The 65,489-nt window shown below is 45.6% G+C and overlaps 1 protein-coding gene across 1 annotated transcript; it reads right to left on the minus strand.

The window, feature by feature from the left end:
- Positions 1-37,933: 37,933 nt before the first annotated feature.
- Positions 37,934-39,647, minus strand: GADD45G (growth arrest and DNA damage inducible gamma). Its single transcript, XM_032676668.1, has 4 exons — positions 39,520-39,647; positions 39,302-39,403; positions 38,981-39,194; positions 37,934-38,611 (listed from the first exon to the last, which is right to left on the minus strand). Exons 1-4 carry the CDS (start codon positions 39,570-39,572, stop codon positions 38,501-38,503), a joined length of 480 nt encoding a protein of 159 aa, XP_032532559.1. The 5' UTR covers positions 39,573-39,647; the 3' UTR covers positions 37,934-38,500.
- Between the last annotated feature and the right edge of the window lie 25,842 nt (positions 39,648-65,489).

Genomic DNA, 65,489 nt, shown 5'->3' on the forward strand with positions numbered 1-65,489 from the left:
AAAAGTTAAGGACTTAAGAGTACGTTAAAGATACCAGAACTGAGGTTCTGTTGCAGATCATTACAGAGTGATTGTTAGCCCTGAGAAGCAAAGCAAAGAAGTAATCTAGGGATTTGAGACTCATATTTCAAAGACAGTTAAGTAGCTGAACACACTTTAGAGACGAGACACAGCACCCAGCTGCACAATGTATCAGTTCCAGTCCCCAACTTGAACACTCCTCTTATAAAATGAACACCTCGTAGTAATTTTAAAGCATTAATGAATTAGTTGCCATTTTTCAATTCTCATGCTCTTTCCCAGCTGAGCACGGACTGCTGGTACTGAGCGTGTAATTTGATAGAGAGAGATGGCGGTAAGCACAGTGAGACCCCTCATTCTTGTTTCAAAAATTAATTGTTCCAAAGATTTTGGCTTTGGGTTTGCGTTTCATGCCCCTTCACATTGTACAGCATGACAGTTTCACATTGTGCAATATGGACTGTAGGTGAGCAATGAAAAGGCACTGACTTATGAACTGGTATCACCATTTACACTTGTTTAGAAATGGTTGTATTACCACATTTTCCCATCCAAATGGCAAGAGAGAGGCCTCATATATGCCAGCAATGTTTTTTATTCTCCGTGTTATCCTCAGCAAATTCTTCTCTTAGGTTTCTGTTTGGGGTTTTGGGGTTTGGTTTTTTTGTTGTTGTTGTGACCAAATAAAGCTGATGTGACTGGGACACAGGGTTCCAGACAGGAGCTCCTCGTCAGATCAGAACAAAGCACTAAGTCAACTGTATTTTTTACACTTACCACTAAATAAGATCATTTTGAGGCACCATATTCTCAGTCCCCTGTTCTTTCTGCAGCTCCTATCACTTATGCAGGTCTTTTTGCACTTCCTAATGCTTTGCAGAAGACTGGCCCCTGCTTTAACTTTTGAGAAGTTGCCTGTGTGTACTTTGAGCAGGCTAGCACACAAACACCAAGGACAGCAGAGTACAGCCTCAGACAGGACAGCCTTGCTAGCTAGACAGGACACTGGAACAACTAGTAAGATCATTATTTTCCCAGGTTGACATCGTGAAGATTAACCTCATAATTCCTGAACTATTGAAACTTCTTTAACTATTTTCTTTGCTTGTTGGAAACTATAGATTATGTCCCCCACGACAACAATCTGACATAGTTGTGCCTTCGTCAAGCTGCCAAGGATTAACTTGACACCTGTGTTGTAAGCCCAAGAGTGATTCAAGTTTTACTACACAGTGACCATGGCCCAGACTATCATTTTACACCTGTTTTACTTTGGATTATTTCTACGGCTGTCAATGGTGTCTCCCCAGCTCTAATTTTCTTGCTAAAAAGAAGTCTGTGCAATAGAATTATTAAACGATGTTCTTGCATGTCTAGTTCAAATAACTGTTTCCCTGTGCATCATTTTTTCATCCTTAGCACGTTTTGTCTCTCCTCTATGTTACATTTTTTCAAACATGATCCCATGTTGTTTTATCATCCAAACTTCTGTCCTTCTCTTCTGGGGAGAAGAATATAATGATTAGGTACAATATGATTTCTCTGATATTTTAGCACCAATCCCATATTTTAACCTTTGAACAATTTGAAAGTGACTCGGGGGAAAAAAGAAAAAGGGCATAATCCAAGTGGAAACAAATGTATGTGTTTTTACTGGATTGACCTATACTGAATCTTTTCACAGAAAACTGGAAAAAGTCTAAAATGCAGCTTCAAATATAGGCTACAAATAAAACTAATGTTTTTATTTAATAAGAAAAAAAGTGATCCCATTAAGCAAAAATAAATTTTTAACCGGATATGTAGCTTTTGGCAACACAAGATACAGAATTCTTACAAATACACCAATACTTTCTACACGTTCCAGGCAAGGCTGTAATTCTGTTCTACATGATGACTACAGAAATGTCTGCCTTGAAGGTGTCACACTATATCACATCAATGACAGTCCAACATCTGCTGTTAAAAGAAGTGTTTTATATCAGTGCAATCCAACCAGTTCGGTCTGTATCTCTCCCAGTGTTCTCCTCCTGCAAAAAAAGGCAGAAAATTAGTCTTGGGGAAAGGTGGTGTGTAAAGTGAGCCAGACTTTTCTCTGTGCATGGAAGAAAACATAGCCAAGGAGCTGGCTCTCTCAGAAACCAGCCTGTGAACAAGGCCACAAACTGGGATCCTACTTCATTTCAGCCACTCTTTTGTACTCAAAGTGCCACAGACCTCAAGTAAATTACCTCAGCTACCTGTGTCTATGACTAAAGGGCCATTGTCAGCCCGTTGTCCTTTTTTCTGTTTCTTTTGTCAACTTGCAAAGTCACCTTTAGAGAATAAAGCACTCACAAATTCCCTTCCATTTTTGTCCTTTTGCTGTTTGGTCGACATTCTTCAAATTCCCATCTCTAACGTGCAGCATAATCTGCTTCAGCTACTTCCTTCTTTGACCACAAATGATCCACCATAAAGTCAACAACATAATATTTTGTTACTGGATTCTGCAAACTCTGCTGACTCTGTTGCAGAAAGTTTTAGTGCCACTGCAGAGGCTGACCTTAAAAGATATGACTAACAGTCCCCAGAAATTCAGTAAACACACACTCACAGATTTCAAAGTGGCATTTGGGCACCACATTGCCCAAAAGCAGTGTGAGACAGGAGGGTAATGGTAAACCTCACTGCATGGGTACTTGTCAATTTTTAGTGACTAGCTGAGACCTTCTGGAAAAGGACTACACTAGTATTTATTTGTAATTTTTTAAAGCTAGTATCTGACATAGCAAGCCTATGCCTTGACCTTGGGAAGAAACAGGGGTGATGCTCTAAGAGGCCTTTCCTATGTGAACTCATTTCTACTCCCCGTGTGAGAGTTTGTTTTGTTTTTTTTCCCCGAGGCAGAAATATTAACGAAGAGGAGCCCTTTCTGGCAGGGATTTTCACAAGCAGTATCTGGGGCAGAGATTGCATGGGGAGGCAGATCACCGTCACACTCAGCAAGGCTCTGCTGTCCTCTGATGTGAGTGGTCCTGTCATTCCTCAAGCAGGTGCAGCTCATCGTAATTTCAAACAAACTGCCCCAACCGTACCAACAAACTGGATTCCAGCTCAAGGGCAGCAGCCTGGCAAAATGCCACTGTAGATGCACACACACACATGTACGTAAGTGGATGCTTTCCTCTGTAACTTTTTTTGTGGAGCATAGCTCTTGCATAAACTTTTAATAGCAGGGCAGGGATTTACTTCCCCCTCTGGTCGGCAGCACACTTTTCTACTGTTCTGTGATGTACTTTGACTAATCATTTCTTAGTCCTCTAGGTGCAGACCTTTAAAAACACTAGGAGCTCTCAGTCCCCCTTTTCAATTGCAAACGATTCATTTTTGGTGAAGTGTGGCCTCCCTATTCTTCTTCCAGCCGTTGTGTTTGTGAAAGGACCGTCTCAAATTTCTTGTGCGGGAGCAGCTGTTGCTGGATCGAGGCAGCCTTTTCAGAGTCCTGCTGCAGCAGCTTTTCACTTCTCCTCCTCCTCCTCCTCCTCCTCCTCTCCTTCCTCCCTCCTTTTGTCTCCCCCAAAGCAAGAGTCCCTCTGACCCCCTCGCCTCCCTCCAGCCTCCCGCCTTTGTCGGCCCGCTGCAGACAAGTTCCACCCTAAATCAAGCATTGTCTCCATCTCCAGAAGCCAGCACGTGCCCACATCCCCCTAATCTTTTAATTTCCCCCCAGGAAAAGGCAGCTGTTAGTGATACACGCAATGCACAGCTGTCAGCTGGGGCCTGCCTGCCGCCTGCCCGCGCTGAACAATGAGGAAGGCAGCGCCGGGGCCGGGGGAGAAGTAATATCTACATATATGTGCCTTTGGCAACAGTTGGCAGCACGTGCTCTGAAATGCGGCATTGTCGGGAAACCCACCCCTGCCTTCCCCCCGCCGCTGCCCCGCACACATATGAGCTTGAACTCTGGCTGATTTCAGAACAAAACACCCAGCTTCAAAGGGCAGGACTCCCCGGATAGCTGCATTATACCTTCTCCCCTGAAACAATCCCCTGCGAAATTACAGGGTATGAAAAGGACAGGCCCCCAGTAGCCCGGCGCGTGGTTCGCCCATTCTCCTCTTTCACACACCAGTCGCTGGAAAGTTTTGTCCTGGAGAGAGAGCAGCGCAAACAATCTGGAGTGGGAGAAAAGACCCATACATCATGATTTTACCTTTTTCCCTGGGTGGTAAGAAGGGCCAGCATTTCCAAGCAAAGTGGGGACAAGTATGCGTGGCTGGACTGGTGGTCTCGCCTCACTAAAGCACAAGGGACAGTCACTCCACATCAAGATGAAGGAAAAGGTGGTTATTTAAGACCAGAAAAAGGCAAGGCATAATTGCATCTGCATAAACATAAGCACATTTGCGTGCCAAATTTGTACCTGCAACAATGGCAAATATGCACACAAATCATAAACTGCACACTGCAGTCATGTCCCAGTGCAGTTGCCATAAGTGAGCTTGCAAACCTAGTAGCTACAGACCCAAATTAGTCCTGTAAATGTGCTTGCTTCTTCCCATACACTGTGATGTACAAAAATTTACAAATTCATACACCCATGCTTCACACTAGCTCATGACAAAACACAGTGTTTCTTAAGGAAATTCATTCTGCAAACTCATGTCTTGTGGAGACGATATACAAAACCCTCAAACATCTGGAACTGTCCCCTTTCCTTTTCCCATGTAGATTGCTTTAAAATATGCATGTATTTCTGCCACTAGCCTTCTGGCTAATCATTAAATGGGAATTTGATTGATTTCTACATGCAGTGGTTCCCAAAGGCTAAGCACTCAAAAAGTGACAGTCTCATCTGTTGCTTTGCAGAGGTCTCTCGCATAGTTTCCTCTCTAAGTAAAGGAACAAACAAGCCTCCCTCCCAAACCTTTCATCACCACAACCTTGTCACAGCCAAGCGGACTATTCTGGGTTTACTTCACCACTCTCAGTCATTTTACGTGAAAGGGAATAACTTCTGTGTTACTGGTGTATATTCCCCCAGCCTGCTCCATACACGTGTTTTTTACTTGCTTTGTCTCACCTGGTCTGTAATTTAAAGGACTTAAAAGACACGCTATGCTAAGCAGACCATATGGCATGTGGTACACCTGACCTGTGCTCAGCACCTGCTGAGCGCACTGCAGGCCTCAGGCTGTTTGATACAGCACTCCTGGCCAGAGGGCAAAGACATATCCATGCATTTGCATGCTGGACGGAGGCCACGTGCCTGGGCTGTGAGCAGACCTGACACAGCAGCCTGTCAGTGCTTTCAAGATTAGCAAATCTGTAGAAAGCGGTGGATTTAACCAACAAAGGAGGTGACACTTAGAAGAGACCTACACGTATACAGACACCTCAGGGATCCTAATAGCTTTGTAGTGATGAACTCGGGTCTCCAACAAACTCTGGTGCAGTCAGAGTCTTCCTAAAGTACTCAGAGAAATCACAAATGGATACGTTTTTCTGTCAGTTAGGCCAACACAAATGCCATCCTGACTTACCCCCATGTAGAGCCACCAAGGGCACAGGTAGGAAGCAACATCAAAAACAGATGTCTCAAAATCGAAATAGTAGACATGAAGTAGAAAGCAAATGCATGAAACTTTAATGCCCGTGAGAGTTTAGCAAGCATGTGCCTGAAGAGTGGCCTGCAAGATCTGACCTTTCATCCACTGCTGGTTCTGCTGGTCCGTCTTACTTTCTCTGTGTGGAAATTGGTCCCTGAAGCCTGCATTTTCTGTGCAAAGTTCTGTGAGATTTATGGAGCAGGAACAGCATGCAGAAGTCTTAGGAGCTGCTGTTACCAGCAGATTTGCACAGCAAAATCTTACAGCAGCAGCAGCCTTTGTCAGAGCAGTCCAGGTATCCAGCAAAGACAGGAGAAATCTTGCTGGCCCATATGGGAGCTCCGGCCTCTAACACTGGGCAGCTGGACAAACACAAAAAATATGGGGCAGTCAAAGTCACTGTCTCTTACACTGCTCAGGGAGGAAAATTTGTCATTCCTATGATCAGCAAGGGGGTGTTAGGTGCAGACAGGGTGGCAGGGCCCTGGTGGTGCCATCAGCAGTGACTGGCAGGCTGCAGAGGAGCTCAGTTTTGCAGCAAGGACAGAACTGGACCTTGTGCAGTTTCAGTGCTAGCTGCAATGCCAGGGACGTCAGAGGGGACACTGAAGGGTTTCTCTTTTCCTGGAATTCTCCAACACAAACTTTGGAATAGCCCAGTTTAGAAGACTTTCATTTTCTTATGTCCTGCATCTCAGCCGTATGCCTTGATTACCTATCTGAAATAAATTTGGCAGTAATCTTCCTGTCTTCAGGTTGGAATGATATCAAACAAAACACAAAACCAAAAAATTATTTTCTTTCATTTGTACCTCTCTCTCCTGTTACTGGAATACAAATTCTCTGGCTGGGAAGAGGTTGTCAGGCTGGGACTGCCTTTATCTTCACTGCTAGAAGAATCTTACCGTTGCTTAGATCTGAAGACACCCACGACCTTCTAACAAGGATGTGTTTTTTCCTGCTGTCTCTGCAAACCTACCATTTCAGCAGAGGAAAACTTCAGCCCCACATGACACACTGTTTCATTAGCAGCACCCCTGAGGGTCGCTGTCAGCGGGTTCTCTTTGTGCCACAAAACAGATCCTGCCAGCATCCCTCCATCCACGGGGCTGGGATACAGGTGGGCTCCCCTGCCCGGTGCGGGGAGCCCAGCCGGGAGGTCCTTCTCCTGCCTTGCTCCTCCGTATGGTAAATCTGTGGCGAATTGAGCTATGAGTGCCCCAGGCTCCAGTCTAGCCTGAAACTACCCCGGCCCCATCTGTCACCCTATCTGGGGCATCTTTGCCGCATGATTGGCATGGGGCTTGAAAAGGCAGCACAAGAAGGGCCATGTGGCAACCCTGCGGACAGGGAGGGGGCAGCGGGGGAGCAGGATGAAATATTGTGACAGGACACTTCAAGCCCTAGCTAATCACAGCTGCTGAGGGCTGAAGAGTGCTATACATCCCCTCGTATCAGCCAGTGCATTCCTGGCAACATTATTAATTCAGAGGAGTCCCTTTAATTTGAAGCAGAGATTAAGACTTTCCCCGGTTGGCCTCGCTGCGGCTGTAAAGGCAACAGGCAGGGCTATTGTAAGGCCATTAGGAAAGAACAATAGGACGCTGAAAGGGGGATGCGGGTGAATAGGGGAGCGAGCTCTGGCTTGTGCCAGAGGCCGGCTCGCCTCATTAAGGGAACGGCAGATGGAGCGTGGCCGGGTTGCTGGGCAGAGTCGGGGCTGGCAGCTGGCGGCGGCTCCCCCGCACCGCAGCGCATCCCCACCGCACCCCACCGCGGCCTGCGCTCGGCCAAGAAACAACAGGTGGATGGAGACTGCCGCCCTTACCAGCAAAACCCAAAATAAATTGGGAAAAAAAAAAAAAAAGGCGGGGGCTTCCTTCTTTTCCGTCCTGTCTCTTCCTCCCCGCTGCGTTGACTCAGGCATCCCCGAACTTTGTCGAACAGACATCAGCATGGTGTGGAAAGCAAGCTCCTTTTTCACATTCTATGCAGGCATTGCATCCTTTTCAAGGGGGACGAATGACAGGAAAAACATGGTGGCTGTGCAGGAGATGGTATTTTGTATTCAGATCATTAGACATGGTTGGGCACCTAAATGATTCATCTCACTCCTCACTGGATTTTTAAAAGCTCCCATTGCCTTTACTGGCTTCAGAGGAAATTCCTTATCTTATGCTAACCAAGGTTTTTCCTTTCCTTGATATGCTTGGACTCATACACACGTCATACCTGAGAGGAGTGGCTAAGACACAGATGAAAGTGCAGCCTTGATGTCTACCATTGCTGTGGCATGTGCCATCCCCCAGAAAACCTACCCCTGCAGCCCCCTAACAGCCCTGCCACCGAGCCCACTCAGCCCTCTCTCCAGCTGGGGAGCAGGATGGCAGCATGAACAAAAGTCCTGACTAAAAAGAAGCCTTAGCAAACATCGCAGAGGCAGTATTTTAAATTTTTTTTCCTTAGCTGAGTTGGTGAAAATGTCTTTTTTTTTCCTTCCAGTTTTGCCATTGCTTCAGCTCCCGGAGCCTGTGAAGTGATGGTTCTGGCAATCAGGGCTCCTGACTGGGGCTGTGACAGGAGAGGCACACACTCTTCTGACTCCCTAGATGTGGCACAGAGGCAACCGTGTGGAGAAACCACTCATCCCCTGACACTCTGAGGAAGGCCAACCGAAAGATGTTGCTGAACTTCCCAACAAAAGTGATATCTGTCCAGGCAGGTGCTGTTTTGTGGTTTAATTTCTCAAGCTTGTTTACAATGCTTTCATGCAGTTGTAAGTTCTTTCCTCTTCAGAGGAGAAACTCCCACAACCTGAGCTAAGCCTGTGGCTGAGCAGCCTGGCGTGGTCCCAAGTGAGTGCAGGACACCCTGACCAGGCACTCTGCCTTTAATAAGTTGACATCCCCTTGTCTTTATGGCCTATGTTCCCTTCCAGTTCATGGTCATGCATGTAATTGTTGATCAAACAGCAACTGCAATATCTTCCATGGAAAAATAATTTTAGGAAACTATGGAGAGTATTTTTAGTTACAGAGGTGGAAACAAGGAAAAGGATCCAGCACCCTGTAAGCATGTAATTTTGTGCAGACCATCATCAGGCACTCTGTGGAACGCTCACTCTTCACAAAATGCTCTTTGAGGGTAGTGGGATTGTTACAGGTGACAGCTGCAATGTAGCATGCAGAAAAAGGTCAAAATATTCAAAACAATATTGTTTAGGCCTTCTTCAATCATCTTTTCCTTCTCTGCACCATAGTATACACACCTGATTTTCTTTTATCTTACCTAAATATTTTATTCATACCTTATTTAAAATTATCATACTATACTGCCTTCAGTTTATTCAGGGTGAGACTGTTTTCGTACAAAGAATGCACTGGAAGTGATTATGGAAATTAATTTGCTTCCTTTTATTTTTACCACTGCTGAGCTACTGTTTTTATTTTGGTTTCTTGTGGGTCCAGTGAAGACTGTTCCAGTCCTCCCAAGTAGCTGTATGTGTACAGCTGGTAGTGAGCTGCTGGGCTATGGCACAAGGTGTTGAGTGGCAAAAACAGAGGGCAGGGACTGGTGTCTGCTTACTCTGGTTTTGTCATTGAAACAACCACAGCTGAATGAGGCTCACTGACAGGGTAAGTCACAAGCACTGTCCAGAGTCTGAACTCAGACCCGGCCATGAAGCACATCTCTGAGTCAGACACATTTGTACAGATACAGATATGGTCAGCTCTAACCTTTCAGTTGCAAACACAGCTATTCCACACCCATGGAAGCAGACAATGGAAGGACTTCATGCTCAGATATAAAGTTCTGAGAGCTGAGAGACCTGATCTGTATGAATTTGTTGACAGCCATGGCACCTCCTCCATGGAAAGGCAAAAAATCCTTTCTAGTTATCTAGGCACAACCAAATGATCATACAACTCATCCTCGGATATCACAGTAATCTAAAAGCTTGTGCAAACAGGCAGATTCAGATCCAGAACCAGATGCAGTGTGGGAAAGCAAAGCTTTCACATGTGCATCTGCATTTGCCCTGTGCCAAGGTCACTGGCATTCGCCCATTCTAGTGGTTTTGAAATGTGCTTTGACTGTCTGCAAAGCCTGTCAGAAAACTGAGGGAAAAACAGTAGGAGCTGTAAAAAGTCTTACTCTGCAACCTGCTGACACTCCAGACATGGAGGCCACCATTTGCTGCATAAAGACGAAGTGTGTGCAAGGAAGAATCTGCCTGTCAAAGGGAGTTAAACCTGCTGCAGAAAGCTGGACAATGTAACAAGCAGAGAATCAGAAATTGTTGCAGTTTCTTCTTCACAGGAGACTTTTTGACTGCGTGTTCGCACCAATCCACTTATTTGGTTTCAAGCACATCTGAGATGGGTCCCTGAAGGTCTTCCCTTCTTTCTGTTATGAAACCAGGGTGTTTATCGCTGTGAGCAGTAAGAAACCACCATTGCCGGGAGCCGTAGGCTGCTTAAACTGGCCATTTAGTAACAGCCTTGTACTCGCATTCCCCCATCTTATCATTTCATGTCAACATTAATTCCCTGAATAGTGAGATTGGAGGGCCTGAAGAGCAAACACTTTGATTGCCACTGGAAACACACGGAACATGGGGAATAGCGAAAAAATACCCATCTAGCTCTGACCCTGTGTTCCCAGCACAGAGTTCTCTGTCTTTCACTGTGGGCGAGTTCATGCCTCCAGTGACAGCAGCTTTGCTCTGTGACCCTGCAGCACACTCCCAAATGCCAGCAAACACAAGAGGGAAGGCAAAGTCAACACACACACCAGCTCTGTCAATACAGAGCTCCTCTTCAAGGAAGAGACACAGGACATGGGGTTATGCTGCTCTTTAGCTGATGTATTTTATCCTGTGAGCTCTGACAGGAGCACTTGCTGCCAGGGCTGCGATGCTGTGACTCTACAGATATAATGTACGTGGAGAGCAAAGGGCAAAAATGCTGAAGATGTAGGAGGTGAGCCACATCTCACAGCTCTGCAGCTTTTCTTTAAAAACATGAGTAAGGTCAAGGACTGCGTGCAGATGTGTTTGTGCACAGATGCACACAGCACACCTCAAACACCCTGAGGAGTGCTTATGTCATCCTGTTGTTCACACAATCTGAAAAGCTTAAATCAAGCTTTTACGGTTTGATTCACAGAAATTAAGTTCTACAGAGAACTTCTAACCCAAGTAGCCATAGTCCTACGTGCCTCTTAAGAGTTCCTACAGACAAATCCCTGTTTGCAGCCTCCATTCGTGCATGAAAATTATTTTTACACTTGTAACTCTGGGACCAGTGACTGCAAATGAAGGCACACCTTTCACAAGTGCTCTTGTTTACGGGACGTGGTGTTTGTTTTTTTAAAATACAGTCCCAGGTCACTGGACTGAAGGAGATCAGCCACTGCCAAGGGCTTTAAAATGTGTTTTGTCAAAAAAGGTTACCTTGACCCACTGTGGCCTCTAACTAGGCAATAAGACCAACATAACTGTCTGTCCTATAATGCATTTCAGGAGGCTGTTCAGAGAGGGTAATAAGGTCCACTTCATTACTACCTGTGGTAAGTGGACTATAAAGCCAGAAATACAATTTTACTACATAAAACCTCATTTGAGACAATGTTTACCATGCTCTTGTGTTTCAGCCCCTTTATGTGAGACAAGAGGGGATAAATTTATTCTGAGCCTAGTTTCCAAATGTCAAGTTATGCTCCTACCATCTTGTTGGAGCAAAAGCCACAAGTACCATCAATCCATTTCCAGGATGAGTAGACTACTCACTTTCAAGAAAAGAATGTTCTATGAATCACAGTTTGCAGAAATAAAGCCATTTTCTAAGGGATATGTACTTCAGAACCTGGACAAACATGAGAAGTGGGCCCACGAGAGCCTCATAACGTTCAACTAAAAAACAAACATCAGAAACATAGAATGTTCTGAGCTAGAAGGGACCCACAAGTCCAGCTCTTGAGTGAATGGCCCATATGGGGATCGAAACTGCATCCTTGGCATTATTAGCACCCCATTCTAACCAACCAGTTAGTCCAGGTGCAAAGTGTTGCATTTGGGTCAGGGCAAATCCAGGCACGATCACAGGCTGGGAAAGGAAGTCATTGTGAGCAGCCCTCCAGTACCTAAAGGGGCTTATAAAAAGGAAGAGGAGGGACTTGCTATATGGTCAGATAGTGACAGGACAAGGGGCAATGGTGTAGATTAAATGCTAGGAAGAAATTCTTTGCTCAGAGGGTGGTAAAGCACCAGAACAAGTTGACCAGAGATGTTCTGGATGCCCTGTCTCTGGAAGTGTTCAAGGCCAGGTTGGACGGGGCTCTGAGCAACCCGATTGAGTGTGTGGCATCCCTGTCCATGGCACGGACAGATGAACTTTATGGTCCCTCCGAACCCAGATCATTGTGGGTTGGTTCTGTGATTCTAGGCAGTGGTTCTGTGCTTCTCCTTGCACTTTGTCTGCAGGTCAATCTGTGCATCTGAAGATGTATTTATTCCTCCATAACTGAGAACAGAATTGCCCATAATGCTGGTGTAATTTGCATGTAACAATTTACATTTTCAAACGGTACATTTTCAAACAGGTTTCCACACATGGTTTTAAAAGAATCACTCCAGGCACACTTGTGCCTTTTTACAACATGAACAAATACCCTCAGGTGATCTTTCAACAATCTCACATCTGTAAATATGCATGTCTGTGCAGCCATAAAATCAGCTGCACTCTAGTAGCATCACAGTGCAAAACTCATCTTTTCAAGGTGACAAATTCATGCTGCTAAGGCCCTGAGAAGCTGATTGATCATCTATCTGGATTTGTTAGAGAACACTGGCTAAACTGAGTGTCAGGTTACAATTCTTATCTCTGTTTTTTTCCGTTAGAGCACATTTGGTAAACTCAAGGTCTCTATCAGTATACTCAAGCCTAAGAGATATTTGCCTGATCAAAGCTCCTTGAAAAGAGTTCTGCTTTCCTTCCTGCAGCTGTTTTGCCTGCTTTCACCAAGCTGGGGTGAACCAGGACCATGGATGCCTTTCCTCCTGTCCACTTCGGTGGAAACAAGGGCCATACCCAAACATTTGCATTTCAACACAAAGTTAGACAGACCTGCACACTGGGCAAAGTGGCAGCTTTTGCAGTTGATGCTGCAGAATTTCAAAGGGTGCTACTGTAGCTACTGTATTAACCTCCAAATTCACATTTACAAACAGCTGCCAAGCATATGCTAATCCCAAAACTTAGACGGTGGGTTGGGCACCGACTGCCCAATGCCAAGGTGCTAAACTGAGACTTCTTTAGTGAAGAAAACAAATAGAAAGAGTCTTTTGTATTCTGAATTCCAGCTCTTGAAATGCATTTTGTACCTGGTAAGTCAGTACTGGAAATAATTATTGGGAAGTGAATGATGATGGCACTGCTGTCCCAGCACCCCCAGTTGTACAGTGCTTGTGGCCAGTGCTTTCTGTAATTGCAGAGGGTTGTTTTGCAGCACATTATGAAACAAGTGCCAGCTTCTTCCTTGGGTGCCTGCAGAAAGGGAAACCAAGATTTGTTTTCTTCCTCTGATGATCATCAGCAGGCGTTGTTTTCACAGGGATCTCGAGTAAGGGGACAAACAACGGTGCAAATTGTGCAATTTTCACAGTATTACTCCTGTCATTTCCCTCAGCTGCCCAAAACCTCTTATGCTCTGAAGAGAAAGCAACAGCACAGGACAGTTTGTGCATAAACAGGGCTGTGCGGTGTTAGATGAGCAAAAGCTGAGCTGAATATCACAGATGCTGTCCTAGTCATGAGTGAGTGTGGGAGGTGGGAAGCTGTTTTCTCTCTGCAAGCATTGCTGCTGTTGGGGTTTTATTTATAATCACTTTGTACCAAGGAATAAGCTGCTCTTCGACAGAACTGTAACTGTTCTCCAGCTATCAGGATACTGTCCTAACTTATTCCCACCCCACCCCTCTCTCCCCACCCCTTTTCCCCATCACCCCCCACCACCACACCACCCTCATCCCTTGGCCACAGCATTTTGCCGGGGGGCAGTTGTTTTGTTTTACACAGGGAGAGACTATTTAAGACTTCACCAGAATGCAAGAGTAGAAGGGAATGGTATAATTCCCCACATGCCAACAGGTAAAGTCAAATCCAAGCCTTTTCCAGATTAGTGGAGACTAATAAATGTAAACATGATTTCTCAGGGCCCTTCACACATACTGAACGTACTCAACATGATTAAGTGATAAACAACAATGCTGGAGAGTTTGCATTTGGTCGGCTGTAGCAATAACATGATGTCCTGCCAGCAGCAGCACAGAATACAGTGCTGGGAGAGCAGGAAACTAGTGGGAAAAAAAATATGCAAGCCTTGCCCTTTATGCTTTGCTGATGGGGAAAAATAAATAAAGAGCACAACCTTTCACAACGGACTGACTCTGGGATCACTCTGAAGGGCTGCACCATGCACAAAGCAGTAAGGCAAGAAGAGAAGGCTCAACTGCTGCACAGAAAATAGCCCCTCAACAAAATGGGCACTGGTGATTTATCTCTTCAATACTACTCCTGCCACATAGATCTGATACCATAAACCCTTTCTTTTATATCTTAATCCCTTCCCCAGCTTCCAATAAACTAAAAGTATATTGGCCAAAAGGACTGGAGGCTGGATTTGGCCTGAAGAGCCCGGTAGCTGTATGAGCAGGCTCTGATTTCCCAGAAGGTGTAGCATCCTTCCCTCTGTAAAGTTGTTTCTGCTTTATATCAGTAAAAGCAAGAGTGAAACCATGACGAGCCAGTGCTGAGTCTGGGCTTTCTATTTTTAAACAACTGCTCTTGAGTGACTGTCCAGTTTGTGGCTAATTCCCTGCTCCCAGAGGTCAAGAACAAGAAAATATGTCACTGCATGTCCTGCATGAGCCCATGGGACTGTAGGACAAGGAGGGTGGAGAAGTAAGGGAGGTGGACAGTGCATGGCAGGGGAGAGCAGCACCACTGGGCACAGGTGTGCAAAGCACTTCTGAGTCATACTCTGCAGGCAGATGACATCTCAGGCAGCCTCACAAGGAACATGAGGATCTTGGAGAGGGAGATGCCAGCACCAGTTTCACATTTCCCTGCAGGCCAGCAGTTCAATGCCTGAATCAGTACTTTTTTATGCTGTGGCAGGAGAAAAGGTTCTCCCTGGGGTCACACCAAAGCAGTGGTGCTGTTTCTCAGCACTGCTCTCAAGGCATTGGGAAATCTGTCCCGTGAACTTGCATAGTCATGCACTCACTGCACTTGAGTAAACACTGTCCTTTTCTTACTTGGATTAGCTCTGCTCGCTGAAACCACATCCACTTTTTATGCTGGTTGCTTGTACTGTAAACTAAGAGAAGTCTAAAAAAGAACTCAGAAGCCCTTTATTGAGTACCCTGCTAGCTATTTTCTTCTTCCCCATTCCTATATGAATGGATGATAATGTCGTTTGAGGAACTACCACAGAACTCCCATTTTTTTGTCTTTCCTGTCAAACACTGACCTCCTGATGCAGCCCCAGGCTTGCACCCCATAAGCAACCATACAAGCTGAGAGAAGTTCAGCACTCAGAGGTGGCAGCCAGGTGGGAACAGTCAGTGAGACTGAGGCACTAGAAGGGCCATAAAATTTGTGCTTTTCCATGATTTTTGTGACGTATCAGAAGACATACATTTAAATGGCAAATGTTCTTGTACCTCCTCAGGTGAGTACAGGTAAATTAATCTTCCTTGACACAGAGAGCAGGTGAACTGGCTTGCTTTTCTGCCCCTTAAAAGCACACCTTAAATTTACAAGATGTAAGTTATAATAGCAATCTATTTATCAGTAACAACCAAAAATATCTTAAAATAAAAGCCCCGTCAGCAAAAATCGGCACCTTTATCAGACTTATCAAAGAACAAGTTTTACACATAAAAAATGTTATTGTCTGCACGAACAGTCAGGTAACAGCAGTGGAGACCACAGAAATGGTTACATGAGGGAGAAATCAGCCCTTGTCCCAACCCTTGAGGAGAAGAACTTACTAATGTTTTTTCACATGTACCCATGGAGTTCTTATACAGACAAGAGGGGTGCAGCACCTGGGTAGTTGGATATGGGGCAAGGACCATGTCAGCAATCTCTGCACTAGGTCATTTGTAAAGGCACATATCTGGGGGAATAGAAACTGAGAGCAGGTGATGGGGTATATGGTGGTATTTTTCCCTTACACTAATACAGGCTTATACATGCAGGTTAAAAGAAGAATTGCTCTTGAAAACAACTTATATCAGATGGAATCTAACATGAATGAGACAGCAGTGTGTCTTGTTACCTACTCTGCAAATATTGTCACTCAGTCTATACCAGAAAACCAGGCACTAAGGCTCCAGTGCCTTGCCATTCTCTTTGCTCCAGTGGTGTCTTGTTTCCTGCGCAGTAATGGGGCTGCAGAAAAATCACTGCCTCCCACAGTGGTTGTAAGATCCCTTTTCAAAGGCCCTGTGCCTTCTCCCCCATGTGCTTTTACACGCTTTCACATTGCTTGAAGCTGCCAGGGTCAGTTCATTAAAGGCACCAAATCAATTGAGTTCAACACTCCTCCTGCAACTCTGTGTAAGATAACCAGAAATCTGGAAGATGAAACCCAGGAAGTAGGCATCATTTCCAGATGCAAAACTGCTTCCCTCAAATATACACAGAAATTTTTCAGCTTCTACATCTTCTACCAGAGGTTTGGGCTAGCTGTGATATTTAGGGAGCATCAGCAGTTGCCCCAAAACACAGCAAAACAAGCTTAAGGGCAGCATGGTCCTTGAAGTGCCATGGCACCTTCAGAGCTGATAGACTCCTGCAGAAATATGCTGTGAATTTGCAGTGATACTAGATACTAAGATAGTTGTGAGGTGCTTTCTTTAGAACTCGTAACTGTTTCAGTTAGCCTTTATCACCCTCCCCTTCAGGTTATAAAATTCCAAATGCAACAATTATAGTGTGAGGAGGAAGGAACTGACATAAAGCTAATGAATTTATCTGATAGTTTTAATCAAAGTCAGATACAAGGAAATTAATTAATGTTATTGTGCATTATCTGGCTGACCTGAAAAGATCTCATTTTGCTGGAGCTCAATAAAATTTAATATATCTTAATCAATGGTTAAAACGAACTGATGGTCCAGTCTTAGCCCCCAGCGTAATGCCCCAACATAGTCATCTATCTCTAAAATGAACAGAAAATGTTAGGCAACTTGTGACAGGTATTCAGGACCTGAGCTGCACCGAGGAAGTGTGCTTCCCTTCAGCTACAGCTGAAGAAAGAGCTCAGACTGGCTGAGATCAGACACACTCACTGGGTATGTCAGTTGAAAGGTATCAGTTGGAGCTTATCAAGCTCTGGTGGCATACAGTGAGCCAAACAGACCTTGCAGCAAGGCCAAAGTGCAAAATATGTAATGATCCAATCCTTGTTTTGGCTCCAAAGAGACCAGAAAACGTGAATGGGGATGCTGATATCAGAAAAGTGAAGCTGTTAACGCCAGTTTGCGGCAGAAGCTGGGCAGCAACTCCCAACAGTACCCACACCTCCCACTCGAGCAAGAGAATGATTCCCTCTTCCTTTCACCTAGTCTCTTAAGACCATGCCATCAGACTACTTGGCTGAAAGGGACATTTGGGACATTTTCAGAATCTGTGAATTTTTGAGGTGCATATTAGCAAAACATGCAACCAGAGATCGTAAAGATAATGATTTATAGTGGAAACCACATTGTAGGTCACACCAGCACTCCTGGTAGAAAGTGGTGGCAGCATTATCTGGAACAACACTGCTAGTATTCCAAAAGAGATGAGCATAGTAAGCATCACTCTTCATGAAATACAGAATTTGACTCACCTCAAGCAGTTTACAAAGAAAGGCTTCGACCTTCCAAGAAAGTGAGCATACATGTAGCATCTCTCACTTTGAGCAAGGGGAGCCAGTGGAGTTTGTGACCATGCCTGACACAGACATGTACTGTACTAAGACTGGGGTTTGACGTCCTCATCCTGTGTGTGAAATCATGGTGAAACCAGTGACACTCCTAATGTTCCCAGAGCTGAAGAGCTGAACAAAAAAAATACGCTTTTGCTGCATGTCAGGGAGAGATAAAGTGCTGTTTATGTTGAACGCAGATAGCTGCTGATGGACCTTTTGCTGTGCTGATTGAGCTCACTTAGTGAAAATTTGGGTACCTGCACTTAACACATTTCTTGACTATGCAGACTGACCTGTTCACCTGCACTTTCTGCCAGCAAGTGGCTGTAATAACGTCAGTCTTTCATTACACTGCCTTTCTAAAACCTTTTAATAATCATTGGGTCAAATGCATAACCAAAAGTACACAGTGTATGGAGACTTGATTTTTAACCAGTGCCATGTCGTGACCCTGAAACACTGTGTACCTTAGCAACTAAGGCTTTGAATGTGTAGCTAGCAGAGCATGCATGTAAGAGCTGCATGCAAGAGAAACTGGGTTTGACAGAACCTGATTTCTAAAGATCACCTTCCCTCCTCTGGGCTGAGCTGCCCTTCTGCAAATGGACCAACCTGGGGGTGGGGGGGGGGACTGATTTGCACATCACTGGAGTTGTCTCCACTCCCTGCTATGCCCATGGACAAAATGCAGGAAAGGAAGTCTTGGGCTATTAACTTGTTCCTAGCTCCATTGATAGGCTGGTTTTGCAGGCCACTAAAACAGATTCTGAAGGCTCCCAGTATGCACTCCCTTCAGCAGTGTTTCAGCATGGTAAGGATTTCTGGAAGAGGAGATGACTGCAGGTATGACTCCACGCTTGCTAGGAGTCATTGGGAGCTTTTCTAAATTGACTTTAGTGGGATTATGCTTGAAGACACTTGTACAGACAGTATATCCCCCAAGAGCCACCACAAGCAAATCTAGATGTGTGCACAGGCTCCAAAACTAGCTGCTGGGCATGCTTCCATCAGCTCTGAAGATGAAAACCCACTGACAGGCACCACACATCTACCAGGCTCCTCCCAGCCCCTCGCAGGACCTCCTTGAGGCAGGAGTGTTCCTGGGGGTTTTGGTCTGTGTCCCCTGCACCCGCTGCTGTGCCAGCAGCACAGAGACCATGGGGCTGCACCCTCCACACAGGCAGCCAGGCAAGCAGCTGCTCTGCAGCCCCCAGCACGAGTGTGAGCAGCTGGGCGGGCAGGGGGAAAGGACAGCCTCCGACTGCCTCTCCAGCAGTGTGCCCCAGCCACTCCCCTGGAGTTATAAAGAGCTGGAAAGAGGCCAGAGGCATCATGCTCTGTAGGTTACAAATAAAGGTGCTAATTAATGTTTGGGATGTGTATAAAATCTTGAATTCAGCAGAAGACACATTTGCAATACTCCCCTGGCAGACAGGCTCTAAAGAGAAGAAATACTGTGTACGTTGGTGAAGTCCTTGGTGGACACCCAGCTGGCCTCACCCTCAAGCTACTGTCGTAGCACTGTGCCATCCTTTGCACAGAGCAGAAGCTCTGTCCTTGCATGCGCTGGAAAGGGCAGTACTGAGCATTCATGGGGGATGCTGAGAGGCTTTCTAAGATACCTGGAGGACTGGGAAAGCATGAGGAGCTGAAGGTAATAAAAAGAAATACACAAATGGCTCTGAAGCTTTCCTGGCATGCAGGGCATGCAGTTGTAGTGCCCTGACAGTCTCACGTTGGTGCAGCTGTGGCTCAGGGATGGAGCAGAGGGCACTTGGGGGTTACCCAACTCCAGCTGCTGCACAAGGACCTGGGACCTTCTGCAAATTGGGCACTATTCCCACCACACTGAGCCCCGGCTTCCCTTGTTTTGTGTCCTCATTTGCTACAGTGAAATCTAGGCACCAAGTGTATCTCTCTTGGAAGTACCAGGTTACACTCTGGGTACTAAGGGATGCTTTTTGAAATGTAAATTTTTGAAATTCAAGCCATGGGAGGTGTTGCTTACAGCCGAGGCCAAGGGAATCACAAAGCAAGAGAAAACTGATAAGAAGATACAGTCACATTCACAAAAGCAGATTTCTGATGAGAAGAGGAAAATTTGAGTCCTGACAATTCTAATACAAGCCCAAAATGGTTGAAAGCTTTTACTGCACACCTGTGTCTCAAATGCCTTTTGGATACCAAGGAGTGCTCACCTGTATGTGTGCTTTACTGTTGATACATTCGGCCATCATCTCAGACACCCATTTAAAGGGAAAGTTCCTCAGGAAACGTAGCCAGGGCTGAAATAACAACATCAAGGAGGAGAAAGCAGCAGCTCCTCATAAAGTGTGCTTCAGTTTACCACTTGTTTCAAGACTCCAACCTGACGACTGATCCCAGGAATGCTGAGGACACACGGTCCAAACGGAGCCGTCACCAGCTCCCTGGCCAAAGGATGGAAAAAAAATAACCAAGCTACCAGTCTGGCTTTGCTCTAATGTGTGTTTGTGCTCAGCTTCGGGGAAGGGAGTCGGCTAAGTAATTGCAGACCTTGTTTGTGCTTTGTTCTGTCCATGTGACTGCCTGGATCCAGCCCATTTATTCCTGAACCGCTCTGCTCTCACTGCAGTGCCTGCTGCCAAGGTGCACAACTGCCTGTGCAAGAGGCTGCTCCTGCTCCTGCTCCTGCTGCTGCTGCCCCTGCTGCTGCAAGGAGAGGGGGATTTGCTGGGCTGGCTTTGGGGCAGCTCCCCTGGCGCAGTGGAGCAGCTCTGCACTCCCCAGCAGCCTTCGCACTCGGTCGGAGGAGTTAGCCTGAATGGTAAAACATGTTTCCACTTGCCCTGCAGAAAATCCCAGCAGGAAGAAGGAGGGAGCCTGCTCCACAGCAGGCTTTCCACACCCCACGTTTTCTTCACCTCTGACCCAAAGATGAGTCAGCAATGACACAAAAGCGAGACAGAAAAGACAGTTCAAAATTACGCCAGAAACCCTTCCTTTGCACCTCCCCTTCTTCATGCTTACAACGTTCAGAGGATCAGCTTTAAATCTGTGCACCACTTTAATGGCAATTAGACACTTTTTTAAAGTGTTTAAGCAGAATGCATATCACAAATAGGGTTCTACTGGTCACCTGAACAGAGTAAATCTCGTTTTTAACATGCAATCCTTTATTATATTATAAGCCTTCCATCCTCAGTAACTCAGTGTCAGTGATACTCCTGCACAGGTTCAAGCTGTATAGTAGGACACAGAGAGCGTAGGCCAGACCTGCAAAGAAATCTGTTTTCTTGATGCTCCTTCCAGCAGGGATTTTCTTGTGTGTCTGACAGAATGTAAGCACTGTGACATCATACTTGTGTATGTGTCATTCTCACTCTTAGGGTCGTGAGCAGGGACAGAAAAAAAGACTCCAAACAGTGCTGTAGAACTGAAAATCAAAGCTGCAGAGCTTCCAGCATGACATACTACTCTAGAAACCTAAAAGACTTTTTCATAACAAGGAAATGCGGTCATATTTGGAAATGTGAGAGAGAGGGATCATAGGAAGATATACCCTGAGCTCCCATAACATACTGCAAGTGAAACAGCAAATTAATCCAGGGACACACAGTACCAGTGAGCAAAATTCATTAACCTGTCACAGAGGAAAAACATTAAATCTGTAATTTTGCTGTGGTTTTGTTCTCCCCTATAGATATGTTCTTTACTGAGGTGAGCAGATTGCGTTTTACTCTCAGTAAAGCATATTGCAAGTTTAGCAGTGTGTAGTGTTTGGTAAGGGGCTCATATGATCAAGACTTAGACTTTCATTGACTCTCAGACTACTTAAATCAACTATTTACTGTAGCAAATAGTCACCTTAAATGTGTCAGCTGTCTTTGTTCTGTGATTACGTGATTGCTAATTTTTAAAGAAGATCAACATAGACATAGAGAATGATACAGCACCTGACCAAGGAACCATGTGCTCAAGGAGAGCACTGCAAGACACTTATCCATCTGGCTGACATTTGAGAACTATAGACATCTTTGCAAACTATGTCTAAATACTTATGTCTGTGAGTTTCATCACAAAAAAAAAATACATGTAAGTCACTTTTCGTGATTTGCCTAAGTTATATGACAGCTGGCTCTCCTTGCTGCTGAAAAAGTGAATGACCTGAGCTCATTTGCTACCTATAAATAAGCACACATCAGAGCAATTGGGTCTAGTGTTGTAATGAGGCAAATAAAAACTGTCGTAATGGAACAGTATGGCTCGAGAAGGCAATGGGTGTTTTCCCACAGAAGGCAACACACGGAGCATTTTTTTGAGCACATTTTGAGAACACCCTCTATGGGGTTTTGAGAACCCACATGCAACATGAACATCACTGCAGTCTCTGGGACTGACGGCGCCCACGAAAATTTAAAACAATTTAGGAGTAAGGCATGCCTCTGCAAGGGGAGAGAGAAAGGTGGAGTAGGAGCTTTGCAAAAGTTCTGTGTCTGCATTTGCAGGGGCTCTGCCAAATGAAGTGTGTCCTGTAGCCAGAAAAGCATTGGCAGGAGCAAGCATCAGGGGACAATGCTGAGGCAGGGAGGAGAAAGCACCGATCAAAACAGCGCAGCGTGAATATGGGTTTCATGTGAGGCCAAGATGTCTTTAATCAGGCAGGAATGCTTGGGGCACAGAAGACGTTTAATGGCTTTTCGCACACGCAGACCCACGCACTGACTGCAGCAGGAGACAAAAGTGGTGTGGAATGCTCTCTGAACATCTGCAGACCAGGCATTGCTGCCTCTTCACCACAGACACCCTCCAGTCACCCAGTGGGTGAGAGCAGTATAAGCCAGGAGAAGCATATCCTTCATGGGTACACACCTGAAATAAATTTTCAGATGCTTGGCCAGCTATGTCTATTAGCAGGCTCTCATACCTGATCCTTAGTGACACTGAAGGCTGATTTGAGTTCCTCTGGCCTTAAATCTGTCTTTAGGGGCCAGTTGGGAACTAAGATGAAAGAGTGAATTAACTCATGGCAGCCCCAGGAGATTGGTAAAGGAGGATGTGATCTAAGAAGGCTTTCCTCTTCAGTCCATTCTGAGTAGCAACCAGGCAGCTGAATCTCCGTTGGGTATCAAGGCCCCGAAATAAGTATGACTTGACAGCACCTGCAGAATAGGAAGGCTAATAGGTAACTTATGGGTAAAAAAATGGGGTAATTTTGATTTGAAAAGTTTACCAGGAAGCCACTCAGTCCAGCCTCCTCTTCAAAATGGGGCTTATTGTCTCTAAAGTGAGACCAGGACCATTTTCGGTCCCTCTTTGAGTGTCTCCAGGGATGGGGGTAGCAGCCTGTCCCGGTGTTCAATGCCCATCAGGGAAAACTGATTTTCTTTATAGGTTGCTCCAGTTTTCCTTGATGAAGTTTGTGGCATTTTGCCTCTCATTCTCTTGCTGTGCAAGGCCCAGTGGAGCCAGGCTCCCATCTTCACTACAGCCACAGGTTAGGGAGTTGACAGAGGCAACTAATCAAGTACTCCAGTCCCCTCAATGCCTGGACCCACTCCAGGTTATGGGTATCTCTCATCTGCAGGACCCAGGACTCCAGCTGCAGCCTCACCAGTGCTGAGAAGAGAGATAAAGACCATGTCCCTTGAAGCAGACCAGGGTGCAATTTGGTTGCTGGCTGGCCCACTCAGTGTGCTGACCAGCAGGACCCTCACCACCTTCTCTGCACAGAAACTACTTTGGACCAGCAGCCTCCAGCTCACACTGCTGCATGGGGTCATTCCATCCTAAATGACAGACTTGACATTTATTGCCATCAGGGAGCTCTGGCTTGCTGAGGTGAGCGCTGCACTTCTAGGTAAAGATCCCTTCTCAGCAGTCCATCCCCAGACTCTGGACATTCTCATCCCAGCATCCGGCACATTGCCAAGACTGGGACAAATGTCCTAAGCCCTGGGTGGGGGAAATGAGACCCAGTGCACCTATCCTGTGGGCTTCATATGTCCTTTCAACACGTAGTAACTGTGGACCAGCCTGTCTTTCACAGGAAAAGGTTTGTTGCAGAATAAAGTTACTTTTCCCAGTTACAAGCAATGCGTTATGGAGTCTTTTCCAAAGCAATGGGTGAGGGGTATTTCAAAAGCAATGGGACACAGTTATGTGACCCAAGTGAACATTTTCAGATCCATTACTGGTCAGTTCACAACACTTTCAACTTTCATTGTCAGCCATTTTATTAAATATGCATTTTTCACTAGTAAACAATTCCTAGAAAATATTGGTTGTCAGTTTTAGAAACTGACTTCATACTCCCTGAGGAGTTTTGTTATACACAGAATTAAAATCTACCTTAAAAACTTCTCCTTAGTAGAATGCAAATTAGTTGTCCTTTGGTCTTCTTTCCTTTGAGGCACAGCATCCCAGGAGCAGAAGCAGTTTTCTGTTGGCTGATTTCCTCCAGTGTTGCACAGTTAGTTTATTTATTTTTTTTTTTTTAGCAATTAGTTTCTCTGTAGCAGTATCCCCATAATTTTAATATATTTTTACAATGAAATTTTAAAGAAACATTAGAGATACAGTGGGCCTGCAATACTTGGGAAAGATGTTCTGGATCTCAATTTGGCTTTCTTTCTAAAGTAAAGTGAACGCACAGGCAAAATTAATTTTTAACTACATCCAATGGTGCTTTTTCCCTCCACAAACTAGTTTAAAAACTTAATATGTCATGCACTTCACTGTGTCAAAAGACAGAACACAAATAAGCCACTTTCCTCATTTCTCCTTCCTTAAGATTAAATAATTAACCAGGCCCACCCTAAAAATAGCTGCAGACCCACCACACTTGTCTTTAAGGCAGAAGTTTTAATGCTTTTTCACAGAGTGTAGTTATAGAAGGGTGTCAGGGTATCTGAAAGCTCACTTTTGCTCTGAAATGCTGTCTCCAGTTTAGCTGATGCAAGGCTTCAAAACCAGAGATGAAAAAATTACCACGAGCTACAGACTTCGACCTGCAGGCATCACTCACTGAGCACCTGATTCTGTAAGAAAGCTCACTTTGCCTTTGCCTTTCTCTTACCCTAAAGAGAATATGGTGGTGGTTTTGGTCCATAAAGACTGTGGTGACCCAAGGATCTGTTGGGAACACTCGAAGAGTCAAAGTCAACCTGGACACATAAATTCTCTTTGCAGCATCCACACTCTTCTGGCAAGCAAGCCAGATACAAGTGTCATTCACTGCAGTTCTCTTCAAAGACACTACAGAAAGATATGACCAAATGTTCATAGGAAAAAAAGATACAGCAATATCCTTAGGAAAGAACAAAAACCTACATTTTACTAAGACTTGCCAGGACGTTGGTCCCTTGCTGCGTCCTGTAAAATCTTTGGAGGAAAAAAGTCCTTTCTGTGGGAGTAAAATACCCCTCTGTACATAGCCAGTAAGTAAACACACAAGGGCCATATTCTGGGCAGAGGTATAATAATAATAATAGTAATAATAATAATAATAATAGTAGTAGTAATAACAACAACAACAGTAATAATAATAATTAATAATAAACCCTGCTAACTGTCTTGGTTTAAAGGTTAATTTTGAGGCAGGAACTCCAATAAAATGAACTCACTCTCCTTTTATTCCCCACCAATATGGAGAGACAAAATGAGAGCAGGTATAAGTGGAAAAATAACAATTTAATGACGAGGAAATAGCAGCAACCACAAAGATACAAAGGAAACAGCTTACCCACAAAGAGGGGAATTCATCACCCACCTGGACCCCCGGGAACAGAGGGAAAAAGATGGTGGAGGGTCCTCCTTGCCAACCACCCTCCTGTGCCCAGCCAAAGAGGAGAAACAATGGGGAAACAGGGGCAAAAGCTGTCAGCTGTTGGCTCCTCAGCTTGGGGTTCCTGCATGCTCTGGGCTCCCTGCTTACTCACCAACTGTGCTCATCCTCAGTCCCCAGATTTCACACTGCATGCAGCACATGGGACAGGTCTGCCCTACATTTTTCTCTTGTGAAGGGTAAACAGCCCCTAATTTTACAGATAAATAGCTTCCCCAAACTCCACGGTTGTTTTATCTTTCGAGGGGTCACATTTATTAAAGAGCTTGTAGGCCCTGTGAAGAAAATCGTGAACTGCAATCACATACAGCGTGGTTACACTTCAGTTTTATGTTTCTTCTCTCTTTCATTTTTAATTTTGACTGCATTGCTGCCGTGCCTGCAAAACCATGCCTTTGGCTTTTTCAGCCTGCATGACTGCGAGTGTGGGTGACTGCGCATAGTTGGAGTGGCAACCCACATGCTTACAAGATAGATACACTTGTTGGCTAATCATCCTGGCTGAGGGGAGAGAGACAGGACAGCAGCTGAGGCAACTGTGCAAGAATGCAGAGTACCCATCACCGATGCCATGCTGAGTTTCAGTCCCCTGTGCATGCTCGAAAAACTGCAGGAGCGCACAGTGCAATCCTCATTAAAGTAGAAATGGTAGACCATAAGTCTTGGAAGAGCAGTACTCCTTTTCCTACAAAAGAGATGTGCACGAATTCAGCTGTAGAATCAGAAACCCACTTCCCTACTTCCTCTTTCACACAATGTGTAGAAAAATCAGTAGGTGCCAATGAAGGCGTTTTTTTCTTGTGCTGCTGTGTTTTTTGAAGAGAGCTGCACACCATGCCTCCAGAAGAGAATCTGATACTTCAACATGAAGGCTTAGGTGCTGTCTCTAATTAGAAGTATATATCAAAAGTAAATACAGAAACATTTTTCAGGAGGAGCAGCTGAGTAAGGCTGAAGACAATTAAACAATAAGGTAAGAGTTTTTTCTTCCTACCCATCAAATAGAGATGTATCTTGGTCACACTGTGCCCACATCTTCCAAAAGTTGGCACCATGTCCACATCATCCAGCTAAGCAGAGGTACTGTATGTTTCAGATCCTTCAGCAATATGTGCTGCACTGGCACTCTGGGAGTCACAATTCCCATTGTCGTGCAAACAGCAAGGAAAGTCAAGGGTGGTACAAATCCTGAGGGACTCCAAAGCAGCCATGCAGCTTCCCAAGGGAGACTATCACAAAGTGACAAATTTAGCTCTCATCTCATCACACTGAATTGGACAGAGCTACCATCACAGCAGTTTAGCCCAATGTTTACAGTTTCCTAATAAAGTTAAGCACAGCATCGCTCCTTTTCCAGCAGCAGCACAATCTCTGTGAATTACATAAGGGTAGCAGTTTGCAGAACTGCTTTCAGTGGCTGCTCTATCTCTCTGACTTTTCACTCTGCAGTAATATACTGCTGAATAAATACATTCATAAACACCATATTCAGAGGGAAGGTTCTCCTCTGCTGTGCTGGAGTTTCTGGTTCTCTCAGAGGGATGCAAAAATCAGTGGCTCTCAGTGTCCAGACCTGTTTTGTTTATGCCTGAAAAATGATGGTCAGGCAATGAAATCTTGGGGGAATTTGTGATAACAAGAGGCTGACATCCCTCATAGAAAGGGCCAACTTAGAGTTAACTCTAAGTTTCATCCGCATCTCTCTTCAAGCCGCATAGCTATGACTAGTATTTCTGCACGTGTAAAGTGATAGGGCCCAAAATAATGTTGTCTCTGTTGTATGATTTGTGTGGGAGGAAAAAACCCTTCAGGTTTACTCAGCTTTATTTGACATAGTTTTGTCAGCTGTTGGCTCCTTGGGATTCTTGAGTACTCAGTGTTCCCTGCTCACTTACCCACATCAAGGCTCTATAAAATAATACTGTCTTAGCCAAACACCTAAAGAGGAAAGCACTTCTTGAAAACTAATAGAGATGGCATTTTTATGCAGGTAACATTTAATTTTGGTTTCAGACAACAGCTGCCTTCCTGCATCTTTGCTCTAGCCTACGAGTTGGATTCAGTATTTGCTTTTAAAGTCTCCCTTGCCCTCTGTCCTTTCACTATCAGAGAACCTAATGCTTGTCTGGATACAGCCGTATGTACTGAGACCACTCACTAGGCAAAGGGGCCTAAGAGACACCCTGATCACCCTGCCAAGGTGACTTTTAGGTAGTGTAAATCCTGCATCCTTGGGGGATCTTCAACCTGTATAAGGTAGTACAGGCCTCCAGCTGACGAAATTAGATGACACTGGAAAGCACCTGGGCTGGCAACTGGACCTCAAGACCTGATATTTTGTATTTTTGTTAAATTTCCAAATTTAAGGAATTTATACCTCTTCTTTGAACACACCCACATCCTCGTCGTGGTGTACAGCTTCTAACAGAGAGCAGTTCCTGCCACTTATCAAGAGCATACATCAAACTGCAATAATATTTTCCTCAGTAAGCAGTATAGCCCTTCCTGAGTTCTAATATATGACTTAATCAGAATAAAAGGCCTTCCTTCCAGACAAAATTAACAGTGAAGGCTTGCAATGGTCTCCTGCAAAGGACATACTCATTGACATGATCATTGGCCCCTTGCAATTATATCTCTGCCTTTAAAAACAAACAGAATATGCAGCTTTGCCTTCCACTTTACTGAGGTAGAGAGGATCTATGGAAGCAGGCAGCAGGGAGCTGAGCAACCCTCTTCTCAGACATCTTTATACACTTCACCTAGGAACTCTCTTTTTCTGTATTTCTGGAGATTTCTGGTCCTTCTTCAGGGACCTTTTGGATGCGATTTTGACCTGTCTGTGCACTTCCTATGTATCTATTGCCAGTACCTGAATTTTAAGCATTCAGCCTCTAAGCGAGGTATGTTCAAAATATATATTGGTGCCACAGCAGCGCTAGACACAGAAATTCCCAGGGCTGCAGCTTTGTGAAGAATTTCACATAGGGAAAGGATCCCTATGTGCTTGCCCTTTTCTTGCACCCTTCTCTAGACGTCTGCTCTTGGCTACTGAGAGAAAAAAAAATACTAGGTGGGATGGACCTTTTCTTTGAACCTGTACAGTTAAATGTTTCGCTGCACTTCATCCAAAAGTCAAGCTACATTGCTCACTGTTCACATATGTGAGTGCTGCAACAGGTATTTGTCAGTGATCAGGTGTTTCTACACTATCTGCAAGGAAGAAAACACTGGTAACATCTAAATCAAACCACAAAAGTCAGCAGTGACAAAGATGTGTTATGTTGTCTAATCCACCCTGCCAATGTCCAGTACACCATATGACTTTTCTAGGGGTTTTTCTGGTTTACTTTTAACAGTAGTTGTAATGCAGCACAGCAGTGTCCAGCATTGGTACATCTAATTGGTATCTTATAAAAAGAATAAATACGAAGGACTGTTAAAAATAAAAATACACCACAAACAACTGTAAGTAGCTAGGAGGACAGTGAATCTTTTAGGAACAGGTCACATTTCAGAATTAGCATTATCATTTTTCTCCCTTGTTTTAATGTTTTTTTATAACAGACTGGGCACCAATAACAGCATCAAAGTAGGGCATTAGATATTAAAACATATATTCTTAAATATTACCTGTGTTTTCTAGCTATATAGAGTCAGCTTCTGCTACTTGGAGGCTGAAAGTCAGCAAAGAGTGCAAAAAGGAGAAGGGCTGGCATTAGGGCACTTCTAGAAGGGATGATTATTACAGGCAATTAGGCTACACAATTGCCCCAGGAGAGGAAATCATCTGCTGCTAAGAAACAAAGAAACCGTAGTTTCTAGTAGCAGCCCCCAACAGCTGATGTACTGCTGCACTGAAAGGCTTTATATAAGTGTATTTGGTAACCTCAATTGTGGATTATATTCAGTTTTCGTTTCAATAAACAATATGCAACTGGCAGATTAGAATTTTGCTGTGACAGGTGAATCAGGTGGCTGCTTTCTTCTGCACTTGTCATAAAAGGAAATTTTATCTCCGGCTTGTGGAAGGAACTGCAGCTTCTGAAGTTTCCCACTAGTCTTCTGATATTCTCCATAGCTTCAGGGGGTCACGGAGAACCTGTCCATGGTATGGTTTTAGCAGATAAGCAGTTGGCTCAGTGTAGATAAATGAGGTGGGAAATGGGGAGCTCTGAGAGGCTGGGGCACGGAGGAAGCCCTTTCCCCTCCTCAGGGGCAGGAAAGCCGGTGGGCTGGGATCAGCCCCTCAAGATCCCTGGGACTGAAATATCCCTGCAGCCACTACACCTCTGGCGACTCAGAGAGTGACAGACAGTGACACACTTGCTACCTTCTCCTGTTTTAACTTCAGCCCCTGTCAAAGAGGCACTGCAGAAACCTGAAAAGGGCAACCAGACCTTGCAGACCCGGAAAAGCCTGGAGCAGCCTGCTCCTGCACAGGGAAGCTGCACAGATACCTCTGAAGCTGTGGGTGCTGCAGAGGCAGCAATACAGGATGTGAGCCTAAGGGGGAGAAATGCAGGTTTAGGAGGTGAGGAACCAGTTCTTGCAAAATGTCCTCAACCAGCCGAGGCTTGCGCAGTAACGTCAGCACTCCTGGGAGCAGAGCGTGCTCCAGCATCTGCTCCACAGGGTCCTCCTGGAGGGATAATAAACCTGCATGGGTTTATTATCATAATTAACGCCACAATTTGCTTCAAATGACATGCTGCAGTAAGTTGTTAGTAATTCAGGTGAAGGTACAGCGAGGCCAGTCAAATGTTTACCTTGTAAACAAAGCATCATATTATCCCTCGGGTCCATGCGGACGGTCACATGTAACTTGCGTGATGCAGCAGGGTTGTTACAATGGCCACGAGCTCTGGAGCCTGGTTTCACCTGGATGTGTATCTTAATGGCTGATTGTGCATGCTGCCAGATTCTGTTTCTGCAGCTGAATTGTTCAGAAATCCTTTCTCCAGAGATGATTTTCTGGAGCCTGTACTGAGCTATGAGCATACACAGCAGGCTTTGCACCAGTCAGGACACTGAGTTGCTCTGATCTGTCTAGACAACAACTTTTGCAGATCTTGTAGGGCTTGGTTATTTTCAAGAGCTCTGATCCTGTGGCCAGCTGGTTCAAAAATTCATTGTGGAGCTCCACGTATGGTGCTCAGTGCTGCAGTCATAGTCTTAGGACATGTCCTTGTGCCCCCAAACTCCAGTGACCATTTCCACTCCTGATGCCCTCCACTCAGCCACATATCTCCAGCTGCGCTTCTTTAAAAGCGAGTCTCCAGTGCTTCCACATTCTGCCTGGTTAGAGCACCACTAAGCTCCCCTTGCAAACTAGGTACAGAGCAGCCTGTATTTCTTAATGGTTAGATACGGAATAATTAGGGTGCCAAAACTGTATTACACCATTGCTTTGAAAAGTACCATGCTGAGTTGCTTTTACCTGCTTTGTAAGCTACTCTTGCACAACTCCTTCCCTTCTTGCTTGAATAAATTCAGTGCTACCTCATCAGCTCCTGCGCCACAGGGTGCCCAAATCATGGGCCCTTGGTACCAGTGAACTAACAACTGTTGAGAAGCATAGCACGAGACAAATAGTTAATTGAAAATGCAGTCCAGAAGTTTGGGTGGAGGAGGTACAAGAGCTGAGAAACCCTTCACATAGTTTTCCGGGTGTTGCTGTTGTTTTACCACTAAGTGACCTGACCCATGGGAAGTGTACGACACAGGCAGACCTTTGTAGCACAGTATCAGGTTTGTTTGTTGGTTTGTTTGGGTTTTTTTTCTGTTGAAACAGTCAAGCTTGCAGAAAGTGTCAAGCCAGAGAATTCCATTCTGCAGCTGTATTCCAGTGGCAAAATTCCTTCTGACAAAAGATGGAGCAGCGCACAGGGAGACAAAATGCAAGCCTATTTATACAGTGTCAGATTTGAATCATTCCACATCTCCTTCTTGTACACGTATGAATGAGTGTTTATGGGTGAGAAACTATTTTGCATACACGCTATGAGGATATGTGTACTATGTTTAGTTAAATGTAGTGTTTCTCTTCTTGAAGTATGTCTGAATTATTTTATAGGTACAATTGCCATGATTCATTGCTAGTGTTATTTATCTATTTATTTAATTTAGCCACCCAGCTCCTCTAGTGCTTCTCAGGACTTAGCTCTAAATGAGGAATTATTTTACCAATTGCACATATCTTAAAGTGAAGAAAAATATTATAAAATTCAAGATGTACCTTAGCACTGGGACAAAACCACAACATCTTTCCCAATTAAAAAATAGTTTCACATGTGTTACAGGTCATGGAGAACAGCCAGAAAGCTGTTTTAGATGTTATAAAAGCAAAAAAGCAGCACTTCTAAAATTTTATTTAAATCAAGAAACCAGATTCTGAATTGGAAAATATCTCTTTCCAGAGAGCCATGCAGTCTACCTTTGCTGTAAATTAGACTAGCCAGATGGTTAGGGAGACATGGAACAATTTTTGTGGTCACATTTAATAGGCAGAAAGCTTCCTTCTATTGCCTACAACCCGGAAACACAATCAAAAGCACCTGTTTTTAAATTTTTACAATTCAGCCCGACTTCAGAAGGCAGTGACCTATGAAAGGCTGAGCCTGGCATCCGTGGGGGTGAGTGATTCCCATCCCAGACAGGACAGGCTCTGTGCAGCCCATCTATCGTCCCTCTGCAGGAGAGGTAACATCCAAATAACACTGTCATGTAGTACTAGCCACGAGTGCTTGTTATTGCTTTATTCTTCATCACTTTGTTTGAAGGATTTTATAGCACTACAGAGGCAGGGCAGAACGTGAGACAGAGAGCATGTGTACTAGTGAAAAGCACATCTGATTCTCTGGAAAAAGTGAAGTGCTTTGCCATCCTTCCATTTTTAACCACATCTGGCTAGCTTGCACTCCATTCCTCATGTTCCATAAACATGCCTTCAACAGCACAGAACCACCTACATCACGCTTTTTTTTTTTTTTTATTGCATTGACTCTTAAATCCAGAAAAACAGCCTACAGTAAGTAGTTTGCTTTTAACACTGGCAGATGTAAAGCACAGAAACGTTGCACAAGAGCAACAGACACTCTATCACTGGCATGAGATTCCACACTCTGCCATGTGGTAGCTGTAATCTCCTACCATGTCAGGAGGTGCATTACCTTGCACTTATCTAAGTTTTAAAAATTGTTTGTGGCGTCGTAACACCTTAATCCAGGGACTCAGATCTCGGTGTAATGTTTTCTCTCGGGGTACCACCACACTGATGCAGGAAGTCCAGCTGTGTGATGGGTGGCGACAGAAGTGGGCAGGTGGAGACAGAAGTGGGGTCAGCCCCTGCTCTGGCCAGCAGAGGATCCACATGGTGCCCTGCCTGCCCTGTGAGGAGGCACGGCTGTGGGGTGGGACCACCACGGCTCAGGAAGACACCTGCTCCTCAGGCACCAAGGCAATGGGCCAGGCAAGGCTGTCCCAGCACTGCCAGTTGGACGGTGCCAGTCCATTACAAAAAATACCTTTGGCAACACTTCTAGAAATAGTTCCATTCGTCGGTCTTGCCTCAGAAACAATTAAATTCGGCAAGCTGCTGCCAAAGCAGATTTTTAAACCTATTAATTCAAAAGCATGCATTTGTTTAAAGCAAATTGGTATGTGTATTACACTAAAATCTCTTCTTTTGTGAAAAGCAGGCCAAAGTACTTCTCTTCTTTGGTTGCCAAGACTTGCTTATTTACTCTTAATCAGCAAATAATTGTCTGTATGTACCTCAAGTGTGGTCCCGTGAACTGAATGCCCAATAGCAGCTGGAAAGCATCAGAGAGTTCCCTAGAGTATGTCTTCTGGTTTGTTTTTTTCCAAGAGAAGTCCTGTTTGCATGCTCCAAGTTCATATGCTTCTGCCATATGAACCAAAGCAGGTTAGCAGGAGAAGATCCACAGATTCATTCCATCCACTCAACCAATCCAAGCTGAAACACTTAAGGCAGCTGTGCCACACAGTAACACGTCCTTAAGCAGAGAAGACAAACCTGAAGTCTGGCAAGTAAATTTATGGCTACACAGCTAAATAAGTTGATTGGTTGGAGAGTTTTAAGTCTGGGCTCACAGTTAAGCATATTGGTGTCGGAATGTACTTAGTAGGCATCTTGTTTCTGAAACAAAAATTTGAAATATTGGGCCTTGGTTACTTGTTTATGCATTTAAATAGAAATTACTAAACACCACTGCTTTGTGCTGGCTTCAGTAGGATGTGAAAGGTAAATTGCTGTAGCCTGGTACCCCCAAACACGGAGTCGAAAGCAAAACTTAAAATCACCACTCAGAAAATTCCTTACTTCGTGGTGTGGTGGGACATAAAAATTCCTTCTGATGTTGAAATTCATGTTGCATGTTCTTTGTTAAATTTTGTCACTATTCTGCAATGAATTACAGCACCTGGGACTTTCTACCAGGAGTTAAAACATACTTTCTTAAAAAAAAAAAAAAACAACCAAAAACCACACGAAAACAAACAAACCAAAAAACCCCCCACAAAACAAAACAAAACAAAACAAAACAAAACAAAACAAAACACCTCAGTTGTAGCACACGGGAAACATAAAAACAGTAAGTAAACCTTGTGTTATATCTCTATAGTTATCTCTCCAATGCAGGGAAAAAAAAAAAAAACAACAGCTGCACAAACTAGTTTTGAATCAGCAGTGATTCACTGACATTGCAAAGTCATGATTTCAAAGTAAAATCAGTTCTACAGAGAGGATTAGACACACAGAAGAAAATAATTTTGTGTTATTTCCAGGTATAAAAGGAAAATGAGCATGTAGAATAATCATACATCAATATACTGGAAGACTGGAGGAGATATTATAATCACTATAACTGTGATGTTTGGGATCTGATTATACTTTTAAAGACACCAGTACATTCAAATTAATATTTCACATACACTCCAATAGTCTGAATGTTCTGTATAAAGATATTTTACTGCAGAACAATGCAGAATAATAGGAGTATTCGCTCATAAGATAATTATACAGAAAGTATTAACTCAGTTTTTTACAATATCCTATTGTTGCATGTTCAGACATTACCAAGTGAGTAAATCATACCTGACATAACGAAATGGATAAGGAATGAGCAGGAATGAAAAGCAGTTTTCACAAAAACATGTAGAAAGGATGGCTGTGGTGAGGTGCACGTGCTGTCTGTGCAGCTCCATCCCCCTGCCAGTCTTAGATTCTGGCCCCTGTTCTGTGGATGAATACTCGTGAGCACAGCTGTCCACAGTGCATGTCCCCACCAGGAATACAACACTCACAAACATCCTTCTCTGCACATCTCTCCTGCACACACGTGTGATGGCATTTGCTTCCACTGGAAAGATCCTGTCTGCATATTTGCCATCTTTTAACCTGGGAACACACTGCTCTTTCCTCCTGATGCCAGGGGACCTGAGAGCTGGAGTACATAGATTTATTGATATGAGACACGTCTCCCTCACGTGTCAGACAGCAGTGCTATGGCATGTTTCCAACACCAGCATTTTTGCAAAGATTGTCTCCTTGCAGAACATATGTTAATTCAAACAGCCTCCACCTATAACTAGAACTCACCCAGTCTGCAGAACTCTAAGCTCCTTCCCTGAGCATCCAGTGCTATAAGCACTGTTTATAACATGCAGCATATGCACAGATCTTATGCTAACAGTATTCAGTGCAGCAGTTTGCCTGTCTCTTTGTAATACAGCCTTTGCTATCTTCCTTTTTGTATTTCCTACTCAACAGAAAAACAAAATCTTTGCTTACAGCAACTGTGTGTTGGTATTCATACATATATATCCTGGTAAGATGGTAAGTAAGTTAATACAGCACATACTATAACAATCTGGCATCTGAAGAGATCACCATCTACAACCACAAAGAGAGAAAAGTAAAGTGATGCACAGAAGTGCAACAGGAAGAAAACAGAATTAAGAGAAGGAAACCACATGCAAGGGGAAATTCCTGTCAGTCAGTAGTACTATTAGATGGTGAAATAGATACGCAGGCAGAGAAGCACAGACCCATTGCTCAAAAAACCCAAAATGAAACCACATGGATCACTTCATGAAAAAATGTACTCAGAAGTATGGTCAGCACAACGTGAATGTCTATGATTACAATACTGAAATACACAGTTTTTCTTGCCTAGTGGCACACAGGTTTAAGGTTTGATGGATGGCAGAGCCAGAAGTGCCACCACTCTGTGACTCCACTCCATGTCCTGCAGCTTCTACCATGTCCTTCAGCTGGGTCATGTCCTGCAGAACCACCTTTTATATCAACAAATATATCAACCTCACTCTTCTCCCCAGAGCCCCCTGACTCAGCCCATCATGCCACAAACCAAGCCAGCCCTTGAAAACCATGCAGCACAGCTGGGATGTGGGCACCTCAGCAGAGCTCCCAGCAGTCCTGGAAACCTGTAGTGTCTCTCTCCTGGGTACTTCTGTTTCCTGGGAAGGCAAAGTACTCAGGGCACATTGCTTACTGACACAAGAAGTTAGTGTCCCCAGCCTCCAGATCCCTCAGGTACTTGAGAAAACATCCTGGACATCTGGTGAGCCAACCATCTCCCGAGCAGCTGTCCCCACTACAGTCAGCAATACTCAAGTCTACTGTCTAACAACTGTATAGTTGCCCCTTGCACAGTTATATAGCTGAGCACATAAAGATGTAGATACCAGCTGCTGAATTTTTGCTGCATTAAGTAGAGGTGATCATTACAGATATTGGCAGCAGCATGTAACTGGCAAGTTACAGCTGTCTTTGGTTGCACCTCCGTATTAATAACATTTGCAGGCTAATTCAGTTTGGTACTATTTGCATTACAATGCATTTGCATTGGTCTGGAAGGGATTTCAGGAGAATTGTACCTGTCACTAAAATAAGAAATCATGTGCCTCTCACAGGGCACAGCTTACAGCTTCAAAAGGGTGATGGTAAGGCGAAGATCACGCTCCTCTCTACTCAGACACTAGAGAACACATTCCCCCAAGGGTTTTTTGGTGTTGTCTCACTAATTTCATTGTTTGCTGCATAGTATATTTCTTCCATAAAACCTGGAAAGTTAATCTTCTACCAGTTACCACTGTCTACGCCTACTGTCTCAGCAAACAGAGCAGTTATGCATTGTCTCTGTCATACTTTAATGGTCTATGTAATTGTATACATGCTTGAGAACTTCCTTTGGTCTTCTCAGGCTTTTGTTTAAACCAGTCAAGGCTGTAAAGAACTGCCTATATTTCACAGGAAAGTTGATTTCAGGACAGTACACTTTAATCTGTTCTTGGCCCTGAGTACTGATTAGGCCCCAGGCAAAGGACAGAAATATGTTTCTTGGCTGCAAAATGAAGAAACCTGCATTTATTAAGAAAAAAAATATAAAAATGTGTAATAAAGCACCCAGACTTTACATTTTCTGTGTATCAAGGCAACTGCTTTAAAGGCAGTTTCTGTTATCACAGCTGCCAGAGCTGTTCATTCTCCTGCTTCTCTGTGTGACTTCCCTAAAACCACAACTGCTCAAGACAACCCATGTTGAAGTGACCACTTTTCAGCAAATGCTACTGTCAATCACTGCAAGCCAGCCTAAAGGAAATGTAATTGTGATAACTGAATATTTTTTGTGACTATAAAGGAAGTGAGTAGTTTAGTTTTCTTGCTCTCTGGAGGTCTTTACTATGCCATTTTAATATCAAGTCCTGGAGCACTCATACAGTTTATGCACAAAAATGGGGTGATATTTTCCCTTTTAACACAGGGCCAAATCAGCCTGCCCATATTAACTTTCCATGACAGGATCTCTAAAAAGGCCACTTCGTTCTTAAATTGTTTTGGGCTTAATTTGGTGTTGTCATGCAATTAGGTTTTGCAAAATTGGTTTCTGGAGTGACAGCTTCTATTGTTACAGCATATGGCAATCAGAGAGCAGCTTGTGGCAGATGTGATGTTTATTCACCATTTGCTAGTTTTAGATTTAATGATGTCATTCTAATCAAAGCAAATGTTAGATGTGTTTGACATCTAAGGAGTTTCACAGCCCCCCCATCATGTTTAAGCTGCTTCTGTTAAGTGGAAACACGTCAGCTCTAAGTGCATCTAAGTCATATTTAAGAACTAATGATGCAATTTACTGGAGGTCTGTATTCCAAAAATCCATGTTTCCAACATGCATTGTGTTCCTCCAGCAGACTACAAAGACCACCTATTACAATAAGTGAGCTCATTAAGCATGCAGCTCCTCAGTCTTGCAAGCTGTTGCGATAAGCAGCTGTTGCAAGAGGGTAAAAGGTTGAATTATCAACTTGGACAGCACAGCACTTCATTCAGCCAGCCCAGGACAGTATTTGAGCAATAGCTCCATTACTGTGGAGTATACCTCTGACTACAGCACACAAGCAAAGCATCAGTGGTATTTCAGTGACATGCTTCCCCACCCAGCAAGCAAGACACTCCCAGAAATTAATTGTCAAAAATTTATTATGAAAGCTTCAATAGCAGCAAATATTTCAATAAAAGTTATTGCATTATTAAACCAGTTCTGCAGAGTGACCCAAGAGGCCTGTTGAAGTCTGTCTGCTTTGGAATCTCTGTATTTATCTCAGTAACCAGTCCCCAGCAGTCCACCAAATATTGAAACTTTCTCCTGCATGTTTTGCAGACAGCACCAACAGTTCCTAGTTCCAGAACTCTATCCAGTCCTTCTGGAAAGTTTTGGCCCACTTCCCCTGACTTTCTCTCTCCCTTCTGAAACAGCTCCACATGGCTGACAAACTTGCAATACTTCTTTCAGTTCCATGGTATGTCAGCCTCTCCATGGTTGCAGCCTACTGAGGCTCACTGGTGAGGTGAGCTGTTCTCCTCTTTCTCCTCTGTAAGAGCCCACTGCATGCCAGTCTGAGGGACCTTAATCCAGTCTCTTGACCAGGCTAATCCATGGAATCAGCAGCTTGTTGCGCAGTTTGGTGAACCCACACCACGTTGAGAATGCAACAAAGGTTTCAGCCTCCCCAGTGCACAGGGTCACCATCACTCGGGCAGGGTGATGGTTGGCACCCAGTCATTGACATTTCGGCTCTCTTCACAAAACAAGTTCAGGTTTTCAAGAGCTGGGTCCTTCCAGCCTTCTTCACTCGGGTTCTGCCAGAAAGAAAAAAAGTTGCACACCATGAGTGCTGCCCGCTAGCTGAGGTCAGCATAATATTTACAGAAGCATTAGCTTAGGATGCCAGGCACTTCCAGACAGTTTCTCTCCTGACACAGACAAGGCAGGAAGCAGAGATGTTGCCCTTGCGGACAACGGAGGAAACCCACAGTTACGAGAAGTGCTGCCTCCTCCTCCTACTACTACTCAGCTGACTGTCTGTGTGCCAAGCGCCCTTTCTGTGCCCAGAAGAGGACTCGACCACCAGCCGCGGGCGAAGGGGCCGCCCCCGACAGGCTGTCGCCGTGCGGTGCCGAGCCCGGCAGCGGCGGGGGGACAGCGCTCGCCTCCCGCGGGACACCCACCGTGATGAGGATGCAGTGCAGGTCCCGCGGCTCCCCGGACTCCTCGCTGGGCCCCACGATGGCCGCCAGCTTGGCCACGTCGTTCACCCGCACGATGTCGATGTCGTTCTCGCAGCAGAAGGCTTGGATCAGGGTGAAGTGGATCTGCAGGGCGATGTCCCCCTCGTCCTCCTGGTCCGCGGCCAGCACGCAGAACGCGACGTTGTCAGGGTCGCTGTAAGAGGGAAGCGGCGTCTCGATGAGTCCCGCGGCCGGCGCCGGCCACCCCCGCCGCCCCGCCGGGCCGACAGCACATTCCCCCGGTCCCGCCGCCCTACTTACACATTCATCAGCTTGGCCGACTCGTAGACGCCGGCGGTGAGGCAGCCTCGGCGCTGCGCCGACACCAGCAGCTCGTGGAGGGCCGTGCCGGCGCCCTGCATCCTGCGGACCGGGAGAAGGCACAGGGTCAGCGCGGCGCCGCCACCACCGCCACCGCCGCCCCGAGATCGCCCGCTGCGCGCTCCCCCCCGCCACGGCCCACCGCCACCCGCACATACCAGTCGTGGCCCACGGGCGCAGGCTGCTGTCCGTGGATCTCCTCCAGAGTCATGGCAGCGAGTCCCCACAGCGCGGCGGCTCCGTCAGCTGCTCGACAAACGGCTCCTTCTGACAACAGCCCTGAGCGCTCTGAGGCGAAGGTAGCGCGGCCCGCGCTACTTATAGCCCGTGAGGGAACCTCCAGGGCTCCCATTGGTCGGCGGGGGAGAAAGGGGCGGCTTTATTATGCTAATCGGCGCGCGCCGGAGAGGAAGCGCGGGGGGGCGGGGGGAGGGAAGGCGCGGCTCGTGCCGGGAGGCAACGGGGGGGGGAGAGGGGGCGGGGCGCAGGCACGCGCCGCCCCGCCCCGACCGAGCCTGAGGGGACAGCGGGGGGGGGCACCGGCCACAGGGCTGACACTGGCCACAGGGCTGGTATCGGCCACAGGGCTGGTATCGGGCACAGGGCTGCCAGGGGTGACACACCGGTGCCGGGGGTGACACACCGGTGCCAGGGGCGGTGCCACCTGCGCGAGCGGCGGCTCCCTCGCGCAGCGCTCGCCCGGCTGTTTGAGACCGAAATCCCGAACGGGATCCTCCGAGCAGCAAGAGGAGAGCGGGGGGAGGAGGGTGGAATTTATCGATACCGTTTCTGCAAATGCAAATGCCAAGACGCCAAGTCCTGCTCCCGGGAAGGGATGTCTGAGGGCAAGCCCTGCGGAGCAGAGCCGGGGTCCGGGCTGGCGGCGCCCTGGGCACGGTCAGCAGCGCTCCGGCGGCAGCCGCGGCCCCTGCTCGGGGCTGTACGAGCAGGACCATGGCCAGGCAGCCGAGGGAGGGGATAATCCCCCCCTGCTCTGCACTCACGGGACAACAGCGGTGTCGTGGGTCCGGTTTGGGCATCCCTGGGAGAGGAAACACATCGATAAACCGCAGAAAGTGCTGAGGAGGGCACCGAGGGGTCCGGGGCTGCAGCACCGTAGGCTGAGGGACCAGGGCCAGATCAGCCCGGGGAAGGCACAGTTTGGGAGGCAACAGCAGCCCCCCAAAACCTACGGAGGGATCATCGAAAAGGCAGCTCCAGAGCTTTCACAGCAATGTCTAGTGGGGAGGCAAGAGAAAATATAGTGTGTCAAGAGGGATGTAAAGAAAACCCTTCTCTCCCGTGAGAGCAGTGGAGCGGGCTCCCTGACCAGGAAAGCTGTGCAGACTCTGTCCTTGCAGGACTGGAGTCCCGATGGGACAGAGCCCTGTTCTGAGCTCACTGATGACCCTGCTGAAAGTTCTATTGGCCTATGATTCTGTAATTTTAATTGTTTTGGGGTTTTTTTCCCAGCAAATAGGTGCTTTTTTCAATTAAAAAAAGCTTTATTAAAAGTAGCTGTAATTTGCACAGTCTATCCTTCATAATTAATTCAGTGCAAACCAAGTCTGATTGCTGAACTCAGAACTCAACCTGTTTGCCAGCAAACCAAGCAACAGTAAAACAAATGCACATACTGTGAATGAATATGGTCTAAAAGGGTAAATCACTTTCCAAGTGCCTTCAGCATCTGACACTTCGGCTTTTAGGTTCACAGTTAGCACTTGTCTACCAAGTCACTGCTTCAGACCAGCCCCAAGGTGTTTCACAGAGGTTGTGGAGAGCCACCTTGGAGTAACCTGTGCCTATTGCGACCTGTGCCAGTACAGCAGGCTGCACAAACAGAGCTCTCTGATTTGACACCCTTGCTGCTCTCTAGCCTCCAGCCACACTGTCTCCTTTCAAATGTGTTTAAACCGAGATCCCAGAGATGTCCTTTCCAGTACTTCACAGCCCTGGATCAAGCATGTCTCATTTGTAACTCTGTATATGATATACTCTGCTTAGTAGTTTCAGTCTCCTTGAGCACCATAGTTTCCAAAATGCCTCTCAGATTGAGCCACTTCAATGAGCTGCTTTTTTTCTGCTTCCAGTTGTTTCCAGTTAATGTCCCAGGCATCTCTACAGGTGACAGCTTTGGACCTGGCAGTAATCACTTAGTGAGCTTCCATTTTAAACTAGTGACAACAGATACATGATGTCAGCCTGATACATCCAACCTCTCTGAGAACATTTCTCTGATATCTACAGAGCTGTCAGGACTGGGGAGAAAACTCTTCATTCTAACAACCAGTTTTCAGGTCTAACTAACTTTTTCACCCAGACTAACATGGAAAGACATTCTCCACTTAGAAGCCAAAGCAGTGACATGTCACACTGAATTTGCTTGAGAAGGGCATAAATTCTTACTTTGCTTCTTTAAAAAAGATGTGAGACATTTTCAGAAAATTATCTCCTGGTCTGTATTCATGAAACAGCAATTACCTTGACTTGCTGGAATTAGCATAGCATACATAGCATGTACTGTTCATTCTCAAAACGTAAAAGCCCTTCACACATCTTCCTCTTTTTTTATTTTTTTTTTCTCTAAATATATAAATGGGGATGAATGCAGAAGAATAGCTTGAGTGGTAAGACGCTAAATGGTATGTATCTTAGAGGTATTGAAGGGCCTATTTCTGATGTAATAGGTGGCAAATCCTGAACTGACTCACATCTTTGAAAGGTGTTGATATTAGCTATGACTTCGATGACTTTCTCATTACAGTAGAAATGAAAGTTACTTAAAATGGATTGAAATTAGTAAGCCGAAGTAACTCATAATAGAGAACGGTGCATATGTAATAGTGTAACATATATATAATTATCTAAATAATAAAGTGATATATGGAACTACATTAACACATTAATCCTTTCACATGCAAACTTCCAGTTACAGCTTAATGATGCAGCACCCTGGAATTAGGGCTCCTTGATACCACACTTTTCAGTCTGCCTGAGTATTCCCGAGTCTCCTAGCACAGGTGGTGCTGAAGGCCATGAACCATTCATTACCAGATACCTGATCCAGCTTATTCCAAACCACAGTATCAACACCAGGCCTCTGACGCAGAAGAGGAGGTGCAGAGAGGAGAGCCGTGCAAGCCCCAGGTCATGTCCCCGTCCTGAAGGCGTCAGCTCTGCAGATGTGGTACCTTTGATGTCTGTTTAGCAACCTGAACTTCAGCGGAGGTCGGTCTCCACTGCTTGCTTTCTTGGTCTTTTCCTCCCATGTTTTTAGTACACCCAACTGGCAGGCACAGACCTTTGGTGGATCAACTGCTGAGTGCTTGAAGCCATCCTGTAGATCAAGGGGGAGACGGGGGATGCGGGGAGAAGGGGGGAGGTGGCGAGAGAGGAAATATCATATGGCAACAGCACTCAGACATGAACGAGTGGATTCTGTGATTGTTCCTGACAGCAGCGGTGTAATGCTGGTTCCACTTCCCCGTGCTCTGCACAGCGCGGCACGACTCGCTCCCAAATCCTGCTATCCAGCCTCTCCAAACCCTGCTGTCCAGTGCCTCCAAAACCTGCTGTCCAGCCCCTCCAAACCCTGCTATCCAGCCTCTCCAAACCCCGCTATCCAGCGCCCCCAAACCCTGCTATCCAGTGCCCCCAAACCCTGCTATCCAGCGCCCCCAAACCCTGCTGTCCAGTGCCCCCAAACCCTGCTATCCAGCGCCTCCAAACCCCGCTATCCAGCCTCTCCAAACCCCGCTATCCAGTGCCTCCAAACCCCGCTATCCAGTGCCTCCAAACCCTGCTATCCAGCCTCTCCAAACCCCGCTATCCACTGCCTCCAAATCCTGCTATCCAGTGCCTCCAAACCCCGCTATCCAGCGCCCCCAAACCCTGCTATCCAGCGCCTCCAAACCCTGCTATCCAGCACCTCCAAACCCCGCTATCCAGCGCCTCCAAACCCTGCTATCCAGCCTCTCCAAACCCTACTATCCAGCCTCTTCAAACCCTGCTATCCAGCCTCTCCAGACCCTGCTATCCAGCGCCCCCAAACCCTGCTATCCAGCGCCCCCAAACTCTGCTATCCAGCCTCTCCAAACCCTGCGATCCAGCCTCTCCAAACCCTGCGATCCAGCCTCTCCAAACCCTGCTATCCAGCCTCTCCAAACCCTGCGATCCAGCCTCTCCAAACCCTGCGATCCAGCCTCTCCAAACCCTGCGATCCAGCCTCTCCAAACCCTGCGATCCAGTGGCGCCTCCAGGACGCGCCCGAATGTGCCTCGGCCTCTGCTGACCTCCAGTGGCCATCTGGAGGAATTGCCGCTCGCTCCCAGCACATTCCCAGACTCTGGCACACGACCCCTGCGGGGTCCCGCTCCTGCTCTCATGTCCCTACAGCTTCCAACGGCGACACAGGAAGAAAAAATAACTAAAAAAAAAAAAAAATTAGACCTTGGTGTTTTCTACACGAAGAAACCCCCTAAAGTGTGAGTGTGTTGATCTGTTGACCTGCTCTAGTGTAGGAAGGCTCTACAGAGAGATGTGGACAGACTTGATAAATGGGCTAAGGACAAATGTGTGAGGTTCAACAAGGGGAGTGCCGGGTCCCGCACCTGGGTTGCAGCAACCCCATGCAGTGCTATAGGCTTGGGAGGAGTGGCTAGAGAGCTCTTTGGCAAAAAGATGAGCCAGCAGTGTGCCCGGGTGGCCAAGAAGGCCAATGGCATCTTGATCTTTATCAGCACCAGTGTGGTGTGGTCAGTAGGATTAGGGAAGTGATCCTTCCCCTGAACTCAGCACTGGTGAGGCCACACCTTGAGTACTGCTTTCAGTTCTGGACTACTCACTTTAAAAAGGACATTGAAGTGCTGCAGTGAATCCAGAAAAGGAAAATAAGGCTCGTGAAGGGTCTAGAAAATGTGTCTTATTAAGAATGGCTGAGGGAGCTGGGTTTGTTTAGTCTTGAGAAGAGGAGGCTCAGCGGAGACCTCGTCACTCTCTACAACTTCCTAAAAGGAGGTTACAACCTCCAGCTGGGAGTCAGCCTTTTCTATTGTGCCTGCAGTGAGAGGACTAGAGAAAATGGCCTTAACCTGAGACAGGGGAGATTCACATCAGATATTAGAAAAAAAATTCACAGTTAAGGTGGCTTGCCATTGGAATAGGTTTCCCAGAGAGGTAGTGGTGGCACCATCTGTGGAGGTGTCTGAGAGGTGTCTGGATCTGGTGCTGGGTGATGTGGTTTCATGGTTAAGGGGTTACAGTGGCAGTGCTGGATTGATGGTTGGACTGGATGATCTTGAAAGTCTCTTCCAACATTGATGATTCTATGATTCTAAAACACCCCCCTAATCTTATACAAAGTCAGACACAGAATAACAGTGTATTCAATCACAACAAAGGCAAGGAACCTAGCAGAACCTAACAGATAAAAGTGCATATGGATTATACACCTCTATAGCTGGTAAAAAACATGGGATTTGTCATTTTGTTAGGAAAATAACAGCATGTCTCCAACTGAATTGCAGCAGTCACAAACATTACTTCTTGGTCTAAGTGAGAGGAGACTCCAGAATTCCATATCAGAACAGGCATGCAAGCAGGGTAAGAGATAGCCCAGCCATGGGCCTCCTACATAACCCTAATCTGTCTGGTGCTTTCCTGGTTTGTGCTGCATATCCAGACTTCCCATCAGAAAGATTCTCTTTACCAAGACCGACCAGTCCTTTCATTTAGATGGAGTACTCCCTCCTCAACGTCTTCCAAATCCACCAGAGCTTCTCCTCTTCCCACTCCAGTCCTCCATGCAGTCCTCCTCCTTCACAGCCCTGTTGTCATTACCCAACAAAATTCTTCCTCCAGATATGGCATCTCACAAAATAAAAACCAAACCAAAAACCTTTCTACTGAACATACCAGTTTTAGGAAGCAGGGGTCTGCAAATCCTCTGGCTGAATTCAGGTTGGTTTTGTGTTGGCTGCAAGTAGAGCCTTTCCTTCTCCAGGCTGAACAATCCAAACTCTCTCAGTCTTTCCTCATAAAGGAGGTGCTCCATCCCTCTAATTATCTTTGTGGCCCTTCTCTGGACTCGCTCCCACAGGTCAGTGTCCTTCCTGTGCTGAGCACCCCAGAGCTGGATGCAGCACTCTGGCTGGGGTCTCACCAGAGCAGAGCAGAGGGGCAGAATCCCCTCCCTTGCCCTGCTGGCCAGGCTGCTTTGGATACAGCCCAGGACACAACTGGCTTTCTGGGCTGTGAGTGCACATTGCTGGGTCATGTCCAGCCTCTCACCCACCAGCACCCCCAAGTCCCTCTCTGCAGAGGTGCTCTCAATACCAGGGGTTGCCCCAGCCTGGCTGCAGCACCTTGCACTTGGCCTTGTTGATCCACATGAAGTTCCCATGGGCCCCCTTCTCAACTTTTCCAGGTCCCTTAAAACTTTGGAGGTTTGGCAGAGATGGCTACTTTTAGACAGCTCTCTCTTTTTATGTAGGTAGGAGGTTGAAAGAGGTTATTTTGAAAACACATTCTTGGAGCGGGTAAGAGCCCTCATAGAGGAAGAGTCAAGTACCGTGGAGGCCAAGGGAAGGAGAGAAGTACTGCACCCAGCAACTCATACTGCAGCAACTTTGCACATTCTGCCTTGTTTTGCTGCAATAAACAGTAATCCCTGCCTGGTAATGTACATGGATATTGCTACCTACAACGCCTTGTAATCTGGCATCAGCTAAAAGCATCAGCCAGCCAATGCAACTGAGTGATTGGGATCAGGACACCACTGACCATCCTTGAAACTGGTTGTTTGAAAAGGCTCCTTTCCGCCTCAAAACACAGCGATATTTTCTTCAGCAGGTTTGCTTTCACTGACATACTTAAATGGAAGCATTCAGCAAATTCAAGCCTTTTTCCTCTTTACAAATGAGAAATCTAAGCTTGCTGCTTAGATTCCTATACTGCATTTATCTAGCCATGTGATCCTCAGTAGTCACATACAGAATCATAGAATCATTTAGTGACACATCTACACAGCTTTTAAATACCTCCAGAGATGGTGACTCGACCACTTCCCTGGGCAGCCTGTTCCAGTGCTTGACAACCCTTCTGGTGAACAAATTCTTCCTAATATCCAACCTAAACCTCCCTTGGCACAACTTGAGGCCATTTCTTCTTGTCCTATCACTTGTTAGCTGGGAGAAGAAGCCAACACCCATCTCTCTATTGCCTCCTTTCAGGTGGTTGTAGAGAGCAATAACATCTCCCTTGAGCCTCCTTTTCTCCAAGCTAAACAACCCCAGCTCCCTCAGCTGCTCCTCATATCATTTATTTTACAGATCCTTCACCAGCTCTATTGCCCCTCTCTGGACGTGTTTTAGCACCTCAATGTCTTTCTTGTAGTAACATTACATATTTGGGTTTCATATTCTGAACAAGAGCATCTCCTGCTCTTGTCCACCAAGAGATACTAATAGAGCTACAGACAGGAAAAGTTTTTCTTTTCATGTTTATCTTCACTGTTGCACTCCTGAGAGACCCAGCCTAGTATGCATTAAAAAAAAAAAAAAAAAAAAAAAAGGCAAAGAATTGTTAAACCTGCTTTGCCCATTCTGTACTCACACTGTGGTGAGCTGCAAGTGTGCAAAGAACAGGTATCTGGAACAGCCCCCTCCCCAGCCCTGTGCCAAAATTTGCATAATTCACATCCTCCTGGGATCTGAGGAAGGCAGTCCAAAGCAGCTTATGGGGGGTAGTTGCTAACATGTCAGGGAACCTTCTGCAACACCACAGCTCAGGAGTCCCTCAGAAACAGTGGGAGGCATGGGGGGTTTTTTCTTTTGTTTTTGTTTTTAATTAATAACTGCTGAAAGCCAAGTTTTCTTGGCAATGCTTTCTTTTTTTTTTTTTTCAAATCAGAATTTTATCAGGGCAAATTTTTCAGGATCCTCTCCTGGGGTTTCTGTGTGTCTGTAGGTCCAGCAACTGAAGCCTTATTGTGCATTCACAGCAGCTCTGACTGGCTGCTGTACAACTGGTAATCCTAGACACATTCACAGCCCATATGCACCACGGCTGCAGAACACCCAGCTCAGTAAATCCTACTTTTTCTGGCCAAATTGGACAGATTGTGCAAGCATGTTCAATTGAAGCCTGAGTGCCAGGAAGTCTGCAGTGTCAGATTTACTATCCTTGAGCACACGCCATTGTCCAGGAATGCCTGGAAACCTTACTTAGTAGTATGACTTCAGATAGAAGGTTAGAAAATTACATAAGTGACACTAAGAATATATTTGTTAATAATTCAAACCAGAAGAAGGGGACAAATCCTAGTGTCAAAAATCCCAGGTTCTGGCTCTCCATTCACTCAGCACTGCAGCCCTGCAGCTGCTGCCAACAATAGTCTCAAGTGAGGCTCAGTTACAAATAAAACTGGGAGCTTCTTGTGGTATAGCTGCTTTTCATCCCCACTTGCCTTAGTTCCTTAAATTGCTTTTTCTGCTATATCTGTTAATGCCTGCACAGGGGCCCCTCTCCTCTAGTAGAATAAAACTACTGAAGAATGGCCGTGTTTTGCTCTCTCCAGTTCAACCAGATGACATGAAAGACAGATTTGAATTACGATGTTGTTTTCCTCAGTGTCAGTGGCTCCATATGATGCCAGTGAATTTTTTTAACAGCTGAACATAATTTGATCAGCGTAACATTAAAGAATCTGATTTTTTTTAATTATTATTTTGTTGTGTACTGACTCTTCTTGGAGATGCCAAGAAACGTTGAAAACCAAATACTTAAGGAGATCACTGAAGAGCTGTCTGTGTTACAATGAAAGGAGAGCACAAACTTCCCTTAGCTCATATGCTGCCAGAATTATTCATTTCACTGGATATTTCTACAGCATGAAGAAATGTAATGCACAAAGTAGACAGATTACAGAATCATAGAATGGTTTGGATTGGAAGGGACCTTAAAGGTCAGCTACTTCCAACCCCCCTGCCACAGGCAGGGACAACTTCCACTAGACCAGTTTGTTCCAAGCCCCATCCAACCTGGCTTTGAACTGGGCAACCTGTTCCAGTGCCACACCACATCACCCTCACAGTAAATTATTTCTTCCATATATCCAACCTAAATTTTCCCTCTTTCAATTTGTACCCATTACTCTTTGTCCTATCCCTACAGTTCCTGACAAAGAGTCTCTCACTGGCTTCCCTGTAGGCTCCCTTCAGACCCTGGAAGGTTGTTATGAGGTCTCCACACAACTTCCTCTCCAGACTGAACAGCCCCACTTTCTCAGCCTGTCTTTGTAGGGTAAATGCTCCAATCCTCTTACCTTTGTGGCCTCCTCTGGACCTACTCCAACAGTTCCACATCCTTCTTATCTAGGGCTGTACATTGTGCTGCAGGGGGGTCTGACAAGAGCAGAACAGAGGGGGATAATCCCCTCCCTCACCCTGCTGGCCACGCTGCTGTGGGTGCAGCCCAGGATGCAGTTGGATTTCTGGGCTGGAAGGGCACGTTGCTGGGTCATGATGAGTCCTTTGTCAGCCATTACCCCCAAATCTTTCTACCCAGGACTGTTCTCAATCACTTCTCCACCCAACCTGCAGGGCACCTTTAGCCTAGGGAAGGGGAGGCTCAGGGGAGACCTTATCACTCCTTACAACTACCTGAAAGGAGGTTGTAGCCAGGTGGGGGTTGGCCTCTTCTGCAGGAAACTAGCAATGGGGTGAGAAGAAATGGCCTCAAGCTGCATCAAGGGAGGTTTGGGGTGGACACAAGGAGGAATTTCTTCACAGAAAGGGTGGTTAAGCATTGGAATGGACTGCCCAGGGAGGTGGTGGAGTCACCATCCCTGGAGGTATTCACGAAATGACTGGACATGCTATGGTGTAGTTGACAAGGTGGTGAACAGTCAAAGGTTGAGTTCAATGATCTCGAGGGTCTTTTCCAGCCTAAACAATTCTGTCTCGTTCTGTGGTTCTGTACGTTGTGTCTGTGTTGTGCTGTGTCAGGTGCCTCTCATATCTCAGCAGAGATGTGCCTACCTGACTGAAATACTCTGATCCTTTGATACTTCTATGATGTCTTCTGTCGCAGGTGTAACAGAACAGGCAACCTGAGAATGAAAACTCAGATGGTTTGCCTAGATCTTAAATGTGTAACTCTGAGTTTTTTCCATGTGTTTTTTCCTGCCTTTAAAACAAAAATCTATGAGACTGGCTTATATCTAAACATGTTAGAAATTAGATCTGATGGGAGTGGAGTTACCTTATCTTGACCCTTTTCTTTGAAACAAACTGAAAGGTAAGAACAGCAAAAATCTTTACCAACCTCAGTTATTTGCTGAGACACCTCTGAACATGCCAATTTTCCCTGCACACAAGCAACATCAGATGAGAACATTTGTATTCACCAATCCTTGTGACAGTAAATAAAGAAAAACTTAAAACTAGAAAATGGACACATTTTCTCTTTCCTTTTCACTCACACAAGATGAATAGAGACATGTTCTTTAGATATAAAGAAGCATATTAATTAAGCTGGTACGTAATGATATCTAGAAGTTCAGATTTCCTCTCTGAGGTGTTGTTAATCAAATGGCCCAAACATCACTCTGAGAAGTGAGCCATGAGTGACTCCCACAAAGTGAAATCCAGTTGCACTCTTTGATGCATAGGGTTACAAAAAGCAAGTGGTGAGAGTCGATAAATGTGCAGAAATATAACTTAACATTTAGATGCAGTTTAGTGATGTATAGGACAGCAGGCCAGCTGGAAGCTATTGATTATGAAATTACTGCAGTAATTTCTGGCTGTCACGTTCCTATGTGTAATTCCTTGTCATTTTCCCATGTAGCCTCAGTTACCAAGTATGGGATTTTAGACCAAACATATAAATTACAGGTTTCCACCTACACCTTAGGTGTTCATTTGGTAGGTGGAAGGTGGGGCAGGCAGTGGCACAGACGTTGTACATAAGAAGTGGGGTGGCATTTCTCTTGAGAAACACTCTGTGGTCAGTTACTGTCTGGGGCATGGATAGGACACTGTTTTCAGAAAATGTGGATACCTAAAACTTCTCTGATTCCAGTCAGTTTGTGTATGATCCTGGATGTCAGGCAGACACTGATTGGCAATTAAAAAGTCAGTGTCCACATCAACAGCATAAGTTCTGTCAGCTGTGATTTACACCTGGCTCCTGACACCTGCTCTCAGGATCACATATGTTGTTCATCATAAACAAGCCTTAAGGGAAAGGTGCAGTGGTCCTCCATATGGAGACCAGAATGTAGTTTTCCCCAGTTCCAGCTGCCTCTCATGAGCAGTAGAAGCAGAGTGTCTGAGCAGGACTCTGTTCAGTGCAACACGTACTGGGGTTTGATGAGGAGTGGGACTGCCTACTTCTACTGGCTGAACAGAAAGGGTGTCAGGCAGCACCCATGACAGTGTAGCATATAATTTCCACCAAAGGTATACCCAGGGAGAGCTTTCCACAGTCCTGGAAGTGGAAACAGGGATGTATGAGAACATTGAGCAAAGTCTTTTCTGCTCAGCTGAATAAACAGGGGCAGAAGCCACAGCTGCCACTGGTCCTGGGTTTGCCTGGGCAGAACAGCTACTTTTGGTGCTCAGTGCAGTTTTAAAGATGTGGGCTGTGCACCCTGGACCCTCAAGGCCTAGTTATAGGAGGCAGATTTGACTGAGATGTAGAGAAGCAGCACTGAAAGTCTGAAATCACTCTAGACACTCCCACTAGCAAGAATTCATTTTTGGTAACATCTCTAGTGGAAGCTGAATCACATGTGGAGAGGATGGAGGACTAAGATCTATGCCCTTCAACTTGCACCCACCCCCTGCCCTTCTGAGTCTTTCTGTAGTTGTGTATCCAAAGCTGTGCACAACATCTTTGACTGGGAAGGCAGTAGTTCTTCAAAGTCCCAAAGTGACTCCTCTCCTCACGACACCGCATTTGATAATTCATTTTAGTGCACAGTATCTCATTTCCCACTATGGTGCTCTGCCTCTGTAATTCGTGTAATGCAGATAAGAGAGGCCATTAGCAAGCTCCTTTGACTTGTGCGTCCAAATATTCTGAGTAAAAGATAAGGATGCCAAAGTGGGCTTTCAAGACTTATCTTGCACGGTGACTTCATTGTCCGTATGTACGTAATGAGAACGAGTAAAATCACCAGAGACATGCACTGATCTAGTCTCTTGTTCAGTATTCTTCAGTAACCTGCTGAATGAGTGCTAAAAAGAAAAAAAAAAAAGATCTTCCTGCTACTACAGGTAACGCCAGAAACCAAAAAATACATGTTACCTTTTAGGGTGACATTATCATACTAGTCACTTAAAGCAAAATAGTGTAGATGTTTTTTATAGTGTGGAAGAGTTCGAAATTTTGGGACTAGTACGGAGTCCTTTCTATACTCTGCAAAGGACTTGTGAGAAACGGACCTCTGGTGGTTGAAATGGGTATTTCCTCAAACCCTTAGCGCCCCACGAAGCCCTACCTCCCACACTTCTGGGGAAATCCCCCATTCAGGATCCTCCCCGCTGCGTATTTCAAAATCTAAGAATTACATGTGTTTTTCAAATATACAGTTTTCCCTTAGATACAGTCCGTGTGGATACAAAAGGAGGAAAATGTGAACACCACTTACAAGTTATTCAACTTACCTCTGTTTCTATTCACTAAGATACACATATTTGGAGAAGTGGCCCACTCCAGACTGATTGAGGAAGTCTGGGGACATTGGTACCGACATTTATATAAGAATAATAAGACTCAATTTGTTACAGAGATCTTCTTCCACAGTGCAACAAGCAGTTATCATTCAGAATACAATAGCAACTGTAAAACCTTAAGACAACTACTGAAGAAGGGAAGTCCAGGAGTTATTCACGTAGCTTGGCTTATACTAACAAGGATTAAAGAGAGTGCTGGCCGAGTAATCTTGTATTGTGCTTTGAAAAGGGGAACATGCCGCAGAGTTTGGTCATCTCTGTTTTCCAGAAGAGCAAGATTTGTTTAGTAATCTGGACATCACCACACCTAACTCTGTCCAAACCCTGGGCAAAATGGTAAATCTCTCTGTGCCTGGCCTAGTTCCAGATGTGCCAAACAGGATTAGCAGACTGGCTGAAGTTCTGCATATTTTCTGTAATTTTAAATCTTTCCAGTTCCTGGATTCACGCTAGCAAAGGGAAGCTTTTTGGTTTTTTGAATTATCGCTTTCTGACTCCTACAGCTTGAGAGAAAAGCCAGAAGTGAACGAAATATATAGAGTGACAGTAAAAATTAAAAATAAAATAATAATATAAAAACATGGTAAAAAACCCTGCTAATTGGAAAAAAAAAATCTTTAAATCGAAATTCATGACATTTTTTTGTGGTTTGTGTGTCAAGCTTTTGGTCAGGGAGGGGCTACAGGGGTGGCTTGTGTGAGGAGGAAGGAGCAGCAGAGACCTGTGATGAACTGACTGCTGCAGCTGGAGGAAGCAGAGAATTTGGGATTGAAGTTAAATCTGGGAAGAAGAGAAGGACGGGATGAAGGTATTTTAAGGTTTGGTTTGTATTTCTCATTATCTTGCTCTGATATGATTGGCAATAAATTAAATTGATTTCTCCAAACTGAGCCTGTTTTGCCCATGAGTGATCCCTCCCTGCCCTTACCTTAACACACAAGCCTTATGTTATATTTTCTCTCCCTGCCCAACTGAGGAGGCAAGGGATAGATCAGTGAGCACCTCGTGTCCTGGTGTCCAGCCACAGTCAACCCACCATACCCTTATTTTCAAGGAAGCAAAGTTTTGCTGGTTAATAGTATAAAAACACACGAAAGAACTAGGTTTGGTAAAACAGAGCACATAACTGTCATTGCCAACACTGACATTTTTAAGCATTTGTGAAGGAAGGGCACTGAATATTGTCACCTGCTGGGTGGGACCAACCCAAAAACCACTGCTGTCACTCTCAACAGCCAGGGTACTCATCAGAAAAGACGAGGATGGCTCTAATCAGAGACAGGCTCTTGGTTCTTCATCAGTAGGTATCAAGACCAAGCAGAGGGCCACCGCAGGCTCTCCCTCCCTCCAGATCCCGCTGGCTGGCACAGCAGTGTTTTCCTCCTCATGTGCTCACGCCACAGGGCAGGGTTTACACGCCTTCGTTTTCACCAGTGGTGTTCTCCCCCCCTCCCCGCTCTCGTTGGGCGACTAAGAAAGAGAGGCCGTCCTGCTCCTGCAAGGTTTGCTCTGAACACGTTCAGCTACGTGTGAATAACTAACTTCACAGCAGAGACATTAACGGCGTTGCTCACAAGGTGTCACCCACGGGTTACACTGCTGCAGGTTTGCTGAACGCAGCTTCTTCAGTGATTTTTGGGAACCTGTGGAAAATACATTAGCGTTGGGTTTTCTCTTAGGGCCACCGATGGGGCTGGTCATCCGTGTCTCATGGTGAAACCAGACTGAACGTGTGCTTACTGGTCACTGCTGTGCTGAGCACACCTGGGAAGTTTCCACCATCATCACTTTCTGAAATTGATTACAGAGCTTTCTCTTTTATTCTTATTAATTTAGCATCTGCATACAACATGGTCAAAATAGGATAGATTTGGCACACCTGAGCCTAAACAACGCTCCACAGAACCGGTAGGAAACAAGGAAACAGGTTCCTCACTTCACCTACAATGCTCCTGACTTCCAGAGAGCAAAGCCTATGCTGAGGATGCCTCTGGCAGACACCTACAGGAAGTATTTCCTTCCACAGCATGAAAGTGACCATAACTGGGAATGGAAGAACAAACAACTGCCACGGCAGCAAATCAGCCACCTGACAATGTCAGTCTGATTTATACAGCATCCTACTGTCACAGCTTAGAATCAAAGTTAGTTAGTTAGCATTCCAGCACCTGAAGCCCTGCATGTATTGTAATGAGATATATTAGGGTAATTGTTATAGGATATACTGCTTCTTCTGTACATGGGTTAGATTATAGACAAAAGTGACTTGAAAGTACTGTTGCCACAGGACTATTTGCAAATGCTTTAGCCTCGATGTGGATTAAATTCTTGCAGACTCAGGACCTAAATGTTTGCTCCATCACACAGGTTTGGAGTGTCTTTAGCACCACTGTTCTGACAATTTTCTGACACATCCATAACAGACAGAGAGAGGTTAATGGAATCCCATCTGCAGTCAGACAGTCTCAGATCCCTGCAATTAGATGTTATCATTGCATTTGTGCTTGTAAAATGTCTGACGGATCCTATGATTTCATTAATTTGCAAACCCACAAGTCTGGTTAAAATTATACTAGAGTAAAAGCTGAATAAATACTTGCAATTTTACACAACAGTTAGATGACTATAATGATAATAATTATAGTAATAATTAATAAAACTGAAGGTTTTGCACATCGCTCTTTTTCCCAGCGTCAAATCCCAGGAAAAGAACATCTGCAGCACTTGAAGTGAAAGCAGAAAAAAAGCAAGTTTCACGCTCTGTGGCTTGTGCACCCTCCCCCTTCAAGGCACACGCTCCCTGGGGTCTCCCACTCTTCCTTCCGCCTCTGCTCGCACCAGTTCTCCCGGCACACGGAGGCACCAGCCCCTTCCAGGGGTCACCACACTCTTACTGGAGTCGCTCTGCTCCCTGGAGAAACACTCTTAACACCCTTCCCCCTGATTTCCGCGGTGAACCCGTGAGCTGCACGTCCCTACTCCTGCCTTCACAGCTGGCTGACCCACTGTGAATGCTCCCCTTGAGAGGTGCGTTCAGGAAATCGAAAACGAAGTTTGTGGCTTGACCCAAAGAGAGGAAAAATAAAAAAAAAATAAAAATAAAAAAAAATAAAACCACTAAGGGGGAAAAGATGTTGTTTGATGTGAGCAGTGTGAAGACTTTGTGTTCTGCTTTCTCATTCAAGGCTCTCGAGCAGCAAAACAGAAACAAAATATTTCAGGCCCCCTTTTTGCAGATTTGAGGCCGCCTTTTGGCAGCATAGCCTTGCCCACATGACAGAACATGGCCTAGGTCCTGTCAGATATTTAATGTACAGTAGGTCCCAGAGTCCACACACTCCCTTGCTGGCTGTGTACAGCTCCTATGAAACATCTCTGACATATGCCTGTGACCAAAAAATAATGGCATTAATGCACCAGTATGCTTCGAAATGTCACACCATCATTCACAAAGAAACCCCCAGAAGGCTGTGAGAAATCACCATTGATTCTTCAGCTCCGGTTTGCTGCCACACCCAAAACTGTAATGCTTTTGCACCACATTTCTAGCGCAAAAGGAATAAAACCTCTTAATTATTTTTCAAGGGTACTTGTGACCCAGAAATGCCCCTTGTGTTGCCAAGCTGCAAGAAGGGGTTACTCTGCCTCCATTCCTCCTGCCACAGTCCTAAGCAGTGCTGGCCATCAGGAGGACAGGGGAGAAGACATGGGGTGGCTGTGCCCTACTCCATGCCCCTGTGTCACCAGGGCCCCACAGATCCTGCTCTGCAAGCACTGCTGCAGAGGCAAACAAAGAGCCAGAGCCAACCCCTCAGTGGCTCATCTAACGTAATGTCTGCAGCTGGATGATGCAAAATGGACCCTGCACGCACACAGACTGGCTTTGTCTGGATGGGAATGTACGAGATGTTGAGTGTATTTTAGGCAACCTGAGGCTGGAAGTCAAGTCCTTCCCGTGTGTCACTTAACGAGGCGCAGTGCTCGCAGTGTCTCAGATGTTAACAGCCTTCACAGAACATTTAAACTCATTTTCTTATAATGAATTCAGATAATTCTGTTAAACTAGAATTGCAGACAGCCCAAGGACATACACAAAACCTGAAAATAATTTGCTAAGAGTCTGACTTAACCATTCTGTAGGTGTTTGGCGCAGCTCAGACAGAAAGATACTTATGAGGAAGATGTGTAACCAAACCACCTGGGACCTGAACTCAATGCTATCCCTTGAAATGAGTGTTCATCTTTCTAGGGAATAACAAAAGGCAAACAAAAAGCAAGTCACTAGCAGGCTCAGCCCTACTTTGTCAAAGGCATAACAGGAAGGGCTGTTCAGCTTTGACTCTTAATTTGCCACAGACTTTGAATCTACAGCAGGAATAGCATCCTGGGAATAAACAAATTGCTCTCTTAACTGAATTTAAAACAGTTTTGGCTGGTTCACACCATCGATGGAGTAGTATTTAACACAGTGGTAGCTATGTATTTCTAAAAATGAGTGAGACACATGTATGGAGCAGTGGGAGGCAGAACTCAACTGCATCAGCCTTCTGCTTGGTGAGTGAGATCAGACAGTCTTGCATATTTAAATGTATTGCCTTATATCTCTGAGGAACATATTTGGCATCCCAAGCAGAGCATGGCACAGGCAGCCTGTATGCAATTAGGCTTATTCACAGAGCTCTCCTGTTATTTTAGGAACCACACCACTCCGCAATGTTCAGCCTCCCTGGTGACCCATATTCTTTGTTTCAAGATCTACCAGTTGGTTGCTTTGAAATATACATTTCAGTGACAAATAAACAGCCTAGCTCAGCGTATTAACTGACCTGTTCACACCACAGCTCAGCGTTGTGCCAGGCAGTGATGTCAGTCCCACAGTCCACTTGTGATGATTTCAGGTTTCCTTTCAGAGGAAGACCCTGTTGAAGGGTGCCATGTGTACAGCAGATCCTTCTCAGGTTCAGCTGCAAAAGGACAACAGTTTCCCAAGTATGGTTGCCTTTGCACTCCCCAGTTCCCCAGTTCTTGGTTCATTCAGAAGGGGGCTGAAGTCATTTTGTATAGTACCCACCACTATTGGTTTATAATCAGCCTGTGGTGGAGGTTAAGACCCTTCACTTTGTCGATTGCATCCTGTATCAGCCACTCCATTACCTCTTGTGATGGATGTCAGATTCAGGAGCATTTATTGCCCCCACTCATCCCATTTACTCTTTTAAAAGATTGGCTTTTTTCCAACCCTTTTCAGTGTCTTTACTCTTCCGTTTTTTATTTTTCATTGTGTCGACACTAATGGTTCAGAGAGCTCTTTGGCCAATTCCTGGAAGTTATCCAATCCTGGAGACATTTAAATGTTTAAGCTTAATATCTACCATTTAATATCCTCCCTAGTCGCTCACTAATGGAATAGAAGGTAATCATCATCATATCCTCATATCTTTCACACATCCATCAAGGACTAAAACATCTCTTCCACAGAGAGGCTGTTTCAAACCCCTTGCCTCTGTTGGTGGCCCTCCCCATCACAGCCAGGTGCCTGAGGCAGCAGGAAGGCACGGCTGAGGAAGGCACGCCAAACTGCCACCTTGAACTCCCGTAGGAGGGGAGCCCTTAAGCTCCAAACTGACTTATTTCACTCTTTCTTGTACTATTTCCTGCACCTTCTATCTTGCTACAGGATTTCTTTGTCGTCCAAGGAGGGATGCATGCATCCCTCTATGCAGCTGCGAGGGGAGGTGCCCTGCCCTTGCCATTACCAGCAGGGAGCAAGCCAGTGTCCTCACACACTCTCAGCCTGGGCTGGGAATTTCCTGATTGCCTTGCCATCTCCCTCAGGAGTCCACTTACAGATCCAGGAAGCGTTGCACTAAGCACTGGATTAAGAGAGGTGTATGGACCCTGCCCCAAAGGAGGGCAGCACATTCCAGCTGGGTCTAATCGAGCAGCCTCGCTGAGATGGTTCTCCACAGAAAAGACGAGCAGCCCCAAGGAACTCATCTAATCTCATCTCACTGCAGGTATCAAAGACCTGAGGACAGCGAGGCACAACACCAGGACACTGGTCAAAATCACATGGCAGTCAGGGTAGCAATCTCCAAAAATCCACAGTCTGAAGATGCATTCAATATTTTTTTTCTCCTTTTTTTTTTCTGTCTCTGGTCTCTGCTTCCCTAAAAATGCCAGTACCCCGCACCACCATATTTTAAAAAAGATGAACTTGGATCAGACACTGGCTGAAACTAGCCATGCCCTCAAATACATCCTGGCTGGCCTCTGTCAGGAAGATGCAGACATGCTTTAGAAAACAGTGTCAGAAATAAGGAGATTTCTGCTTGAAAGGGATTCCCTAAAGCTACAAATATTCTGGTTCTCCAAAGCTACAAAGAAATACGATGGATCTCAGATAATAAGTAACAATTATCTCTAACTTTGGATAGTGATTTTCATCAGTGGATCTAACAGGCCTTTTACAAAGGAAAAAAGCATTGTTATTACCCCCATTTTACAAAGGGACAAATTACAGTACAGAAAGTCTGAGAGGCTGCTGGTCACTCATTTGGCCAGCGACAGAGGTAGATAGTCATCTGATTTCCAGTCAGATCTTGTGGCCACTAACCTGCCTACAGAAGTAGGTTATTTACAGAGACTTGTTCCTGGGTGACAGGTCGTGACCACAAAAGTGGGTAGCCAACAAACAGCGGAAATCACTATTTTATTTTTAAATGCAGTTCATTTTTGTCCTTCTCTCTCTGCAGAGGTCTATGACCTTTGTGTTCTTGCACTGAGACAGTCTAACAGAGAGGTTTTAAGCAGCCATCAAAGAACCCCACAGAGATCTGTGGATTTTCCAATAGTGCCTGACTATCCATTTAATTCAGTGTACTTGTGAAAGAGAGATAAGCTTTTACTGTTAGTGACACTGACTTCAGGCCTGCTGGCACACATTTTCAAAGCTGTAGCAGAAAAATCCTAGGGTTAAGGGAATGGCAGAATATTGCTAACACAGTATGAGGTGCTGATGGTGGTGAAACTCATTCACTTCACAGAGCAGCTTGAAGATTGCACATTGTCCTTATGGTACAAGAGCTGGCTAGGAAATGGTGCTTGCTGCTGGCACTGCTGATGGTGGGATGTCCATCAGCATCACTATTCTTGCTCTCACAAAGCAGATGGAGTACTCCAGCTCTGCCTCCTACATGTCTCTGCTGTCCTTAAGAATGGTAATAGTGAACATAACCAACCCTCCAGGTGGGAAACTGCCAGTGACTTGAGCAGAAATGAGCCTCCTCATTCCTAAAACATGGATTAAGGAAACCTTTCACTTCTACACGGGGGTCAGATTTTGCTAGAAAACACCTGAAACCAAGTTACAAGGGAAACAAAAGTTCCTTCAAATGCCAGAGACATTTGAGCAGGACACAGAAGCACAAACACTTAAGGCAGTGAACACGCAGCTTTAACAGCATATTTTCCCTTTGAAGTAAATTGAAAATGATGTTCTTGGTATCAAGTTCATGCTTCAGTAACTATAAGCAAAATTTAGTGGACTGTTAAGAAGTATACATCAACTTTATAAACACATTTTGGTTGAAACCATCTGAGTGGGCCATATCTTTTCCCCTGTGGCACAGATGCACAGCCCTGGACTCCAGCAGAGCTATACTGCAGGTAATACTGCACCTCACCTGTGTGCTTTGTGATTGCCTAATCCCACGAAACCTGGAAAACTGGCACCCACAGAAATATGAGACTTTTCCCAAGTGCATTTCAATTCAGGGTTGTTTACCCAGTGGCTGTAACTGTAGGAATCACCTCATGTTTTATTTAATAATTTACATAGCAAATGAAATCGTTCTGTGAAAACTGTGAGGCTGCAAAAACAAGGCTGTGAACTAGATTCAGCAAAGACGTGCAGAACTGAAGTGCTGCAATGATGTTTAAACACTCGACTCTTGAAAAAGGATCGATAGGTTTATGTTATGTCCTGTGGCTGCTGATGCAGGGTACTGGAAGTCCTTTGTGCCTCAGACTGACAGTGCAAAACCACCCACGTCACAGGGCCACAAAAAAAAGGATTGAGCACTAAAAACATGTGAAATGTCATCCTGCTCCAGGAGGCTGAATCTGGGTCAGGGCTGCCAGAATCTACCAACCTGAATCTCATTCTGAAAAACAGTTCAACCTTGTGCTTCTTGGTGCAATATTGAGATTATTTACAGTACAGAAAGAAATGCAAGAGCTAAGCCTAGGAATAAAACCTGGGAGACCCGAGCTCTGGACCTTGCTCCAGAGGATGTTTCTGTGTATGTATAACTAGATATGTATCTTGTTTCTGTGTCACAAGAGATGTTAACCACAGGACCAGGATATGGAGCTGCCTGGTTCCCTTACCAGTAGACCTCTCTTATGCCCCCGCTTGAATTCCCTCCTTCTCATTCTTGTTCTGGTTTAGATATTAATGTAAAAGGACTTTTGGTAAAGAATATCACTTTTTCTATCCCTGTCAGGCCAATTCCTTGCAAGAGCCAAAACTGGGGCAAAGTGTGTGGGAAAACCATTGCCTGGTAGAGAAAGTACAGCCCTGTGTCTGACCTGGACTTGCTTGTGGGAGGAGCTGCAGCCTGCTCTGACTGTTCTTCAGGTGTATGCAATGGCTGCTGTGCAGACAGCAAGGATGCCTCAGAGAGCCAGGTAGCTCTGTCTGCTCACACATCTCATGAAGCACCCAGGATGTCATCTGAATACAGAACTGTCGGAGGAGCTAATTTCACAGAAGCAGAGCATTTAGTAATTACAAATAATACAGAATTAGTTACATATATTTGCTTCAGAACATGTAAAGGACATGGTCAGGAGGCAAGAAGGAGAGGAGAAATCAGATTTCACTAAAAGGCCTTGCATTTTACAAAGCAGCAAGCAGCCCAGTCATGGGACTCACTGTATTTAATGAGTAGAGTGAGAAAGACCTGTTTAGCGAGACTTTGTGCAGCAGCACTCTCAAATAATTACGCAGTGCCCCTGGCAGCCAGGGAGATGTGTTTTAACATGTACTTTGGCCTCTCTCACACGGCATATTGCTGTGCTTCTGTCTTGACAAGCTTTCCTGCTTTACTGTCTTGGAGACAAACCTGGTGTGTGGTGCAAGCAAGTTCAACCCCAGAGCAGCCATTGCAGCAAGGGATTTGGCATCCGACACTTGAAATGCTTCTTTTCTCAGGCCTGCCCTTGCACAGCCCTGAGCAGGGACTGACTCCTCGGGTCAGCCCAACTGACTTCTCAGATTTTATTGCGAGCTGAAAATCCTCAGCATTTTTTAAGATCAGACTTGAAATAATAAAGACAACCTCAAAACCACCAACCCAACCTGATGTGTGGATTTCCTTCTCCTGACTTCAGGCTTGGAGATTAACTTTTTCCTGGTGATCAGGTTATTGACTAAGACTTTCCACTGTCCTGGATGTACAAACAAACTAGTTATGCTTTTGGAAGACGTAATCAAAGGTTGTCACAGCTGTTGTACAATGACAAATCTTTGCATTTTAGGCATAAATGAAGTAAGTACGTAATAAAATCTCTTATTATATGTAAGACTACAGAAAACCTTTTTATTATGGGAAAGGGTTCCTGTAGTAATGCAATTCTGAGTGCAATCCACATCTGGCAGTGCTTCATGCATTCTCTAGCCTAAAAGGTTTGAATGGTGTGGACATACTTACGGGATAAAATGTAACTATAAGACAGTAGCCATGTCAAGCTGTCTTTCCCGATACATTTGCTGACTTTAGTTTCTGCCAGCTTCATGGCAGTGGCAGTATAATAATATACCTGTAACACAAACCAACCAACCCACCCCAGGCTTCAAAACAGACAGGAAAGAGGATCACTTTGTGTTACTCCCACAGTACTAATAGCTCCTGCTGTGTAAGTAGCAGTGGGGAATTTCTGGGGAATACATGGCTGGCACAAAATTCCATGGTACCCACCTCTCCGAACTGTCTTGTGCTGGGGGGCACATTAGAATAGGAGAGGAGATGAGAGGAGGTATTTCCAGATTCCCAGCTGCACTGCATTACAGGCAACTGGCTCCTGTGAGAATTGGGTATTTCGAAGCATTGAAAGGAAGCATCTGCATGTGACATTTCGAGGCATCCCTCTGGGTTATCCTTAAACCAGAGGGCCCTTTGCAATCCGGAATCCGCTGTGCTGGGAAGAGCTCCAGGTGGTGAGGACTGGCTTCCCTGCAGTTACAGGTCAGACCTGCACTGGCACAGTGCATTCAAAGCTCACCCTGGTGCAGTGGTTCACTTGCCTTATCGCTCACACACTTAAATGCCAAGAGCACAAGCAGGGTAGAATGAGGAGAGCACTGCTCCACCTCACAGATGAAAGGCCATAAACAGAGATGGAGCTGAGTGTGTCCAGGCACTGGAAACGTTGGTGAAAGCACCAGGACCTAGAAAGTGACACAGGAAAGAAGACCACCCATGCGTGAGGTGCCTGCAAACCAGGCTGGAGGTGGATTGCTCTCCCAAGCCCCCCCAGCCAGAACCAGCTGTAAGATGCTGAGTCAGACCACCAAGCCCCGTCCTGCTGCTGTGGCAGCCTCACCACGCTGTGCCCTGCCAAAGCAGGAATGCCACACCAGCCTGCCAGCCGTGGAAAGCCCCACTGCCACAGACCATAAACCAGCACAGCTCCGGGGAAGAAACTGCTGCCCCACGTTCCCTTTTTGCCTGTCTGCAGCAGGAACCTGATCCAGCCTGTGGTGACAGCCACCCCTGTATCAACCTCAGCACAGCAACCCCCACTCCTGCAAGACCACCAGGGCAGAGTGAGCTAGAAAAACCACAATGGAAAAGATGCCTAAAGGTTGTGGGAGCCCTGCACTCTTGACACACTCTCCCTGCAGGGAGAAGAGCAGGTTTTCTGTAGTGGTTAACCAAGCTGTAGGCACCGTGTAGGTCTTTCAAAGTCATCGTGATGTTCCATTACTTAAATCTGAACGTTAACATGTGGGGCAAACAAGTTTGCATATGAACAAAATCACACCCTTTCCCTGGCAGCTAAATACTCAAATCTGTGCTCTGCTCATATATAAATATGTATGCCATTGAATCCCTAATGAATGTGTCAAAAACCAGTTAGAACATACGAGATTTTCCAGGGATTTTTTTTCTGCATTATAAGCCTTTAATAAGGGATAATTCAGCACTGAAATCAAGTAAAAGCTTATACTTTTTTGCTTTGACAGTTACAAAATGAGGACATAGAATGGGTACAGACGGCAGGTACACTCCTAGCTCTGAATTCCACTTCTTGCCACCAGAACGTGTTATTAATAACTGTTATCAACATAGATAACCACAGGAAGGACAGCACAAGGTATTACTGCTGTCTTCATGCAACTCAGTCTCCTCTGGGGTGCTCCAGAGTCAGGTGTATACTCCCTTTAGAAAACCAACAACTCGTGACAGTGTGTGTGGGGGTGATGATGATAGATATCCTAGCACAGTAATTAGAAGCTTCAAGAGAGGTAGATCTGCATCAGACCTAGCTAAAATAGTGAGACATATTTTATCCTGAGAGACACAGCTTTGGCTGGGCCAGCCATCCTTGAAGTCACTGTAAGGACTGGGGACTGGCTGGGGCTCCTGGTCTGGACTCTTTGATCTTGGTGGCTCTGTCACATGATAAGCCTATGCATGATTTGTGTCTCCCAAAAATTCCAGCACCTCCTGCAGCTGCTGGTATGGAGGCACAGTGGGTGGTCTCCCCCCTCTCCCCCTCCCTCAGTGGTACCTCAGCAGTGAGGATGCAGCTCAGCACTGTCCCTGAGAGAACCAGGACAAACACTGTCCTTCAATGATAAAAATTCACCTTTGGGGTGGCAGCATCTACCACCCTCCTGGATGCCTTCTGGGAGGTGACCTGGCTGGCAGATCAGCACTGCTGGTGCTTTGCAAAGTATTTTTATGTTCCTGATCCTCACACTCCTCTTACCTTCACAGAGTGTCCTCTGCCACCAGCAACGTTTTCAGCTGGAGTTTCTGTCTTCTCTGGCAATTTTCCCACCCCAGGGGGTCTTGATGGCTGGGGCTGAGCTGAAGCCCTGCCCTGACAGGAGGACAGCAGCAGGGAGAAGGGGAGGAGGAGGGAGTGGAAGGAATGGTCAGGGTCAATGAGACTGCGAGGGAGGACTGCCCTGAGCGGGCACTGAGCAAAAATGTCTGCACATCCTTCCCATTAATGCCCTGAGCCTGCTCTGGGCCCCCTGACCCACTCCTCCAGGATCCCTCTGCCTGCCCTTGCCTCTAGTTCTGGTCCTTCATCTGCAGCAGGATGGGTCCCACCCGGCAAACCCTGCTGCCAAGTGATTTTTGGAGGCCGTGGCCCCTTTTACAGTGATTATGCGGCGCTGCAGCGAAGGCTGCTGAACTTTTCACCTCTTTGGTCACTCATTTTTACAAATCACAGCACCACCACACTTCTGCATATTGCACAACCAGGGACCTGACCAAGGGGCTTGCTTCCAGCACCAGGGAAAATAAAAGGAGAAATCAATATTCTAAAGGTTGAAACAGTCCTCCAAGGCCAGACACTCAGCAGCTGTAAATCAATGCAGCAGCATTCACTACAGAAAAGCTTATGGTAGTTTAGGATGTGGCCTGAAAACAATTCAAATAATAAAATCGCAGCAACAAGATGGAAAAGAATGATTAGATCATCTCCTCCATCCCTCGGGCCTGGGACATCAGGCTACACTGAGTGTTTTGTGCTGTGGTCAGAATAGCTGCAGCTGGTTCAGGCTCTGCCAAGGCCTTCCATTTCTGTTTTCCTAGTGCTTCTTCTTTTACAAATGTATTTCGAGTGAATAATTTATGCTTGGGATATTTAAAGAACAGAAACCTAAATCCTCTCTTTACTGAAATCAAGCAGTGCTAGCCTAGAAGGAAACAGCTGCAATGCCTCATTTCCCACTGCCTCCTCTCTGCTGACCTGCTCGGGACCTTCACCCCAGCCCAGGAAGAGCATCCTCTCCAGGGGAAGCAGTTATTAGAAGAGCAGCGCCGAAATCATTCATAAAGGATCATGTTAAAACAGTTTACTTAACATGTTAGGGGTCCAGGCATGTTACGATATGCTTTGGTTCCTTGTATGTTCTACGACAAAGGTGAAAGACGTGCCACATCCTCAGAAAAAGATCCTGGTAAGTTCACATTATCGATTCCCGCAGCTCCAGCCTTGTCTCTCTTTTGAACACAGATTCCAAATTATGCTGTCTGATGCCATCTGGTGAATCCACAGGGGATAAGTAAACAATACCAAACTGATTTCCCTGTACCAAAGGAACTTGGCTTGCATTCACATTCCCTTGGAGATAAATC

This window comes from Chiroxiphia lanceolata, chromosome Z (assembly GCF_009829145.1).
Source record: "Chiroxiphia lanceolata isolate bChiLan1 chromosome Z, bChiLan1.pri, whole genome shotgun sequence".
NCBI classification, from domain to species: Eukaryota; Metazoa; Chordata; class Aves; order Passeriformes; family Pipridae; genus Chiroxiphia; species Chiroxiphia lanceolata.

Bases quoted from the DNA above. Each gene is read 5' to 3' on its own strand.
- GADD45G (XM_032676668.1), bottom strand. From the start codon at position 39,572: ATGACTCTGGAGGAGATCCACGGACAGCAGCCTGCGCCCGTGGGCCAC. The intron at 39,404-39,519 runs GTATGTGCGGGT...CCCGGTCCGCAG, and splicing joins GCGCCCGTGGGCCACGACTG to GATGCAGGGCGCCGGCACGG. The intron at 38,612-38,980 runs GTGGGTGTCCCG...TCTTTCTGGCAG, and splicing joins TGCACTGCATCCTCATCACG to AACCCGAGTGAAGAAGGCTG.